The 72,089-nt window shown below is 35.4% G+C and overlaps 1 protein-coding gene across 2 annotated transcripts; it reads right to left on the bottom strand.

Moving 5' to 3' along the window:
- Positions 1–16,695: 16,695 nt before the first annotated feature.
- On the bottom strand, positions 16,696–44,152 carry LOC145690602 (uncharacterized). 2 transcript variants are annotated; one of them, XR_014132250.1, is made up of 3 exons: positions 43,165–44,152; positions 20,231–20,367; positions 16,696–17,634 (listed from the first exon to the last, which is right to left on the bottom strand). XR_014132250.1 is itself a non-coding variant. In XM_081765657.1 (2 exons), exons 1-2 carry the CDS (start codon positions 43,439–43,441, stop codon positions 36,927–36,929), a joined length of 477 nt encoding a protein of 158 aa, XP_081621783.1. In that variant the 5' UTR covers positions 43,442–44,118; the 3' UTR covers positions 36,912–36,926. The 2 variants fall into 2 exon arrangements, 1 of the variants encoding a protein (XP_081621783.1); XM_081765657.1 differs by lacking the exons at positions 16,696–17,634; positions 20,231–20,367 and adding an exon at positions 36,912–37,126 and having other exon boundaries at positions 43,165–44,118.
- Positions 44,153–72,089: the final 27,937 nt, after the last annotated feature.

Raw genomic sequence — 72,089 nt, 5'->3', positions numbered from 1 at the left:
TCAATGGAACGTTCTGGTTTAAAATGTTGGTAGTTGCAGAGGTGTGTCTTGAAGGTACGGAACCCTTTCCCCGAAATCTCTACTTTTAAGTAAGTTTTGCCAAATTTCAGGGCAAGTTTAAAACTTTTAATATTATTATTATTACTATTATTATTATTATATCAACACCGTGTATAATCTTTAAAAGATATGCGGTTTGTATCTGAATAGTAAAAGCTAATTGAGTGTCGATCTCGGTTGTCGAGAAGTCTTCAGGAGGCAAGGACATCGGTCACGTTCTGGGTTTGAGTTCTGAAGGGGCAAGTATTCGGGCTCGAGCGAAATTTGTTAAAAGCTATATGCTTCAGCCAAACATGTGCAAAACAGCTGGGACCGAGTTTAGGCTTCTCAACGGCTCGAGCTTCTCGGCTTACAGCTCATTCACTATCGAACCGAACCGAGAAGTGAGCCGAGCCAACAGCTCACCCAACCGAGCCTATTTGAGCCATCGTTTTAGTTGAGCTGAGTCGAAACGTGCCGATGGACTAGTTTCAACTTAGCTGGCTCGAACCGGTTCACATAAGCCGAGTAGGTGACCCATCCCAACCGAGAAAGCTCGACCCATCGGCTCAATTGGGCCGAGCCGACGGCTCATCCCAACCGAGCTGACTCGAGCTGTTCGCTCAGTTGATACGAGACGAACCGATTGATATCACTACCCGAGTTGGTCTTCTGCTTCGGCTCAAGAATTCTTCCGTGCAGGTCTCAGCCTTGATTTTAAGAACTACAGTATATACTTATATTGGTGATTACGACATTTGAGGCTGTCTCGTAATAATAAAAAAAACTCTTGTCTTCTCGTTATCTAGACGAGACGAGATACACTAAAATTGCCCCACGAGATGCACTAAAATTACGAGACGAGACGCACCCCTGTCGTGAGCAACAGTAAAAGTATTCCACATTACTGCTTACATTTCTCATGGCTTTCGCTTTCCAGTCTAATCAGGCCATTATTTCAAAACGAGTTAAAACGAACTGAACGAGCGAGCGAGCCATTACCAAACTCAGCTCAACTCGAAACTCGATCTCGAAAACAGCGACTTGGCTCGGAACTCAACTCAAGAAAATTACCTTTGACTCGACTCGAATTGAACTCGAGTAGAGTCAAATTTTGGATCGACTCGTGCTCATCCCTATTCGTATTGGTATTTTATGTTTCCACTTCAACAATTTCTACGCTTTTTTCTCCTTTACCTGCTGTTTCTGAAATTCTCTTTTGGTGTCGTCCTTTATTTAGACCATGCACTATTCTTATTCCCGGCTTGTGACCCGCTTCATTGTCTTATTCAGTTTAGGCTTTTCTCCTTACCTTGACTACACATGTGATTGATTTAATTCTCACTTTCCGCGCAGGACCGATGAAAATTTGTTGTCACATGTTTAGTCAAGGTAAGGAGAAAAGCCTAAACTGAATAAGACAATGAAGCGGGTCACAAACTGGGAATAAGAATAGTGCATGGTCTAAATAAAGGACGACACTGAAAGATAAATCCAGAAACAGGAGGTAAACGGAGAAAAAAGAGTAGAAATTGTTGAAGTGGAAATATAAAATACAAATACGAATAGGAATGAGCACGAGTCGAGCCAAAATTCGACTCGATTCGAGTTCAATTCAAGTCGAGTCAAAGGTAATTTTCTTGAATTGAGTTCCGAGTCAAGCCGCTGTTTTCGAGGTCGAGTTTGATAATGGCTTGCTCGCTCGTACAGCTCGTTTTAACTCGTTTTGAAATAATGGCCTGATTAGACTGGAAAGCGAAAGCCATGAGAAATGTAAGCAGTAATGTGGAATACTTTTAGTGCGTCTCGCCTCGTAATTTTAGTGCATCTCGTGGGGCAATTTTAGAGTATCTCGTCTCGTCTAGATAACGAGAAGACAAGAGTTTTTTTTATTATTACGAGATAGCCTCAAATGTCGTAATCACCAATATAAGTATATACTGTAGTTCTTAAAATCAAGGCTGAGACCTGCACGGTCGAATTCTTGAGCCCAAGCAGAAGACCAACCCTTGTTGTGATATCAACCGGCTCGTCTCGTATCAACTGAGCGAACAGCTCGAGTCGGCTCGGTTGGGATGACCCGACCCGGCTCAGTTGGAACGGGCCATCGACTCAGCTCAATTGAGCCGATGGGTCGAGCTTTCTCGGTTGGGATGGGTCACCTACTCGGCTCATGTGAACCGGTTCGAGCCAGCTAAGTTGAAACTAGTCCATCGGCACGTTTCGACTCAGCTCAACTAAAACGATGGCTCAAATAGGCTCGGTTGGGTGAGCTGTTGGCTCGGCTCACTTCTCGGTTCGGTTTGATAGTAAATGAGCTGTAAGCCGAGCCGCTCGAGCCGTTGAGAAGCCTAAAACCGGTCCCAGCTGTTTTGAACATGTATGGCTGAAGCCTATAACGTTTAACAATTTTTGGCTCGAGCCCGAATACTTGCCCCTTCAGAACTCAAACCCAGAACGTGATCGATGTCCTTGCCTCCTGAAGACTTCTTGACTCCGAGATCGACAGTCAATTAGCTTCTACTATTCAGATACAAACCGAATATCTTTCAAAGATTATACACGGTGTTGATATAATAATAATAATAATAATAATAATAATAATAATAATAATAATAATAATAATAATAATAATAATAATAATAATAAAAGTTTTAAACTTGCCCTGAAATTTGGCAAAACTTACTTAAAAGTAGAGATTTCGGGGAAAGGGTTCCGTACCTTCAAGACACACCTCTGCAACTACCAACATTTTAAACCAGAACGTTCCATTGAAGTTTCATGTAGGAAATATTCTACTGTTTGTTTTAAGGAAAATAACTGTAATAAATATAACTGAATATCACGCAACAATAAGGCATATGATAAACTAATTTTTAGGATATGCAGAGGTAAATATAAAAGCTTTGCTACAAAATACCTACACAGAGCATAATTCAATGAGCTCTGAAATAGAATGTAACGAAATAGCCTATGAGATTCAGTATTGTTAGCCTAGTTAAAGAATGGACCAATTGTTAGTTAAAGAATGGACATACACTATTTCGAGAATCGAGACAAGACGGGAAATGTTTACGATACTTTTCGTCTCGTCTCGATTCTCATCTCCAAAGAGAGACGATAATTTTGAGTTAGCCTTGACCTGTCTCAAATGTAAAATGTTAATTCTCATGTTATTTTGTTTGTTTTAGAAACAAGATGAGAAATTCCTCTTCTCGTGAGCAACATTAAACCAAACCGAAATATTCTTTCGAAATGTCACGTTTCTGCTTGTAATGGTATGATCTGAGCGATAATTAGATTCTAGCTTTTAATTTTCTACGTGATAATAATAATTACTATTAGTTTATTATTATTCCTGAAGATTTGATGGTTCAAGTATTGAAACATCCGAGTATTCAAATATCTGAATATAATAAAACGTATGTTATCGCGGATCAATCGCCATCAAAAATCCTTTAAAAAAAAAGTGCACCTTGACCAATGAACCGCGATCGCTACGCGGTAAACGATTCGTTTTTAGTCTGGTTACGTTAGGATTCTTTGTCTCTGCTTGCAAACTTGTATGTTACTTTTCTTCGATTCAAAATGTCTTTCGTATTTCTTTTATGAAGTCGTTAACATTAATAACGTGAGTTCTTCTTGAACTGTTGGTTCAAAGTTTATTTCTTCTCCACACGAAACTACAAATATGACAGATTGAATTCTCATACTCTCCATTTCTTTCAAAGCAATCGCCATTACCTGGTCAAAGACTTATTTCCGCCACGATTCATATTAACCAAAATAATTTCATTTTTCGGAAGCGGAACTTTCACTTTCCGGATTTCGGAAAATTAAGGAATTCAGCAAAACTCCGGAATTCAGAAGAATTTTGGAACTCGGAAAGAATCCGGAATTTAGAAAATTCCGGAATTAAGAAAAACTCCTGCAATACGTCATGTATTAAAATTCGACAGCAGTTTCAGTATCTAACCAGAAATTGCATGTATCTAGCTACTGGAAGCTGAGATATGAAGAATTGTATTGTGTCTTATACAGCCCTGCAAACCACTGAATATCTAAACGGCTTTCGTTAAATCCAAGTTGTAGTACTCACAGTTACATCCATTTGTGTCTATATGATCGTGTTACTAAGCATACTATATGATAGCGTCAGTAAGTCTTTCTCTGCCGTCCCGTAAAGTTGTGATACGATCTACTACAGAATAAAGAACAAATTATCAATTTAACCAAGTTGTTGTATTACTACACATCTGCTTCCGCTTCTGTCAACACTGGTCGATCTCGTTGACTCGACATATTTGCTTTTTTATACCCCATTCTTCGTTTACTGAACTAACCAGTAACTATTCTGAAATATACTACTGCGCATGCCTCGTAGATAAATATTTCTGATGCCAATAGTTTCCGTTTTGTCCATGGAATGTTCTTTTTCTTATTCCCAGCTTGACCCTTTTATTACATTATATGAAGAGCATGTAGGTCTAAATACCTCATGTATTACGTAGAATAAAGGTTTAACTCTTCCAGCAAAGAAGAAACATGTGATCATAGTATACAACCCACAGAAGTGGTAGCTGGCAATATAGTGGTCGTAATCCCTAACGACACAGAGAGTGAACTATGCCCTCCCTGTTGGTCTAGTGGCAAGCACGTGTGCCTTTGGTGTATGGTGTCCCGGGTTCGATTCCCGGCGGGAGAGAATCTATGATTTTTAGCTGTTCTCGATGTTTCTGTGTTCGTGTCACTGTCGTTATAAGTTGTTAGAAAAAGCAAGTTAAACGCGTGAAGCAAGTAAAATTAGCAATAAGTAAGTTACTGAAACACGTTCGGTGAGTCAGTTAAAAAAAAGTAAACAAAACACTGGCTTTTCGCGCCGTCCATGCGAGTTCGAATCTAACTCGGCTTGATTTTTTATCCATTTGAGAGAAAGTATTGTTCCAGGTAGTCACTCTTTTCGTATTTTTCGCCGTCGTTCACAGTTAAAGTAACTGGCTATTCTTATTCTTTCTACGAATGATGGATCTTCTCTTTGGCTTCATGTCAAACATGCTCACGTAATGAAAAGACGCTGTCGATAATAATAATAATAATAATAATAATAATAATAATAATAATAATAATAATAATAATAATAATAATAATAATAAGATAGGCGTCCGCCCCCCTAATTTTTTCGATGCGCCTTATGGGTCCACGGTGTTCAACGTCGGTCCCATCCCACTATCACCTCCTGTTCTCTCGATATAAGTTATCGACATTTTGCCTAAAGAGAGCTCTGCCGTGGCCCCATGACTACCCATGACAATGACTCTTCGTTCATTTTGCATTGAAATCGCTTATTTTTCTGAGTACTATGAGTTCATACTGTCCAAAGTTGCTCCCATCACTACAATTTCCCGTTCTCTTGATGTAAATTGCTAATATTTTGTTTGTAAGGGAGATATGGCGTTACAATCATTACATTTGAAGAAAAATTGAGGAAGATATTGCCTTGCCACAAGCAACACTTATTATTATTATTATTATTATTATTATTATTATTATTATTATTATTATTTTACTTACCACTAATGTTGCCTACCTTTATTTGCATTGCAAAGTGTTACTAAAAAGCAAATCAAATAACACTCCTCGCCATTCACGCTCCCGAACTCGAAATATATGATTTACAGTTCTCTGTGTTAGAGGAAAGCACATTTGTTATATTATTCTTTCAAATACCACGTTTCACAAGTTACTTCACTTTCAATGTGTAATTCCATATCATCACTAATAATCATCTTGTTCCGATAGGAAATAACCCCCTCCTGCAAAAAGAAAAAAAAAAGCCTGACCGTAGCGAATGGGCGTGAACCTTCTTTAGGCGATTAATCGGGTCCAATATTTCAATAAAAGAGGATAAGTCCCTGCACATAAATATTTCAGTAAAAGAGGAAAAGTTATTCAAACTTTCTGAATACCTATTTATGGGCGAAATTTGGTTCCTTTGGAACTTTTTAAAAAGAGTTTGAAGGGCCGCCATTTTGAACATTTTCATCTGATTATTCTGGTTAACGAACTCATCAGGATATTTCAACAATTAATGTTTGTGCCAAGTTTCGTCTCAATCCGCTGAAAATTAGGGTGGTTATGGCATTCACAAATGGCGTTATATATATGCACAGATAGATAGATAAATAGACACACAGAGGGAGAGAGAAAAAGTGTTTTGCTCCCTTCTCGCACCCGTGGTGCGTCAGAGCTAAACCGGGTCCTTTTGCAAAACGTATTGACCATCCTAACCTAAACCAAGCCTCTTACTTGCTAACGTAGAAATGTGGTCGAGAGGTGTAAGGCATGTAGAAATTGTATTTTTAGTAACCATGAGTACGGTCCATTTCCATGTTTTTCTTTTTACTTTTTGCAGCTACTTTGGAACGTTCAATTTTTATTCTTCACTAATCGCAAATGGCGTTTACATTCAAAATAAGAGAAATTTTGCTGGCATTTGTTCGGATATTCTTCTCTTTCGAAATGAAGAAAAGAATAAAAGCAATACGCAAAGACAGAAAGTATTATCAGTACTAAACATTACCAATAATAATTACTACGAAAATCTAAATACGACCTCGTTTACCCTCTCATGAGCTGTATGTATTATCAACAAAATTTTTTTAAAATGTCCTTGACGGGCATCCGAACCGGGTGCCTTTGCATTTGTAAGCCAGCACCTTAACCATTACACCAAGATCATGGCATGGTGAACGTTTAGTTGTCGGCGTATTTGTTGTATTTGTGTTTTATGTTCCCACTTCGACAATTTTTACTCTTTTTTCTAAGTTTAACAGCTGTTTCTGGCTTTCTCTTTCGGTGTCGTCCTTTATTTACACTATGCACTATTCGTATTCACAGCTTGTGCCCCTTGCAATGTCTTATTCAGATTAAACTTTTCTTTTTGCCCCTCAGTAAACATTTGATTGATTTAATTCTCATACTCTCCACGGATGGAGCGCAGGAATGCCAGACTCGAAAAAATAGGTGTACATTTACTTTCCTGACAGATAATACCTATACATAAGAAAAATGATAAAAGTGATCCTAATAACTACCGTCCTATATCATTAGTCCCAATTATTTCAAAAGTTTTTGAACAATGCATCAAAAGTCAATTATCAATGTACTTTGAACAAAATAAAATAGTCCATAGTTCGCAATTTGGATTCAGATCTGGCCTTTCCACGATTAAGGCCGTAGAAAACGTAGTATCACACATATTAGATACCTTCGAAAATAATTTAAATACGTGTGCAACATTGATAGATCTAAGTAAAGCAATCGATACGGTGTCACATCATATATTGATTGAAAATTGAGTTGTCATTGATTAAGTCCTATCTTAGTAATAGACGTCAATCTGTCCGTATTATTAACGAAAGATCAACATTTTTGGATGTAACAGCAGTGGGTACCTCAGGGTAGTGTGTTAGGACCTTTACTTTTAATTATCTATATAAATGATATCCCGAGTTTCCTACCTTGTAAATCTGTATTATATGATGACGACACAACTCTTCTAAATACGGGTAAGAATTTAGTAAGTGTTAATCCTAAAAGCAATGAAATGCTTGAAATATCATCTATATGGTTAAAGCATAATAAACTTTATATAAATGAATCTAAAACAGATACTATATATTTTTCTCTTAGTAATCATATGACTGAGGTAGATATGCACAATTCCGTAAAACTACTGGGAATCCATCTAGATCCGAAATTAAAATGGAGTGGACATACTGAAAATTTATGCAGGAAATTATCTAGTGTGCTATTTTTATTACGTAAATTGAAAACAACAGTTACAGAAACAATGCTTCTTGCAGCATACTATGCCTTTTTTCATTCTCATCTACAGTATGGCATAATATTGTGGGGAAATTCACCAGGCGCCCAGACTGTCTTTAAATAGCAGAAAAAAGCCATAAGAGCAATAAAAGGTATAACTGATAGTGTATTGTGTAGACAATATTTTACGGATTTACAAATTATGAGAGTTCCCTCTCTATATATTTATAGTTGTCTTATGTACGTTAAAAAATGAGAGCAGTTTAGGTTATCGTAATAATATCCATTCATATAATACTAGACATAAAGATGACTTAAATACGCCTTATATTAGGCTAAGTATAACACAAAGAAGTTATAAATATACAGGAATGAAACTATATAATACATTGCCAGTGCATATACGAATGATGTGTGATAATGATTTCAAAAAATATTGTAAATATTTTCTTGTAAGTAATTCTATTTATAGTATCAACGAATTTGAAGACAAGTGTAAATTGTAACTTTTTTCTTTTCTTTCTTTGTATATATTTATTTATATGCTGACAATGTCTACTGCAACAAATGTTGTTTAATGACAAAACAATTCTATTATATTATATTCTATTCTATTCTAAACTCAAAGATTTTAGTGTATAAAGAAAGCGTAAAACGTACGTAGATAGGAAAATCAATGAAGTAGGCGTAATTTCCCAAAGATTGGATAAGTAATTGAAAAACTGTTAATAGCAAAATAATGAGTTAGATAAAAACATGACGGACAATTCCATTCCTTTTTTAGGCTTCCAAACTATGCTATGCGTAAATGTTTGTCCGTCTGTCTGTCGACAGGTATCACAGCGAAAGGCGGTAAAGATATCAAGATGCGTATTTTTTGCAATCGATTCAGCGTCCCAAGCATAGATTCCATTTCCTCCGTTAACTCATTATTCAAACCGGAAGTGGTTCACAGTAATCATTTACGGTTTCAACGTTTATCGCCACAGAACGAAGACTGTTATATGTAGTGAGACGCTGTTTTCTGTATCTTAAGGCGATATGCCATGACCATCCTGAACACTTTACCAAAACCGAAAGTCTTTCAATTTTAATATTATTTCCGGTTTCGATACTGATTTCCACAGAGCGAAACCGGTAAGATATACCGCACAGTGATGTAGCCAGGAAGTTTACCGGGCTCAAGCCCGCGCTTCCCTTAGTGGAGTGATATTGAAAGTGGATTCTGCTTACATGCAGTATGTTCCATTTATGACCCTGATGTTAGACACTTTTTTAAATCTCTGCTTAAGCATACAGGAGCTTATTAATTTTACTTATGATGTATATATGTGTGTACCACTTTATTTCTCGGTAACTATTGGCCAGATATAAACCAAATTTGATGAGCAAGTGACCAATTGCCAAAGGAATTAACATCATTATGTGTGGTAGTCGAATCTGGTCGGCGACAGGCTCTTCTCGACTTCCTTGTATGTTGTAGTTTATTTATCGGCAGCTATTGGTAAAATATAATAGAAATTTGTTGGGCAGATAGCCCATCCTCTAAAGAATAAAATCGCTTTGCTTGGCGGGCAACCTGGCCAAGGACTGGCTCGGCTCGTATGTAGTATATCATTTCTCGGTAATTATTAGCCGAATCTGAAAGAAATTTGCTGGACAAGCACATCGTCTAAGAATAATAATCGATATATTGGGTAGCCAAGCCTGGCCAGATTGACTGTGTTCCCCTAGTTATAACATATTAAAAGAAAAACAGTGATTAGTCATAGTGGTGGGTAAATATTAATTGAGTAAACACTTTTTACTAGTGCACTTTTACAACTAAATTCTCTTCTAAACTACAATTTGATCATCCTTCCTCCCTCGAATTATCCTAGAATAAAAGCATTTAGACAAGGAATATAATTAAATGTAACTTTATAGCATTTTAACTATAAAGGACTTATATCTAAAATTACATTACATTTATCTGGAAACTAATATAATTACATTTCTACTCCATCCCATAATGCCCGAAGCCACTGTATTTACACCATCTCGTAAAATGTATCTTTTATCACCTTAAGAATCTGATGCTAACTTATTGACAGTTATAGTCTATAACTCATGTTTACGACTTCTAATTAGATTTGTATTTTAAGTTTTACATTTTAAATAAACTTTCTTTATAATCATTAAACTGTAACTCTTTTGGTATGACACACTTAGTTGCTCCTTTAGCTTTTTTATTTTGTTTATTTTCTACTTTAAAAATATACATCCTTTGCTCTTAACTTAACAAACTCTGTCATTATCTTACCCTTATTCCCATCTTTCATCTCGCCAATACTTTTTTTTATTAACTTATAGTATATTATATACGTATAATATTTTGCCCATATTAATTTATGTAAAAATAATCATTTCACTCATATCCTTATAGAAATCATTACTCCCAATCTCATGTATAAAGCTATCGGTATCTGTATAAAAAATTATATTGTTTCTATATTTTGGCTTCATAATACTATAACGAAAATCATACATTAATAGTTTTGATAACTTTAATACAAGCATTCCTCATGTATTGGCTCATTAAATGCTAGTTTCGTTTTTTCATATGTACAGCACACAGGCTTTCTATAAATATCGTTCTATAATCAAAATTAGGTTTTGCAATTAATCTTTCTACTCTTTTAGGTTCACATTCTAATTCAATAAGTTGTCTTTTTGGAATATTTTCCATTATTTTTCCAAACACCGAATTATTCATAATCTTGTAAAAATGCTTTTCGAACTCATTTTTAGCTTTTGTCCTCTTCTCTGTATTTAAATTATTATATATATTATATATTTTAACCCATTTCATTGTTTGAATTGTAATACTCTATACACTTTCTTTAACCTCATTCCAAGTTTCATAGTTTCAAGTTTCTATAGTGAATGAAATATTTTTCTTGAATATAAAGTATTGTTAATAATTTAGTTCGTTTTAATTCTGGTTGTGCTATATTTTGTGAAGCTAATTGTAAATCAGAATGTTTGTTATATAGAATTAACTAAATTAATTAGTTATTCTAAATTAACTTTTGGACTATTCGTTATATCTAAGTAAAGTTTTTCATTTAAAGCCTTTTAATGTGGCAATTTTTGACTCATAGCCCAAACATGTAAGTTATTCGCGTCTACATGTCAATTATGTTGAACATACATGTTTATTGTAATTCTCCATGTGTAAAAGTATTTGTTATTTGTTTTTAGATACCATCTACTACATTGTGAGGTTCCATCTAGTATACCGTTTTCTATCATTAATATTTTATCATAATCAGTTCACATTTCTAATTTAATTATTGTCATTTTTAAGATTGAATCCCATTATAAACCCGGAGCTATGTAATACCAAGCAAGATCAAAACCATAAGTTTTTAAACAAACATATCTAAAATTTTCAAATATATCTGCTAATTGAAGAACATCTGTTTTGTTATGATGTTCAGTATACTATTTTAGTTTCTTCAGATTGAATTCTTTACAGACTTTTAGATGATAACTATGACGTTCAATACCCACTTCTTCTTTTAACCTGTTTTAAAACTTATCTCTAGATAATGGAACAGATTCAAATGAATCAACATAATGAAATACATAATCACCTTTAGTAATAACTAAATCAAGTAGATCATTTGAAAAAAAAAAACTTTAATGTTTCTCGAAATTGTTTTGGTTTTAAATTACTAGTTATTTCTGCTAAACTCTTTGACATAAACCTAGAAGAATCTACAAAACTTAAATTGATTCCTTTCTTTCTACCTACCTTGATATATTTTTGATATATTGTATACTTTTCCTCGTTATTTACAATCAGTTTAATTTTGTTCATATTATAAGCTAGCTCTTTATTAAACAAGGCGTATTATAACCGGTTAAATTGTAAATACTGTAACTAATTTGGATTTTTTATAGTTTAAACTACAATAAGAGTGAGTTGCATCTCTGAAATTTCCAGTTAAATGATCATGATCTCTTACTTTCATTTTATTTTATATTTACCTTCCGTAGACACTCTCCTAACTTGTCTCTCCATTCCTCATATTTATCTTTCATATCCTCCTTAATTTTGAAGAATTGTTAATTTCTTTAATGTGTTTATTTATTTCTCAACTGCTGGCGATAATTCATTCAAATTTATCTAACATATATGACAAGTATCTGAATTGTTATATATTCGTTCCTCATCTTCAGTTAGTTCTTCCATTTTAATATTACTATCATGCACCTTTATTTCTATTGCTTCTTCTTGTAACGTTCTACCAAATACTTTCGCACCATCCAAACCAACCTTTTATAATCTCCATTGAATACTTAATGTAATTAAAGAAACTCATTTGAAGATTCTTTTGATATTTTGTAGTTTTAGAGCAATTATGCTTTATAACAATTATTATCTTGTACTTTCACTTATCATAACACACATTCAAAGTCTGCATATATTGTAAATGAAACTCTTAAAGATCGATTATAGTTTCGGAAGTCAATTTGATTGTTATATGGTTTAGGAAATTCTAACAGTCTCATACTCCTTATAGTATAGTTCATGCTTTTGTAACTATTTCTTATTTCTAAAATGTCTTGTTAAACGTCTACCAGAAAAGCACACTTTGTTTTGTTACTTCACATCTTATTAATCTTGACAACTACCTTACAAAAACAACTATTTACATCAATATTTTACATATAATAAATTAGCATATTTTCTTCCTTATTTTTGTGATTTGAAATGGATCCACATTGTTTTTTTAATCATAGATATGTATGTTTGATATATTACAGTACTTCTCTTTTCAAATTTTAATGTGTTTTTCAGCTGTACAAGGAATTCAGTCCCATCAGAGTACTTCTTTTTTAATTCATTAACAAGTTGTTTATAATGTGAAGCTCTTTGAGGATCTTTTTGTACTAGTTTTAAGTGACTTGCCACAAAATACAAGAAACATTTATTGTCTTTATTTTAACATTAATTACTGCTTTTTATCTTTAATTTGTTTAGGAAGGTTAATATAGAAAGAAGATCTTAATCATACATATTTATTTGATCTGATTTCTAGATGTTTAATTTGGTGTAATGTCCCTCATGATTCTCTGCTTTGAAATTCTTCCATTTCTCTAAGAAGCTTTTATTGGGCATGGCGTATTTATATTCATTTAAGTTAGTTGATTCTAGTATTATCTCAATTGATGTTTTAAAATTGAGTTCTCGCACTTCTTTCTCTTTAATACAGTCACAAATGAAAAGAAGGTTAATTTTAACGGGTGGAACTTTAATTCTTTTTGATTTCGTTAACAACAACTCTTCCATTGAACTTTAACAGTTTGTAATCGTTTTCATATGTTGTTTCTTCTGTTTCCGCATTGATGAGTGTGCGTGCTGGTTTCGGTTTCTCAAATATGTCATTTTGAAATGCAAACAATTTTAAAACTTTTCCAATTTAATCTTTTAGGTTTAGGCTTTCCAAATATCTCTTTAACCCTTAGAATTAATAGTTTTTTTTTTTTGTGAAAATTGAGTAGCTTTGCTTAAAGAAGTGTAACTTGGTCCATAATGGTAGCAGTGTGGTGATTTATACCTCGTTGGATTTCCCAAAGACCACGCTTTCATATTCCGTAACACTAGGACTCATATGAGGTCACTCAGAAAAGCAGCGTTGCCAAAAGTAGGGAAAATTCACTTATTTTTACGAAAAATATTGTAAAAAGAAAATGGCTGCCAACCTGCTTTCATGCTGGAGAAAAATACTGAAAAATGTGCGCTGGGCTATTGTCAATATATCCTGAAAGTATCGCAAAATTCTAGAGAGCAAGTAGCAAGAAAAAATAATACGTGAAACGTGATATTACAGGGTTATTTTCGCACATAAATTATGTTGCAATGAATGCTTATGTGTAACTTGAGATATTGTAGCAGAGTAACAATTGATACCTTGTTGGATTCGCCAGAGACCATGCTTTCATATTCTGTAACATCGAGACTCATATGAGGTCTCTGAGGAAAGCAGTGTTACCAAAAGTAGTGAAAAATCACCTATCGTTAGAAAAAACATACATGAAACAAATGGCCCACACAGCAATGAAATATTTTCAAAACGTTTCTAAAACGTACCATCATTTTCCTTCAGAAAATGTATCCTACTTCCCTTAAGGAAATATATTCCATATATTGTTGAAAACATTTTCCAAATAATACTGAAAATATTTTCGCAATATACTCAAAAACGTTGTAGAAATATTTTATACGCCGTTAGAAAAGTTTTCCAAAAAATGTTTTCTGTACCATTTCCACACATTACTGAAAATGTATTTGAAACGTTTTATACAATGTTAACGGAATGGTTTTTAAAATGTTTCGCATGGAATATTTTAAAATCATTTGCCAATAACACTGAAAATCATTTGTCTAAAATAAAGAATTTTTTTCTAAATGTTTTTACAATGTATTGGGTACTTAGTTGAAATGTTTTCTGAAGATTTCTAATCCATTTTTAACAAAAATTAATGTTCTGTAAAATAATAATTTCAAAATATTTTCCACTCATACCAAAAAATATTTTCTATACATGACAAAAAATATTTAGTGAATATTTTCCGTACATCACAGAAAATATTTACGGAACATTTTCTGTGCATGACAAAATATTTAGAGAATATTTTCTGTACATGACAAAATATTTAGAGAACATTTTCTGTACATGACAAAATATTTAGAGAATATTTTCTGTACAAGACAGAAAATATTCAGAGAATATAAGGTAGACATATCAAAAACATTTTCAAATTATTTTCCTTGGTGTTTTGTAACAGTAGAAAATGTTTAGAAAATATTAAACTAGTTTCAGATATGAATTTGTGCTAAGAAAGAAAATATTTACGATTCATTTTTCAAATAGCAATTGATATGTTTTTGATTTGTCAGAGGTGCCCACAAGGGGGGGGCTATGACGCAAACTGCGTCATTGAAATATTTGGGGGGGTTAAAATCTATATAAATATGTTTGAGAGGGTGTAAAAATTAATCGAAAATATTTTTTTTTCATGGAAGAACACCTACGGATAGGCAATTGAGGGGGGGGGGTGCGTCATGGACATTAGGGTGGGTGGGCACCACTGGATTTGTTATTGTATTTAGTTTCAGAACGTACTTAAAATACTTTCTAACGAATTCTGGTTTTCACATAGAATATTTTAAATTCTTTCTGAATATTTTTTCGTCATTACCACGATAACACCTACAGTTTGAAATACATTTCTTTCTTCAATACTGAACAGTTTTCCAACTCTTGTAAGTTAAAATATCTGGATTTCATTTGTACAAATTGATGGAGTGGTAGAAGTCTGTGTATGTTGGAACCGGTTTAGAACACACGGAAACTTCTATCATCACATAAATTTGTTGAAATAAATTCTAGTATTCTAACTTATAGGTTGAAGAAAGAAATATATTTCGAACTGTCGGTGTTATGGTAGTAATGACGGAAAAATATTCAGAAAGAATTTAAAATATTTCTCTGCGAAAACCAGAAAATGTTAGAAAATACTTTAAGTACGTTCTGAAACTACATACAATAACAAATCAAAAACATATCAATTGCTATTTGAAAAATAAATCGTAAATATTTTCTTTGTTAGCACAAATTCGTCTGAAACTAGTTTAATATTTTCTTATCATTTGCTACTGCTACAAAACACCAAGAAAAGTAATTTGAAAATGTTTTTGATTTGTCTACCTTATATTCTCTGAATATTTTCTATCATGTACAGAAAATATTTTCTAAATATTTTGTCATGTACCCGGGATCCCTTAATATTACAAGGCGACACCACAGGGGGCACTGTGCAATACAAGTGAAGAAAACTAAATTATCTCGGACACATTCTATATCTATGCCAATATTCATTGAAAAATGATATAGAGGAACAATAACAATCGGAACAAATCACATGCATTTTGTGAAAAGTATTCTTAATGGAACTAAAAAAAATGCTATAGTACAGTTTCTTACAGAAGTATTAAAAATATACGAAACTTACAAACACGTGTATATAATGAGTTTTTCTTATAAAGAATCACTATAAAACGTGATCATATCACCATGAAACCATTTTATTGCACCATGACTCTTAACACAAGGACGACGTGGACCACTCAGATGTCCACAGTCGAGGTGTCTTAATTGTGCTCTTCGTTGTATGTTTTACACAACACTAAAACAACTATTGTAGTGCGTAGAATAAATGACAGAGCACAAGGAAGACATCCCAGTTATCAACATGTGAGTGGTTCATGTCGTCCTTGTGTTGAAAGTCATGATGAAATAACTCGAGTATAAAGAAATCAGGTCTACTAAGCTAAGTACATAATTACAAAAGGAAAGAAAATGCAAGACTGGACTAAGATTTGAACCTGTAACTTCAACTTATTGTGTCGATGCATTAACCACTAGGCTACCCACTGTTTCCGAATAGTCATTCATTCTACCACTCCTGAAGTCAGTGCTCAAGCAACCAGACCGCATTGACTATACCGCAACTTGTGAAGTACTTGGACAACCAGTGTCTATACTACAAAACCCCACTGGTGATAAGATTTATACATGATAAATGGGGAAAATAACTTATTTTATATCATGTAAATATTTAATGCGATATACAATCGATTATTTCCTTGAGTTATCGTATATAATAAAGAAATTATCCTTAAAATGATCAAAATTCCACCATCCTACATTACTTATAATTACATAAACCGAAAGCCAAATAAAGGAATGAACCTTTAAAAAACAATACATAAAATAAAATCCTGTAGATTTATTGAGAATAATTACAGTAATAATGTATTAAATTTTACATTAAGTATACATTTGTAGTACACAATATATTTAATGTGAATACATAAACAAAAAGTCTATATTAATTTAAGTCTACTAATTGCATACCATACATGATAATAGTTTGAAATGTATATACACCTCATCAGTGTATCAATTTTAACAAGTTTTATTTAACATAAAAAAAAACACACTTACTTTGTAAGAAAAGTTCGAACAGAGTTGCACCTTACAAACTCTTCCCCACACCCTAGTATTGTAGTTCAGAAGATGACTGTACCAATCACCGAAAACCAAGCAGCAGAATCATGCGTTTACTTACGTCCCCCCTCCCCTCAACACACACAAAATAAGTTAAACTATTTCTTGAAAAGTTCTCTGTCACCTTCATCTAAGAATATGTTTAGCGATACGAAATAGGTATATTATACATTACTTTAGAATCTGAAGTGTAATTTAACTGCCATAAATTAAAACTAAGCATAATATACCCGCAAATTAGCTTAAATGAGTACCATACACATCACACGAAGCGAGCTACGCCAATAAAAAAATCACAGTCAATAAGAATTAATTAGATCTTCAGTCTATATTTTTAAATTGGTGTTATGTTGACGCTACGAACTTTGGGCTTCCTATACTAAATGTCTCTATGCCAAACACTCTATATATAAAACGTTTTTCGTCGAATCTGCAAATTAAGCAAGCCGCGCGCTAATGATGGGAGGCTGATGATAGTTTATCACATAGAAAGACACTGAAATGCTAGGTGAGTCACAACACTTTCTTCCTTTTTCTGGGATTCATCCTTACTTATGGTCAAATTTGGTACCGTCTATGTAGTACCTGTGTGCGGCGTACCTTGAAATCATCTCGGTTGATAGCCTCCAAACACAGTGGACTCCTAAAATAAACCAATTATAAAATTACTATTTGTAGCATGTGTGACAAAATTTAAAAACGAAAGATATCTCAGAATCAAGGTTAAGTCAAACGAAGCGTTTTATGCGGTTTTTTTTTTATCTTACTTCAGGCTATCCAAAATACTAAAACATTGTTTCCTATACTTTTGGAAGTTATATACTAAATATCTTAATAACTATCACTCAAATTTGGTACGCTGAATAAAGTTATAGTGTAGATATAGAATTGAAACTATGATCCAAACTTAAAATAATGATATTACAGAACACAATAAACTTAACTTAGGATGAAAATGGAAACTGTAGATGCATGAGTATTACTGAGCGAAGGAAGGAAAGTAACTCAGCTGGGTTACGAGTTTGACAGAGTTCATATACAGAAATCGTTCGGTGGTTTATATTTCCTGCTTCGACTTAAAAGATAAAGAAGATAAGCTCGCTTTAAAAAGAGTTAAAAAGAAAAAACTTTTAAAAGATTTAATTTATTCTGAATTTTTGTTCAGTATTTGTAAATAAATAATGTAGAAAACCGACACAGAGCTTGCCCGCTGGACTCTGGTGCCCAAATCCCAACTCCGCTATATGCATGCCTGCCATAAAGTAATAGAGATATAAACTTTTTTTAAAAAGTGCAGATTAAGCCTAGCTTAATATTTACATTTTTTTTAACGATACCTACAGTATGGCGCTAAATTCGTCGTACAAAAGCAGAGGAGTGTTTCCTGAGAGTAAAACAAACAAAAAAGTTCCAATAAACTTAGGGCGAGAAGCCCATCGTTCACGTGTTATAGGCTGCCGAAAACATGAAAAAATCAATTCTAAAGGTCCATAGCTCCAAAACTATGGGACCTACCAAAGTCGGGTCAAGACTTCACTTAGGAACTAATATGTGCTCTATCCAAAAATACATGTTTTAGAATCCTAAGGTACTCACGCAACAATTTTTATGGAGGTAGTTGGAGAGTACTTTATATCATAGGCCCGTAGTCAAACTCCCTCTATAAACATTGTTGTGGAAGCACTTTAGGATTCTGAAACACGCATTTTTGGATAGGGAAGTCTTGACCGGACCAAGGTAGGTCCCATAGTTTTGGAGCTATGAACCTTTAAAGTTCATTTTTTCATGATTTCAGCAGCCTATAACACATAAACGATGGAGTTTCCGCCCTATGTTTATTGGATTTTTTTTTTAAACTCTCAGGAGTCACCCCTCTGCTTTTGTACACCGAATTTAGAGCCATACTGTATAAATTAATAAGGTAGAAGTATATGTGGTCCTTCTCACTATGCTCACTTATAGATATATCTTAAAGGCTAGTGATAAATAACACCAGCCCTCTGCTCCTATACCCCCCTGTGATACCGGAGCAGGACGTTTGGGCGCGAGACGTTTGGACGCAAAGCCGTATATCTAAATAGGTTAATCTACTTAAATGGGTTATAATGTACTTCAAAAATAGAAACCGGATGATTACGTACTAAAAGCCTTAAAAATAGGCATTAATATCACTTAAACTCAAAAAATAACTGCACAACCTAAAATTAAGAAGTTCGGAAAGGTTAAATTTGATCCACATTTTCTTTAAAATGCCATGGCAAACAGTCACTGAAAGTCTCAGTTGCAACAAATGCTTAATTTAGTTCTATTTTTTTTTTTTGTATAGTGCAGAAAAAATGGCTATAATTATTTTGTTTTTAGAATGATATATCCTAATTTCAGGAAAATCGGAGACAATGACCTGCAGAAATTTTTTTCAGCATGAATCTATATTGGGCTAAAATAAAATTTGCTGTAGGCATCCTACAACTACCCAAAGTAAACTTCTGTGAAGTTATCTTTACAATATCTCTAACGTAAAGGATATTCATAACTTCATAGCAATTCATTACACTGCATTACTGCTTATTACTACGTATTTGCAACACAGATAATTGGAAAGGAAACAACAGTTAAATCTAATATACCTATTGAATAATTTACTTTGTCTTATGTTACAATTACCATGACATTAACATTCCATGACGGAATTATGGGCCAAATCCAGCATTATTCTGCAATGTCAACAGTTTCAAAATTCTGTACGGCGAATTCTTTTATCAGCTTGAATATATTTTCTTCTTTCAGTTCAGTTGATTTTGAGTTTAACGTCCCGTGAACAGCGAGGCTATACAAAACGTGAACCTACTGATTAACGTGGAATCCGAACCACGACGTGAGCTCTCGTCGGGAATTTTCTTCTTTTCTTGGGCGGATCGTCTTCTTGAAGCATTGTCTCGTGTCCTGCTTCTCTTTTTTCCTTCGAAATGCATCAATAAAGCGCCAAATCAACCAATGTCGTTCCTTTACGTTCGATATATTATAAAGAACAGAAGTTTGTTTATTTTGGGGTGTCATTGGCTGCCTACAGTAAATTCTATTTGACCCATACTTCCTATTTAAATGTATAGTTAGTGCCTATTTCTATGAAAATTTATCAATATTATAGTGTCTCAACTTTCTATCAATACAATAGTCTCAACTATATGGTTTAATGGGCATATCGAATAATAATAATAAAACATTCAATAAATACTCACTTCCTGAACTACCCAATACATAGCATACAGAACAGCTATGTTCATTCCAAAACCAGCTCGTAATCATTTTTTCTCTCTCGGAACAGGTCAGTGCTTAATAAACATTTCTTACGTTTTGTACCATGTGTTTTAATAATCTATTATAGAAAAGGAAAATGCAAAAAATTAAAATATGTACAGTATTTTACAAATTTTGTCACATCTTTATAGTAACTAAAAATTAATGAGAAATGTACATTGTTTTTAACTTAAATTAGATATCTGAGTTCCAATTGAGGCAAAAATAAATAAATAAATAAATAAATAATAAAATTGTACCATCACCATCTCAGATATTGTTCGAACTTTTTTTTAATAGGAACTAGACATGTTTTTAAGGGGCTTTTTTTTTTGTTGAAAAAAAATTCCCACCAAGTAATGGGCCACCAAGGACGGGGAGTACAACTCATGAATTGTAGAAAACGTGGAAAATGGTCAAATTCGGAGCCTCACAATTCAGCAATGGAGACATGTAGAGTTATAATTCTTGTTGTGGTATGCACATAGGGATATGAATAAACTATATTTTATTATAGTTTGGTTTGCGCATGCGTATCTTTAAGTACATAAATTAACAAATGAACGTAAGTTTATGTGAAAAGTCGAAGTTTATGCTTTTTTTCGAGCACTTCCGGTTCGAATTTTAAATTATGTTTTCACGGTTGGTAAGACCTAGTTACCCGCTTCCACCCCCCCCCCCCAAAAAAGTATCGCTTCTGTGTGCAACCGTTTTATCGCAAAAAATTCGAGAAATCGTCAAATTTTCAAAAATCGTCAATTTCTCGAAAACATCATAATTTCAAATTCTTAAATTTTGTCAGATGGTTCAACTGTACATGAATAATAAACACACCAAATAGCATTCTCGACCAATGCTTCATGAATGAACTACAGCCTTTTTAAGTTAGCGAACTTTCGTTAACTTTGAAGTCACAGTTTGCAACAATGAAAGTGGAAAAAAATGCTACCGAAAAGCACCGTGTAAAATTTCAAGATAAAAATTCTATTTTACTGCACGTGGACTTCGCTTAAATTGGACTGTTATTCTGCAAAGGGAAGTTCAGAGTGATCACTGGAGAAACGAGCAAATCTCCTTTACGGGAGTGATATATTATTATGAAACAACTGACAGTTTTGCCGTAATAAGCGATGACAAAACACACAATTCGGCTCGTACTCATAGCCATGAATAAGATTCTAAAAATACTCGAAGAAAAGCGAAAATACGCGTTATAGAAAAAGGTTCGAGTATGTGAAAATAAGTGTCTACAATTTAATAAACCGTTTCAGTGATTTCTGATGGTGCTGCATTCCACTTTAAAAATTGCTTTCAGATGTCCAAGATGCAGACAGGTCCGATAAAGCAGTGGCTTTTCAGTGAAACCGGCCGTGGTAAGGGTCTCTGCGACGTATTGCGGAGAGGGGAGATAAGAATGTGGCAACACAGGAAAACGAAAAACTGATTCACAGTATTAAACCAGCAAAAAAATTCGTGAGTATAGTGCAAGTACCAACTCCGGGTATTACTCTCGTCTTGTTGCCAAAAACCGAATTCGACAATTAAAAAAAAAAAAAAAAAAAAAGTGGGAAAGTGTGCGACCGGTAGCTGGTATTTACCGAAGTCATCTTTGGCTTTTATGGCAGTAACGGGTCACTATGGACTAACTTCATGCCCACAGAGCACATCACAGCCAGTGGACGTACATATTAAATCCAGAACGTCCAGTTTTAGTACATTGATTGACTTATGCGTAACATCCATTGGTTGTCCATATTACGTTCGGCAATGGATATCCATATTCTGAACTTGAGTGGACGGTCCATTGGATGTCCATATTACGTTCAGAAGTAAATATCCATTTTCTGGACTTCAGTGGATGGTCCATTGGATGTCAATATTTAATCCACAAATGAAACGTCCACGGACCTACATTATTTGGATAAAAAAGGGACGAACGGAAAACAACATTCAATTGTTAGTGGCGGCGCATGCGCAGATCCTTGCACAGTGCACTCTCAGCCGGTTTGATTTAAGTAATTTATTTACGAAGACCTTTTTGTGTTGGAGTGAAACAGAAAGATAGAATAGGAACTGCGAAAAAGGTAAGATATGATGAGTGATTTGTTTATATAGATTTATTCCGGTGCACCATTTATTATACAACTGAAAGTTTTGTGTATGTGTACAAAAGTAAGTCATTATCAATTATAAAGCAATTTTTAATTAAGAAGGAACAATTCAGGACGTGGATAACTTCACTATTACGTCGACATGCCATTTCAAATGTTATATTCGGGTGTATTATAATAGGCTGGGGTAACGTAGATGGGCACATGGGAATTGGTAATGTATATATATATATCAGTGAATTCGGATGGTGAAGGGTGTAATAACACCCTCATATAAGATACTAGTGAGGTTCGTTCCTTGTGTACCAAGGCTCAGGACTCAATTCGACATTACTCGAGAAGACGGTTCAACCAAATTTTGACAGATTTCTTACATTCCCAGGTTACATTAGAGTTTTGTATTTCTTTTAGCCCAGCATGCACAAAATGAGGAGCTCCATTACTACTTGCAGATTGACTTCAGGAGAGCTCAGTATGGGTTACTACTGTATCGCGGGACCAATTTTAGAAAATTTACCAGATAAATTGGAGGGTTTCTTTCGGTTCGTGAGTAAAAGTAAGTTGAGGGTGATAGATACCAAAATACTTGTCGTTAGTTATTTTTGATATTGTAAGCTACCCTATATATATGGGGGGCGGAAGGGAATGATTCTAGATTACTGGTCCCCCATGCAGATATGTTTCTTTCTGTACTAAAGAGTATACATTTAACTTATACAGTATTGCCGAGCGAGCGTTAGCGAGTGAAGGCGGGTCAGAGCCCCGCAGGGCACGTTGTTTTCTGTCTTTATTACTGCTCAATGGGAAGAGGGGCCAGTAATCTAGAACCTTGCCGGGCGGAAGGGACTATTTGGCGGTATATTTTTTATGAATTTTGGGAAAGGCAGTGCGTAAATGACAAGGTTGTGTCATATCGTGATTGAGTTTTATGAAGTTATACAAAAATGAGTGTCAGTTGTCGAAATTGTGTGAAAGGCATGGTCTACTAAACAGGCAAAAAGTTTATTGTGACTAGTGTAAACAAATTGAAGCTACAGAAAAGAAGAGGAACATTTAACCAAACCTAATCGAGTATAATCTAATTTATTACATTTTGGTACTTTTTTGGATTGCATGTAGTACCTCCCCCAAAGCTGTGCAACACATAAGGCGTGCATTTTATGAAATGAACTGTTAGATGAAATTGTTTTCCCACCATTCTCGTTTATGCGTATACTCATCGCCGCTGACGCGCCTGCTCCCTACGGACGCTGTTTCTGCTCTCCTGTTTTGACTCGGTTAGATGGCATTCGTGCTTTTTACTGGCCACGTAGCACAAATTAATCAGTGTTTTATGGACTAGCTTTTATGTCATACGTTCACATCGTATTTCGAACATTAATCATTGTCAAGTGAGCCAGGGCCAATATCTAGTATTTTGGGTGAGAAACTAAATAATATTCCTTTCTTATTTTCGTATTCTGGCAATACAGCAGTAATACCATAAGCAGTGTTGAATTCAGACATTTTCACCCGGGGGGGAATATGAACTCCTCGGGGGGAGGGAAGTTTGGGTGAAGTAATTTCTACATTTTGTGACTGAAATTTTGAGTTTCTCCGGGGGGGAATAAATTTTCTTCGGGGGAGAAATTCCCCCCCGGGCTACCCCCTGAATTCATCCCTGACCATAAGTATAAATACATTGCGGATGTGAGCTCCTCCGTGGCTAAGCAGTTGGCGTGCGAGACCCGAGTTCGATTACCGGCGAGAGCTCAGGTGGTTCGGATTCCACGTTAATCAGTAAGTTTACGTCTTATATAGCCTTACTGATGAACGGTACGTTAAACTCAACAGCAACGACATTGCGGATACCGGTTCTGAAAGACTGGCCTGAGCCTAATAAAAAAAAAATTACGTGTGTGTGGCATAAAGCCTACAATGCATGATGATGTACCAACTTGTGCTAGGTGACCAATAAAAAGCACGAATGCTATATTCCCTAGGTTAGGCCTAGTTTGTTTCAGAGTATAATGAGAGTTCTTGGACATTTTACATTTCTAGTTATCGCTTAAAAGCTCTTCTCGCATCATTTCTCGTCTGCTCAGAGGAATAGGGTGAACATGTATTCGCCAAGAGGTGCTTAGTCTCTACCGAAGTTGCATACAGCACAAGCCAGTAATGTGTATCTTTAGATTTAAATAAGGAGAAGAAAAGTAAAAAAGAAATAATTTAAAGATGAACCCCCCCTCTGGCCCCAATGGACAATAGCACAAGTTCCTTGAGTCCACCTCTTTTCCTTCTTTTACCTTTCTTCTCTTCACCTGCTTCTCCTTCCCCCTTCTAATCACTTATACTCCGTCGTTTCGTAAATGAATGAAAATATTTTTGAGTTTTACGTCCCACGTTTATACCTTTTACGCTAAATGAGACGATGGTGATGATGAGAAATGAATTAAATGGTGGAATGAAGAAAGTGGGAGGAAATGGGAGAACCCCGAGGAAACCCACGCACATGGTGTTTGTCCACCACAAAGTTCACTTGGCGGGAACAGTGTTTGAACCCGGGGCCATATGCACCAGAGGTCAACGCTCTACCACTGAGCCATCGTTTCGTAAAGTGAGAATTCTTCAAGTCAACTGAAGGCATTATTTTATGGTGAAGATACGCTTTCACAATACGATATACTAAAAACTTTTACATGCAGTGTTTATCTACTTAAACATATCTGCAGATATTGTAATATAAGTACTGAAAATACTGCACAATAAAAACTGAAGATGCTGGATCATAGACACTCAGATGAAAGTAGTCGCCAAATTGTGTATTTCTATGTACTTGTTTTTTTATTTTATTTTAATTTTTTTATTTTTATTTATTTATTTTTTCCCCGGAGTTATTCTCCGTTCTGCCTGAAACGCTCCCGCATTTCAATACTTCAGTGTGTAACTTATCGTTACAATGATTAGAGAGAGAGAGAGAGAGAAACTCTTTTCGTACCCTCTCCCTTTTCCGTATAGATTTTTTTATCGTGTATTTAAGTATCAGCGCTTTGCCAAGAAACAGAAATGTCAGTTAATAAATAAACGTAAGAGGTCTATAGCATCAATTTTTTTTTTGGATCATAATAGTAAAGTTTATTATTTACAGTATCATTTATATTTATTAATTTGAAATACTTACTAGCAAATGCTAGCAGTGATATTTTTTTCTTCGTCACATCTGCCACAGGTGGATAGAAGAAATGTCATTGGTTAAAGATTTTAGCTCTCAGATTTCTAGAAGCTGGGAGTAGGAGATGTAGAAGCGTCTTTTCTTCGAATATCGGGGTTGGATTAACACGTACAATGTAACTATAGATTTTCAGTTTTAAAGATTCGGCGTAAAAAGTATATCAACCAGATGAGGTTGAGTGGAAATTAGTCGCAATTCGGCGTGTAAGTGAAGACGAATAGCGTAATGACATCTATGCGTATTGATATCTTGCGAAACTTCATAAATACGTCCATATATTATTTAGTAACGTTATTATATTATATATTTACAATATTTCCAATAACGAGGAAGATTTAGTAAGGAAAAAGTAATACAGGTTAACACATCCTATGGTTTTTTTCATTATTTCGGTATTTTCCAGTTTTTTTTTGTTGTACTTTATTTTCATTTGAATTAAGTACTTTCTTCCTACTTTGTTTTCGTGTGAGAGGAAATTTTCATCTCCTTGTATACTTAATGGCGTTTGTCATGGTTTCTTCGGGGCAGAGCGGTGTGATGTGGAGGGACATGTGTGTGAGCTCACACTAAGAAAGTTTAACGTTATTTTCCATCACCGATGGACTTGTACTAATAACTATCCGATTTAATTTTAAGCTTTCCTCCGGACATGTAATTTATTCCTATTTACTTAGTTCACCTTTTGATTAGAGTAATTTCTATTATTTAAATTTTCTTAAACTGGATTTTTTTTAATTTTCCTTTTTATTATCTTTGCTTTTTAACCAACTTTTGGTGGTAACGAAGTTTCTTTGTTATATAGAATTTAACGGTGGTCCTCCTTAATATCTCTGCTTGGTCACAGACTTATAGCTGGTTTGAGGTAGTATAATCGGTCTGTATTGAGAGGACCATACGTGTTTGGGGTCTATGGCTAATTGTTTCGGTTTAAGTCAACAAATGGTTGTAAGATTTGTAAGTCCATAGCACCCATCTCCAGAATTAAATGGCATTTACAGTACTGTCCTAGTAGAAATGCAGTGTTAGGTTAATACGTGTAGCATGTTTCCAGAGACACGAGTCTGAAATATAAAAAAATGTCAAAAATATTGCATAATCAATTTGGTTTTAGTCTTAATATTTAAAGATTTGGTTTTAGTCTTAATATTTAAAGGCTAAATTGTAGGCTATAATGGACGTAGATAAAATTGTAATTGACTTCATAATTTCTTCTAAGACAGTTGATGAATTTTTTATCCAGGATAACACGGAAATAAAATTTACTTGAAAGAAAAGGGTCGGGTTGAAAATGGGCTGTAGTGTAATAATTTGACGTGCAATGACTCAAATATGTTTATCTCCTTTTTTTAAAAAAAATAGTACAATTTTTATGTTGCACATTTAATGTGCGATAAATATATTTTCGTAGTAAATGGGCTCAATGTTAGATAGATAATATTTTTGAAGTCAATTACAAATATCTACCTTGTAACATTTTTCCTTTCAATTACACATAATATATCATGTCTTGCTCTAAATTAAAGTTAGAGGCAGCGCAGTAACTTAGATTTTTTTTTGGGGGGGGGAAAGCATTAATATTTGAGCCCCCTCCAAAAGATTGTTTTGGATTCCCCACAAAATTCGAAAATAGATCTCGTCTTTCCATCTTTCTCTTACTCTTTGTGGGCCCTCCAGCTCTCTGCAGGGCCCATTCCGTACATGACAAATTAACTAAAGGGACAATATTTACAAATGTCAAAGCCATAAGAATAAAGATTTCTGGGGCACTTAATAATATAGACATTTTTTACTGAAGTGGGTCCATGACACATTTTTGTTTTATCTACCAGTTGTGTGCTGTTTTGTGTATGTAATGTAGTGAACCTGTTTGATGCTTCATTTATAATTACATGTATTACAGTATATGGAATAAAAAAATGTCTTAAAGTAGGCCCCCTCGAATGGCGGGAAGCTTCCCTGGAGGGGCAGTTGCCCTCCCTGCCCCCACAAGTTACCTCCCTGGTTAGAGGCAAACAGGCATGATTACGTTAATTGCTAAAAAATTCTTTAGTTGCTGTTTTTACATTTTCTGGTTATAACTAGTTTAGATCTCATAGATTAGCAGATGTTAGAATGTCAAAATAATACACACAGACTCAAGTATAACACATTCTTCTTTCCACAGAATCCGTAGAAAAAGCTTGCGGGACAGTTACAGAGAAATCATTCGCTTGTCCGTATTATACACTAGAAACGAAAAAAAAAAAAAAAAAAAAAAAACTGGGAGATTTTTTGGAAAAAAGAAATCGAAATTTTTGCGCCCTTCTGGCCCGGGCCTGGGTACAGTCATGGTTCAAAAGTCATTTTCTTCAGTATAACGATCTCTTTCTAACAGTACCACTACATGTCCGTATCGTACACATCAACCGGAACAATCGAGACAATCGGAAATTTTTAAAAAAACTCACCGCTTCGGACCCCTCCGAAAAACACTTGAGCCCCTCGTACCCAACCCTGGTTTCACATAGGGATCTCAAAAAAAATGAGAAATACCGGTACCTAATGGTGCACGCAATCAGTATGCAAAGTTTCAATCTGATATCTTGAAAATTAAAGGCGTGAAAAATTTCTGAAATTTGTTTTATGAAAAATTTCACGCCCCTCCGCCCCCACTTGGCGTCGCCAAGTTCACCATCCGGTTTCAAAACGCATCTGGAGTGTTCTTTGGTCCATCCTAGACTTGACCAATAAAAAAAACCGGCTTAAATATTTGTTATAGAACCTAAATAAGCGATCAAATACGATACTACGCCGTGGTAACATAAGTTACTATAAAGCCTAAAAGGGTTAAGCTTTGGAAACAGAACGCCACTGTTGAGCTTCGCACTGTCGCTACCTGTATATATATTATTTCGGAAAGGTGGGGATATATTCGTACTTACAGTATATATTTTTTTCCGATATTTTAGAAAATCGGAAAACCTTTAACATTCTTCGATCTTACAATGGAATAAGAAAGCCTGTTTCTTAGATGGAACGACTTTTGGGAGTTAAACTTGAAATTTGAGATTCATTGTATTGTGCTTGAACAGAATAAAGTATGAAAAGGAAATACATTTTGTGGCCCAAGGCTGCAAGAAAAAAAGTAGATTTTCAGAAACTTAAAACTGCCGCTAATAATACGTTTTGTAATTTGTAATGATTAATTTATTTATTAGTTTAACGTCCGTTTCAGCAGCGAGGCTATATGAGACGTGGACTTACTGATTAACGTGGAATCCGAACCACGTGGGCTCCCGCCGGGAATCGAACCCGGGTTTCCCACGCCAAAGGCGCGTATGCTAACTGCTTAGCCACGGAGGAGCTCATTTTTGTAATTTGTAGTTCAATTTGGAATTTGTAATTGTAACTTTGTATACCTTTGAGTCCCGTTTGTATAGTTTAAAGCCAAAAGGTCCCAAGTTGAATCCGTCATGTAATTTTTACTCTTTAAAGTTAAACATAAAGAACCTTACTTAACATCAACCTCATAATCTGATTTTAATTTTGATCGTTGTGATGTTGATTATACCTAGAATTAATTTTCCCATTTTCTTAATTTCAGAAAATAGAAAAATGATGCGCACGAAGAAAGAATCTCATGATATATCAGTGAGAAGGTTAAAATTCCCTTGCTTAACAATATTATGCGCTTATAATACATTTCATAATCAAGAATAAAACATGTATACGAAACTTTTATTATCATTGAGATGAGAAAGAAAATCGTATTACAATCTTATTCAATATATTAAAAAGACAAATATTGTGGAGCAGTATATGTAATTAGAGGTAATCCAATAAAGTATATTGTTATGTTATTCGTTTCTTTCTATGTTACGCCTTTCTTATTCTTTAATGTATATAAGTTCAATAATTTGTAACATCCTCGGCCATTAATGGATGGCATGTTTTGATTGAAGTTAATGTTTCTCCTATGAGTATGATAATATGAAAAAAAAGGGGGGATAGTGTTAAAAAGTTTTGGTCATCATTTGTTTCAATATGAGAAGTGAAGCGTAGCTGTCTTGTCTGTTCTCAATACTAAGGAAAAGGGAGAACTGATATTTCCAAATGAATTTGAAACTTTAGAGTGAATCGAGGGAGGTTTCGGTTTGTGATATCTTTCTATGCATCTACAAAGAGTGGAAGAGGATGCAGGTTTGAAGCTTTTTTAATCAACAAATTGTATTAACTAAAGCGTATGGGCAGAATACTTTACATTGTTAATTATATTTTGAGTTCTCATTTTCGGGAGATAAGGATGCATTATTGCAAGGAAGGATTAATTCATGTAAAATTGGAACTAGATTTGCTATTGATACCGAATCTTCAAATAGTTTGACCTTTCAGTAGATACAAATCGAAAAAAAAAATATTTTCGTGGATCACAGAACAAGAATTTTGACTGGAAAGGTACGAAATATTAAACGTATTAAAAATATTTCTCATTGTTTTTTTTTTTTTTTTTGTTTGCTCATAAAACTTTATAGTATAAATGTTGACGTGTGTATTTGTTGACTGATAGTAAAAATTGATGGAAGATGGCTTATTTAAATGTCACTTTGATATGGTAAAATTTAACCTATGTTAAAAATAAATTGATTCCAGATAGTATGGCTTCTGTATCGGGCTTTAAGTGCATAATCCTTCTGTGGCAGTCCTTTAGAACATTCAGTGAAAGGCCATAATTGGTAGGTGTAGGAACCAAAAATAGTCACAATTTGTACGTTCAGGTTCCCATGATATCCAGATATGGACATCCTCTACATCAGTTTGAAGTCCATAATAGGTCCATTTTAGTTCCCAATGGACGTCCAGGAGATGCATGGCAACTGTCCCAATGTAACATCTTGTGTATATCGAGTAGACGTCGTATGGACCAAAAGAACACGTCCTCTGAACGTCCATTGGGCGTCTGTACGTCCATAATTAGTACGTTTTGGTACCAGAAATGGACATAATATATACGTTCTGGACGTCCAGTAGATGCACGGCAACTGTGCCACCTGTACTCTCCCGTGTACATCCACTAGACGTTGTATGGACCAAAACCACACGTCCACTGGACATCCCGTAAATCCATTTTAGCTCCGAATGGACGTCCACGAGATGCATGGCAACTGTCCCAAAGTAACATCTTGTGTATATCCAGTGGACGTCGTATGGACCAAAAGAACACGTCCTCTGAACGTCTATTGGGCGTCTGTACGTCCATAATTAGTTCGTTTTGGTACCAGAAATGGATATAATATGTACGTTCTGGACGTCCAGTAGATGCACGGCAACTGTGCCACCAGTACTCTCCCGTGTACATCCACTAGACGTTGTATGGACCAAGACCACACGTCCACTGGACATCCCGTAAATCCATGCCCGGACGTTAAATGGATGTACATTGGACATCGGTGTGCTGTGTGGGTGCTTTCCCCAAAATCGAGCTTCTCCAATTCAAAGTGTAGATTTAAGAAATTTGCAAAAATTAACTTTTGTTACATACATATATAATAACCACTGATGGATAGCAGAAATATTATCAATAAATCAAATATTACATGAAATTGCAGTGTTCTTTGTGTTTCCAGGAGGCGCGGTGGCTCAGTGGTAGAGCGTTCACCTCCGGTGCTTGGGGTCCTTGGTTCGATCCCAGCTCGCGCCGTGTGGACTTTGTGGTGGACAAACACCGTGCTGGTGGGTTTTTCGGGGTTCTCTCGTCTCCTCCCACTTTCTTCATTCCGCCATTTCACTCATTTCTCATAATCACTGTCTCCTTTAGCCTAACCGGCATAAACGTGGGACGTAAAACTCCCAAGATTTCATTTCATTATGTTTTCTTTGTTTCCACATGCACCTTCAACAGGGTACAGGTTTCCAGAAGAGAATATAAATGTTTTGTGACTATCGACAACGTGCTACAAGTTGTGAGTGCACCTACACCTATTGGAGCATCTGCCATGGTTACATGCTATTAGCGAAGAAGACACTAAGTAAGCAAATAATTACTTCAGAGTGGAAAAAATCAGTGAAACTTTGTTTCGTAATCGTAATTTACACCTCAGGTTACATCGGTTTAAGAAAACGGAGAAGGGGACGCTCATCTTATAATTTGAGAGAGCCTTTTTGATCAAAATAATAAAAAGGAGCCAGGAGAAATTTTTATTCTTTATTTAATGAATGTGAACCACAAACATCATCAAATTGTTGCACTTTCATTGTTTTCAGTGTTGCCAACGGTGATATTGAAGTTAATGAAACTTCGCTAACTTCAAGAGGCTGTAGTCCATTCATGAAGCATTGGTCGACAATACTATTTGGGGTGTTTATTATTCATGTAAAGTTGAACAATTTGACAACATTTCAGGATTTTAAATTATGGTGATTTCGAGAAAGGTGATTTTTGAAAATTTGACGGTTTCTCGAATTTTTTTGCGACAAGACGGTTGCATACACAAGCAATACAAGTTTTTTTTTTTTCGAGAAGCGCATAACTAGGTCTTACCAACCGTAAAATAGAATTTTAAAATTCGAACCGGAAGTGCTCGACGCAAACTTCGACTTTAGAGATAAACTTATGTTCATTTGTTAATTTATGTACCAAAAGATACGCATGCGCAAACCATATAATAAAATATATTTTATTTATATCCCTATGTACACTCATGTCCAAAATGATTGTCGCATATCTGTAACTGTCTTCTTGTAAGAATATAATTTGATAATGATTTTGCAGGGTACTATTAATACTGACACTACATGTATAATCGGGAAATGAATATTCGTAGTAAATTTCAGAAGAAAAGAATTACAAACACGAAAATTAGAATGAGTAAAACAAAATCTTGCTAAATGAACAAGAAAGTTTTATTTTCGTTTTATTGTTCTTATTTACTGCTCTTTTGACATGAAATTTGCCACATACATCGTCTTTCCCGATTATACACATACTAACATTATAAGAAATACCGGACGAATTCGTTATCAAATTATATTCCTACAACAACATATTTATAGACATGCGACAATAATTTTTGTCATGAGTGTACATACCACAACAAGAATTATAACTATCTGTCTCCATAGCTGAATGATGAGGCTACGAAGTTTACCATTTTCCACGTCCTCTAAAATTCGTAAATTGTACTTCCCGTTTTGATGGCCCATTACTTGGAGGGAAAATCTTTTCCGACAACAAAAAATACGGGTCATTTAAAAAACATGTCTAGTTGCTATAAAAAAAAGTTTCAACAATATCTGAGATGGTGATGGTACTTTTTTTTTGGCTGAGTTGAAATGGAAGCCGCAAACCATTATTTATGTTATTTATATGTTGATTCATTTTGCAATAGCAATATACATTTAACTATATATCGGAACCTTATATATATTATAATATTTATCATAGGTAGAAATACGTATAACGTAATGCATAGTACTCCGTAAGGAAGCTATTATGAACTCAAGGCATTATGTAAAGTGATGATGCAGAACCACAGTAGTAAAGTAAAGCTCTATTAGATGTAAGGCATAGTTGTATGGGATATAAAATTTTTACACTACCCTCGGTTACGTGCATATCCACCGTCGCTGACATGCCCGCTCCATACGGAAGCACACCAAGCTCATCCTGCTACGCCCTTGTGCTCACTCTGTTAATAATATTCGTGCTTTTCAGTGGCTATCTAGCACTGGTTGGTTCGTATTTTTCGCACTGTCGTTCTATCATTGCTTTTTTTCATGGTAATCTTTACTTTCAATTTTCAATACCTATATTTGCGCCTGATTTACATAAGAGTTGTACTTCTGCACTTTTGAAGCACATAGTTAAGTTGTTCTAAAGGAGAATATACTTTCGGAAAGAAGAACAGGTTACAAATACAAAACATACCTAAAATATAAAAACTTACTCTTTTCTTTATCATAGCACTATTGTATTCTAGATTCCTCGAGCCAACTAAATAAGGATTTCACTTACAAAGTATCAATAACACTAAAACTGTATTCTGTAACCATAGCCGCCCGCTGCAGGGAGCACTTGCTTTAGCAATGGATTTTCCTAATTAGTATTAAAATATGCTAAATTATTTTATTCACACACAACAGTTAGTGAAGTTAGCAGTGAGTTGTAATAATTGTTTTTTTACATTAAATATTATGTGGTTCTAGGTATTTGTATCCGCGTCTTTGCTTGTATGTCGGTCATTTTGCCCACTTCCCCCTGTAAAAAAATCCTGTGGGAGTTACTATGTCTACATTTCCCTTTAAAATTCGCTTATATACTACATATACATCTATATAGCAACTAATTTTTAATAAAGATGAATATATTTATGATTACGCCAACCACACGATTAAATTAATCGAGAGCCGTAATTAGTATACACTACTTTAATTGGTTAGTGCATCGCATACACGACAATGACAACTAGCATATCTGAGGATGTTTCATACTATGACCAGAAAAAAATTACTTTGAAATATCCCATACTGCAGCTAATTTAATATTATATAAGAATTTCGATACTCGAAAAGAAAGATCAATTGAGACGTGTTAATTTATCCTGAATAACTGAGTCCTGCAACCAAGGAAGAGGGGTTAAAATAACTAATTGTCTATAACAGCCCAAGTACCGGCAATAATTAAGTGCAATGAGCAATTACAAAGACGATTTTACCGCAAAACTGTACAGCTGTTATTCCTTTTGCTTAATGTAACCAAGTAAGTTGGTTAACACCTTTTGACAATTTTCTTGGTAACTAAAGGTCAGAAGGTATAGCGTCATTGGCTTCCCGCACTTGGACCTGCTCGTCACTGGGGGTGTGGTAAGAGGATCGCAAATCACCAGCCACCATTCACTGCGCTCAGCGAGCCACGAGTAACCAAGCTGGCAACTTCCCATAAACGTCACTACAACTTTTCACGGGAAAGCAACGACGTTATACCTTCCGTACCATAGTAATCCAGGAAAAGGCAAAGTGTAGTATCACTGAGTACTACTCGGTTACTATTCGGCTACACGACTTCTAGCGTAGTTTTAACCGAAATTCGACTATCAGCAGCTAAGTTATCATTTAATTCTTACTCTGCACACGAAAAGAAAAACAAAGTTCATATGGACCCGTGGTCAAACGTCTAAGTTACAGGCTGCCGAAAACGTGCGAAAAGGAAATTTAGAGGTTCAGAGTTCCACTACTGTGAGACCGATCCCAGTCGAGTCAACACATTACTTAAGAGCTAGTACGTGCCCTATCCAAATATCCATATTTCAGAATCTTGCGGCACTTACACATTAATTTTTATAGAGCCAGTTGAGGAATACTCAGAAAAGTTGAAGTGCTCATAAACTGTCCATTGATACGCAAGCACCACAGAATTCTGAAACATGGGTACTGAACAGGGCACATACTAGTTCTTAAGTGATGTCTTCCTTGACTGCGCTCGGTCCCACACTGAAGCTATAGATTTTTAAAGTTTATTCTCTTATGTCTTCGACAGTCTATAGCTTCGAAAGTATGGACTTTTTACCACAGGTCCATACGAACTATTCCTTTGCTCTGATGTGACAAATCACCTCTGTAGGTTTGATGCTTTAAATTTTTTTACACCCTATATATATATACCAGGGTTGGCTGGTTTAAACGTTTCACTCCCATATATTATTCGTGTTATATTCAGACCTGAATTCCCCATTCATTACTCAAAAAGATTATACTACAAAAGCAATTTTTTTTTTTTAGTTTATAAATGTTTGTGATTTTTTTGTAGTTGTTATTATTGTTATGTAATTGCAATCAAAGAAAAATTCTAAATATTGTTTCGTTTCAACGTTTACTATTGATAAAATACTTTGAAATGCCGTACTTTGTGTGTGTGTGTGTGGGGGGGGTCATACAGACCCCACGAGAGGCATTTAGTGAAATGAGAACTATTTTTGATATCTATTTATGTATAAATGAGTCTGAGCCAAAGTGGACTCAAATAATTCGTATCTTTATTCACTTTTCTTACTGATATGCAAATTAGGTCGTTGTATTTCTTTAATTTGGACCAATAAAAGTCATTGTTAACTAACTTGAACTAAGTTAGTTCTGTACTCCGTAGTACTTAGAAATTGTCCATATGTAATTCTCTATAATAGTTTTACTTGTGCAACTGTTTATCTTTTTGCTCTTCCGAAGTTACTCTTGACAATTATATCAAGAAGCATGTAAAGATCAGTTCAACGTATCTTTATCAGGATTCCTTCGTGAGTGAGTCGGCAGACGTATCGCATTTGTGGCCAATTAGTCCTGGTTCCGAGTTCAAATGGAGGACAATTTCTCTCGGATGTAACTCGAGAAGCGGTTTTTATTCCGCTTTAAGCTTATGTGACCCCTTCCAGCATAACCCGGTTGTTGCATAATAACATCAGGATGAAAAAAAAACTTATTTCTGTCCATATATGATATGAATATATAGAGCAAATTATTTAAACCAAACAAACCTGGTTTAAACCAAAAAACCGTTTTTTTTTTCAATAAAAACCATGGTTTTTGCCAACCCTGATATATACTAATATAAAGAAACGTGGAGAAAGTTATATTGTTTACTGTAACGGTTAGTGACGTAACCAAGAAGGCTGCAATCTTCTAGAACACAGGAACGTCTTCCCATTTAGCTGTAATAAAAACAGAAAACAACGTGCCCTGCGGGGCACTAACCCGTCTCCACTCGCTAACGCTCACTCGGCATTATTATGTGAATTAAATGTAAAACTTTGGTAAAGAAAGAAACCAATTATTACACTTTTAGCCAAAGCTCACGCTCACCCCTCAAGCTGCGGCTCACGCTCATCACGTTGTTCATCATAAACTCGCACAGCCTAGGATCGAACTAGGGATACTGATGAAAGAATTGGTGAAAAGAAACTGTGAAGGAAAAAAGAAAATTCACGCTTATCACGTTGTCCATCATAAACTCACATACTCTAGGATCGAACTAGGTGCATTGAGAGATCTACTATTTAATACCGTGCCTACAGTCCCTCCACCCCCCAATTTCACACTCAGTTGAATAAACTGTATCTGTGTAACGTAATTAACTGACAAATTACACTTGTTCTAATACAAAAAGAAGAAATGAATATCGTAATCTGAAAATACATAGTACTGCCCGCTGATCTAGTTACTAGTGTGTGTGCATTTCGGGCACGTAGTCTCACGTTCGATTCCTTGCGGAAGAGTACAAAAATGTAATTTCTTATTTATTTACGTTCATTCTTCATCCATCTCGTTTAGCATAAAGAGTATAACTATGGAACGTTATCTGAACATACATAGTTCACTCAGCTTTTCTTTATCATGATCCCTTTCTATTTTTAGAGCTTGTCTTTCTTGCTTCAGCTTACATTCCATTTCTTCTTTCGACGTCTTAAGATCCCTAATGTTGCATTCCAGCACTTTGTTCCTCGCATGACAACTACCTAGTTCCATTTCCGCTGTTTCTAACCTTTCAGCTAAAACTGAAAATATAATAATAAAAATAAATATTATCATTTTCCTAAATTTGCTTTCTGTATAAATATGTAAGAATTTTCAAGGAAGTATTGTGACCTGCTTACCCAACGCACCAGAAGTAAGCATTCTAAAAATGAACCACCGTGATCCCCACGTCTTCTTTAGACTACATGGCATAAGCGTTAAGATATAAAACAAACGTTTCATTTGAAGTTTTACAACCCCAAGCAATAAAATTATTTCCGCCAGTTGAAGAAAGACACACGCCGCGTTTTCATTTTAACTTTTACGATAATTAACATAGAACAAACGAAAAACAAATAAACAAATGCCGATCGAGTCGAATTGTAGAAGATTCGCTACGCTTTTCTATAATTAACAACTAAAACCACGATGCGTAACTAGATCAAACACAACAATAATTTGTCATCACTTATGGAAATTCCCTTTCTTGTATATATATATATATATATATATATATATATATATATATATATATATATATATATATATATATATATATATATAAAAAAAATAAAAAGAACAGCCCGTTCTGCATTGTTACTACGCCTATATCTGTATTTTGACTTGTTAATTTTATTCAGCATAATAACAGAACTCAAAGTGAAAGACAATATACGCCAGATAACAAGTAAAAGTATAAAGTACTGTCCTAGCTCCACATACTCAAATTTATTACATTTCAAACCTTTGATCAGTAAATTCAGTCTCAGCAACTAAAGTATTTCTTACGGGAAGAGTTATATTACTGGGCGAAAGACACTTTAGGAAGGCTTACTTGTTACGGGTGTAAATACGCGTTCGAAGGAATGCCATTGAAACGGTTGTGATATAAACACCAACCAACATGGGTATGTGGTTGCCACTAAAAACTACAAATGCTACATAACCGAGTCAGGACAGGAGCGCAACAAGGAATGGGGCAGCGTGAAGTTGCGTCCGTAAGGAATAAGTGCGTCAGCGAGGGTGCGTATGCGCGTAAGCTAATGATTACGTAAAATCATCATATATTGTTATTAATTACCAGGGTTGGCCAAAACCATGGTTTTTATTGAAAAAAACTTTTTGGGGGGAGGTTTAAACTTTTTTTTTGTTTGTTTGTTTAAACCAGTTTTTTGGTGTAAATAATTTACTCTATGTATTCATATTAAATATGGACAGAAATTAGTTTGTTTCCCCTTGGTGTTATTATGCAACAACAAGGTTATGCTGGAAGGGGTCACGAACTTAAAGCGGAATCCAAACCGCTTCTCGACTTACATCCAAGAGAAATTGTCCATTTGGACACGAAACCGGGACTAATTGGTCACAACCGCGATTGCCGATTCACTCACGAAGGACTTCTGATAAAAATACGTTGTACTGATCTTTACATGGTCCTACTTGTTAATATAATTGTCAAGAGTAATTTCAGAAGGACAAAAAGACAAACAGTTACACAAGTAAAAACATTATACCTAGAATTATATATAAATCGGGTAACTCCCGCCTTAGCCATTAGGAAAATCCTGTTATTACTTTACATGTATCTGTATGTAAAATTTTAAGGTCAACGGATCATAATCACTACGCTAAAATTGAGGTATTAAATTACAAATTTGGTATGTATATATCATTCAATAAAATTAAAACCAAGTCAAATCCAAGCTGATGTTGGAAGCTACGTAGGCACTTGATAAATTTGGCAATTTCTATCAATATATTTAAGCAACCTTGGCTTCTTTATAAAACAACAGGCATTCATTCAAGTAGAAATATATCATTTGGTTTCATTTCGTATGTTTAGGCTTAACATCCTTATGAAATACCAAGTTTATCACGGAGAGGACTCCTGCTTAGAGGGACACCTCGAATCGCTACTTGGTTTACACCTGAAAGATGGGTTGTGGTTCGACCGAGAATTAAACACGGGACCCCTTAATTAAAGGGTGGAAAGTAGATAAATGTAATGCGGATGGTTTGATATGTGGAAACGTCACCATGAAGTTCACACGATTTAAAGCATTTTTCGTTTTTTTTCTTTTTTTTTTGGATTAAACCAGTTGTTTTTTTTTTTGAAAAAACCAGCTGGTTTAAACCAGCCAACCCTGTTAATTACACACTGTTCTCCTGAATTAAAAGTAGTACTCCTTTTGTAAATTTTGCAAATCTATACGGACCTAAAATAGTACATTCCCACGTAAATGTAAACTAAAACAAATACATTACAATACAAATTAAAATCAAGTTGTATAACCTCTACTGTTACAAAAAATACATCCGCTCGTTCTGCCATAAATTACTGCAGCGCTCATCCCGAAAGTTAAAATTTGACTCTGTTCAAGAATGTATATAAGTAATCAAAATATAAGGAATGTGAATATGGATGAAATAATCAGATGAAAATCGTAATCTGACGTGTAAGTTTTAAAACGTAATTCAAAGCAGGGTTGAAAAAAATCATGATTTTTTTTTAAAAAAATCATTTTTGATGATTTTTTTTATTTAAATCGATTTTTTGGATTTAAATCAAATCTTTCTCCTCGTATAATACAACTCGCGAACTGAAGAAAAAGCATTACAAATTAGTATTAAATGCCAATTATGCCATTTAAGTGAAAGTATTGGGGTTGAATTTTGAATTAATCCCCAATCGTTAACCTATATCAATCACAAACAATGTTTCTTAGCTTTAAATTATGGCTTTTTTTTTTTTGGTAAATTATAGCTTTTCAGTCAAGCATCATCCCTATTTATCCTACGATGATGGTTCATACCTCATTCTCTTCAGAATAGAACAGCCTTTAAAACGGTAACACTCACATTTTCCCTATCATGTCCCTGAAGCGGAAAATTTTGAGAGATGTCGGGATTTTTTCTGATTTTTTTTTTCAAATTTTGATCCCCTCTGGACTCCCTTGTGTTAACCCACAGATCTCAAAATCAATTGTTAAATACTAAGGGTGTACTAAATGTGTGTATAAAATTTCAAGCTTCTATCTTGAATAATAAGGGCGGGAAAAATATTTAACAATGAGCTAAGAACATCCTCACCATACCCCAGATGACACGGATGTAATATAAAAATTTCCTCAGACATCTTATTTATCCTAGAATAAAACAGTTTCAAACGGTACCATTCAAATGTGTCCATCGTGTAGGCTATCTGGGGCTGGAAAATCACGAAAAAACGGATTTTCTGTTAAGAAATATCACTTCTTTTTTTTATACTTTTTACCCCTCTGTACCGCCTGTGTTTAAAGGCAACAATCTGAAACAAATCTGAAAAATACTAAGGGGTGAAGTGAATGAGTGTTCAAAATTTCAAACTTCTAGATACAAAATTAAGCCCGCGAAAAATAATATCCCTGAATACCCCAGATTTCCGTATAAAACATGATCTCAGGTAACAGTTTACTGAAACATCCCTATTTATCCTAAGATCATGGTTCGTACATCATTCTCTTCGGAACAGAACAGCCTTTCAGATGGTACCATTCATATGTCTCCATCTTAGGCGGGGAAATCGCGAAGAAAGCTATTTTTTGTTAAAAATATCTTTTTTTTTTTTTAACATTTTCGCCCCTCTGGACCCCGCTGTTTTCACGCAGAGATCTGAAATCAACTGAAAAATACTAAGGGTGAACTGAACGAGTGTGCAGAATTTCAGTATTCTGAATGCAAAATGTAGGCCCGCCAAAAAATAATAAAAATAGGCACAAAAAATATCTTTTTTTTTTAAATTTATGACGTCCTCACATCCTATGTCTCGACGCAGAGAGAAGTGAAAGCATATGTAACGTGCTCTACAATTCCTTCAATCTTGAAAAAACGAAGTAAAAAGCTTTATTGGTACTTTTTTAATCGAATAATAAAAGATTTTACCCTATCACCTAAAAATAGGTGATATAATTTAAAAGTTTAAGCGTTAAGGAAAAAGTACAGCAACGCTTATTAAAGTGACACTTTTTTCCTCAAAAGTCACTGATATTTGGCAGGGGCATATTTTAAAGGAAATTGTAACTAGCTTGCGGCACGAAATACATAAATTTTGCCTAAAGTTATAAAGTCTAAACAAAACAAACAAAAAAAAAAATCGGAGAGGGATAGGACACTTCTAAATACGCCGTATTATCTGGGAACAAATATATAGACGCGCACACAAAAGAATCTTCGTCTTAAATGTCGATGGTGATTCCCCCGTTGGAATAGCTAACGATTTACAATATAAACCCTATGTTACGAAGAGAAGAAAACAGGATTGCCCTGTTACCCGTTCAAAACGGGATTTTCCCTAATCATCCTCTGCATGACACTTGTTTTCAAAGCTGTACATACTGTACATTTGAGTCTCATTGTATTATGATTATCATCTTCCATAAAATCGGAATAACAGAACAGAAACGGGACTTTATTATTTTCACTTTAAATTATTTCGGAATTTGATTTAAATCAACGATTTTTATTTAAAAAATCAAGTGATTTAAATCTTGGGTAAAGGTAGAGGAGGCAGCAAAGTGTAGGTGCGACTGCGAGTAAAGAGTGATATTGAAAAATAGAACAATTTACATATTTCTCCTGTACATTTTAAGGCATTTATTCCGAAGTTGGGCGTCCGCTTTCGTCAAGTTTTTTTGCTGTTATCTCCTTTCCACACTTTCTGTAATTTGTTATTAGGTTCATTATTCCGTGCTCTTCACAAACTTTTAAAAGATTTTGCTCGTTATCAACGTATTGCTTCACAAATGTTAAAACTACTAGTTCATTGCCCTTGCACATTCGCCATGTTGCTAACATAAATGCTCGTTTCTTTCCCACAATGCAACTGTTTGGTTACCTTGCGCCAAGTAGTTCCCTCCGCTCGCGGTATAGTCCCATGTTTATAACCGCTTATATATAACAAATAAACAGATTTTTCGAGACTCTTATATATTATCAAGCACACAAACGATCAAATTATCCATATCTTTCCTGTAAATTTTAAAAATTTCGCTGGAAACGGACGCCCACTTTGGAATTTAACCCCATTTTAATGGTTTATTCTCGCATATAAGAAGCAATTAAGAAGTTGTCAGTATACAACAGCTCCTCATCGTGTTCCGTACTCGAGGATAGTTCTTACTCTTGCACCACGTACAGAAATGGTGGTATGTCATGTCCAAGTGGTAATAGAACACATAAGAAACCCAGATCATGTTGTACTCACACTGGAATATGCAGTATGAGTACACCGTGATCTGCGTTTCTTACATGTGCTATTACAACTTCTACATGAAATACCATCACGTTTGTACGTAATGCAACAGTAAGAACTATCCACGAGCACAAGACATGCAATATGCGTTCAAGTCCCTTCTCCCCCCACACACACATAGTGAAATATAAAGTACAAGGGCACTACAGAGGCGCACATAAAGTGCACCGTACTCGAGGATAGTTCAAACTCTTGCACCACGTATAGAAATGGTGGTATGTCATGTACAAGTTTCAGTCGATAAGTAAATGAAAATCGCTTTGTTACCCCATTTTCAAGTTCCTAGGTCCTCAATGAATAATCCGTAAAATACTGAACTTCGTGAGTCCTCGGGAAATGATGAGGACCTGTTGTATACTATATCCCAGATTTATCCTGTACATTACGATTAATTTTATTCTCGCCTTATGTAATTGACCCCACATTTTATTACCCAAGCCTGGCCCTTACAATCAGGAACCTCAAATTAGAACAGAAAAGACGGTGCAGTTTTACTATACGGATCCACACATTGTAAAATGTACAGAAAAATTTTGGAAAGTGTTTAATTTGCCCAGTTTATGTTGAGAACAGAACCCAACGAATCCCTGGGGGGAGGAGCTTCTAACCTTTCTACTGCTACTCCTACTACTGCATACACTATGGATCCGGATAGTAAAACTGCACGGAATAGACTAATCTATAGTTTGCTTTCTCAGACTCATTGCACACTCATTTCAGTTTACATTAACTTTACACTTTATGCTCACAAGATACTTTATCGAAAATATCTCCAACGTCGATACCCACCTTCCTCTGCTAATGGTTCTTCCTTTTTCTTTTTCCGTAATTGTCTTTGGCCATCACTATCCCCTTTCCTTTTATTTAAAAGGTCGAATGTGTCGTCAAAATTTAGCTTTGTGGCTATAGGTCTATTCGGAAAAGTATTTTCAGTACCTACATATCTTCTGAATCGATCCATTAACTTCCCTATAGATCTCGTATCAGAAGTCGGAGAATACATGATTCCTTCTTTTAGATAACTCTTCGCTTCACACAACTTAACGTGATAGTATTTAAGCTTCATATATTATTTTCCTGTACTTTACTTCGCCGGATAATAATTGGTACAGTATAAATCCTGCATAACACAGAATAAAATTTTTAAAATTTGAAAAAATACACATGCACGACACAGAAACATACGAAAATTCCATTGATGCCAGGCCGGCAAGGAACATTCCTTTATATTGTATCTCAATCTCCACTAATAATTAAATTCGTATTTCAGGATCAGCCCATGTTTCAACTGAAAATGTCACAGCACACATAAATAGCCCATTTTATGTCGTGAACAGAACTATACTAAACTCTGCGTGACTTCTAAGCCGGCCAAATGAAACACTACTTTTGCGTTGCATTAACGCAAATCGGTATGAAAAGTGGCTCCAAGACTAAACGTCCTATGGAGAGTCAATTTCAGTGATGTCTAACTATAACGTGTGATGCTAATTTCTGTATTCAGAGACACGTTAATGAAGCAAGCAACGTTTAATATCAAGAAACGCCAGCCACGACTTCCCCGCAGAGCTGTCCAAACATATTAAGAGGGAAGAGATAACTTCCATCTGAAAAATGGTAAGCACTGAACGCGACGTGGCTACATTGTACTGTCAAAATAACTTGTGTGTTTTTCACTGACCATCACACACGCACAAATATAACTATACATTCACACACACTCTTCTGTCATGAATTATTTGTGTAAACAAATGCCAACAACTAAAAGGTTTCTGAGGAATATTAACAAACTATATAGAATAATTGTGTAACCCTGAATGAAGTAAGTATATTAGAAAATTTAAGTTGCAAATTTGATATCCACAATAATACATGTTTTAAAAGCGTGCAAATGCAGCTACATACTAGTATGGTCACAACTCGCCTCATTGAGTTGAGTTGATTTTGAGTTTAATGTCTCTTTCAGCAGTGAGGCTATATGGTACGAGACCTACTGATTAACGTGGAATCCGACCACATGCGCTCCTGTTTTCTATATCATGTATGTAAAACATTTTTAGTATTGCTTCCAAAATATTTTCTCTCTCAACATTAAAAACATATTACATTACATTCAACACAATATTTCTAGTACAATTTGTGAAAATTTTCGCTACATTATTTTCCTGCTATCGTTCTAAAAATGTATTTCCTGTACTTCATAAAATGTTTTCCAAACATTTTTTGAAAATGTTTCTGGTAAATATTTGGAATACTTCTCAGATATAACAAGGAATATATATTCTCCAGTAACGATAGAGTATATTCTGAAAACAATGTAAAAATGTTTCTATAATATATCAGAAAATGTGGTTCACTAAAAACACAATATATTTTCCAAAACATAACGGAAAACATTTTCTATTCATTTTTAATATATTTTCCTTTCCCTGTTTTAAAGTTTTATATTCAAAATTCGATAAAATATTCTGGAAATAATACTAAAATATTGGTCGGAAATGCTTCATTTAAGTTATATGAGAAGATTACCAAAATACTTTTGTAAAAAATTAAGTAAACCTTTTTAAAACATTTCTGAAAAATATTTCTTATATTACGAAAAAAAATATTTTTAAAATATTCTAAACGTTTTTAAAAAAATAAATTCAATATGTTTTCTCGTAAAAATAGAAAATATTGCTAATAACGTATTAGAAAATATTTTTTAAATATATGGAATATATTACATTTCATTGTTTTCCGTATCATATATGGAAAACATTTTTAATATCATTTCGAAAATATTTCCCTTCTCAACAGTGAAAACATATTACATTACATCCAACACAATATTTCTAGTACAATTTGTGTATTTTTTCTTACATTATTTTCCTGCTAATGTTCTAAAAATATACTTTCTGTACTTCATAAAATGTTTTCCAAACATTTTTTAAAAAATATTTCCGGTAAATATTTGGAATACTTCTCAGATATAACAAGGAATATATTTTCTCCAGTAACGAAAGAGTATATTCTGAAAACAATGTAAAAATGTTTCTATAATATATCAGAAAATGTGGTTCACTAAAAACACAATATATTTTCCAAAACATAACGAAAAACATTTTCTATTTATTTTTAATATGTTTTCCTTTCCCTGTCTTAACGTTTTATATTCAAAATTCGATAAAATATTCTGGAAATAATACTAAAATATTGGTCGGAAATGCTTCATTTAAGTTATATGAGCAGATTACCAAAATACTTTTGTAAAAAATTAAGTAAACCTTTTTAAAATATTTCTAAAAAATATTTCTTATATTACGAAAGAATTTATTTTTAAAATATTCTAAACGTTTTTAAAAATATATATTCAATATGTTTTCTCGTAAAAAGAGAAAATATTGTTAATAACGTATTAGAAAACATTTTTAAATATATGGAATATATTTCATTTCATTGTTTTCCGTATCATATATGGAAAACATTTTTAGTATCATTTCGAAAATATTTCCCCTCTGAACAGTGAAAACATATTACAATACATCCAAAACAATATTTCTAATATATTTTGTGAATATTTTCCTGGATTTACTTTCTGGCAAGCATTCTCAAAATGTACTCTCGGTAATTTCTAAAATGTTTTACAAACATTTTTGAGAAAATATTTTTGGGAAATATTCGGAATACATTAGGGAAACCAGAATGGAAATCTCCAGAGAAGGAAAACCTTTTGCAAATCAAGGAAAATATTTTCTTTTGGTTGAGGAAATATTCCGTGCTGTGTGGGGGCTAGCAACACTGCGATTACTTACTTCGCAGCTTGGTAGCACTGAAAATAGAAGATAGATATCGTTGTATCGTGAAACGGGTACTAACTAACTGAAAGTCCTCATGTGCTTTTCTGCATTGATCTGCATAAAAGCCTGTGTGTAAGAAATGAGTCACAGGTTTATTTTTACCTAATCAACAATAACCTTTATGGCCTGGTGAACTACAAATTCAGAGGGGGGGGGGGGGGAAGGAGACGAATGGGTGCTTGTAATCAAGGGTGATAATGTGTTCCTGCCCGTGAAAGCGAACAAAGAACTTTTCTTACTTACTTGTTTGTTTTCTTTTCGCCAGTGAGAAGGGAGAAAAATAAATTACTTTACACTTGTGTTTTCTAAAACCTTCCTTCGACAGATAAGGTTATAGAAGAACTGTAATGGGTTTCTTCTCTTTTGTAGATGAAAGCCAACCACAAGACTTCACGAAAAAATACACAGAATACGAATCTAAACATAAATGGATTCAACCTTTATTGTGAAAAATATAACTACAACTATTTTTTGGATAAATTCGTATAGTGTCAACACTGCTCAGAATACTGAAATAGAAGTGCCAAAAAATCTACACGTTGCCAGAAACCTATTTGATAAGAAGAAACCAACGAAACGTTCGTCCTGCCATTACAACCTCCGCAATAAATTCGAGGGTCCATGTATTCATTTTGCATACATATTAATTGTAAGGGTTAAACGGGAATATGTTCTGTATTTTTGACTTTCTTTAAATGTTTTATTATTACCTTTTTTAATACATAAATAAACTCTGCTTTTCGTAATTGGGAGTAGCTTTTAATACTCCTTTCTCTGCAGAGCTATTCTAATTGATTAACAGTGTGTTTATTATTGTTCATCTTATTTATTATATAAAGAAAATATGCTTTAATTTCATTTTATAGGTATTACCCATAAAAGTATTTACTGTTTAATAAAATTACATGTTTAATCTACTTTCTACTTTTGACTTAATATGAAGTTCAAGTCTAGCAAATCCATTACAATTTTTTTTGCAAAGCTTTATATTGCATAAATACCCTCATTTTCCTCAAGTCATTATTTACTTGCTCAGTGTCTTCATTAAATATATCTGGTCATATACTTTTAAGTTTACCTAGGTATCGTTTAAGTGTATTAAAACTTTTCAAACATTTTTCGTTGTGACAAGATTTCAAGCAGTAATTTCATATAGTTGAGATTAGTGTTGTAAAGGCCTGGACTAAAACCCGGAGATTTGGGGTAAGAAAACAGTTTTTTACCGTTTTTCCCCGGGCTTGGAGAAAAATGGAAAAATTGGGAAAAATTGAAATTGTCGAATATTTTACTACATTATGCTTTTGAAATGAAAACTATTTTATATTTACTAGTTTACAGTTAAGATCATTGAGTAGTTAGGTTTCTTGTATTAGAATAGAGACATTTTGTGGCAACAAATATATTTGTACCACTCTTTCAAAGTTAGCCGTGATAGAATGGAGTTAATGGCTCCAAAAGATCCTAAAATATAATCCTAGTTAGACTAATTAATATAGACGCATTTTAATTATCTTAAGTAATCATATAAAGTTACCGTTTTATGGCAGGGAAGTGTTAAAATAACAGGGCCAGAATCATTTTAGTTAATACCAATATGTTAAAATCAAATTATATTGTATGGAGATGCGTATCTTCCTTGTGCTCTTTAAAATTTCCGAAAATTTTGAACCTATTAGAAAAAATCTTCTGTTCGGAAATATTGGCAAAACTCGGAAAATATAATTTAGAAACTACTTCTTCGCCCGATACTAATCTTTTTGGTGTAACGTGTTTGTAGCATATATATATAACGTATTTCGCTAGCAGGAAAAATACTTAAAGCAACTGCTTTTAATTTTACTTTTAGTTTTCTGATTTCTGATAAAAATCCCTCTAATTATATTTTGCGAATAACTCAAAAAGAGAGATTATCTTATTTACATATACACACATACACTGCACAAGTGCGTAAATTCGAGCAGCGACAAATATATTAAAGAATTTAACATGTGAAATTGCCGTTCGTTATTATTAAAGACTAGCAGAATGTCCGTTCTTCGCACGGGAAGAATTAGTTTAATTTGGGTATAAAGGGCAAAAAAACTGTCACCAATGAACTCAGGGACACCAAAAACTATGCATTCGACACTAGTATTAGTCATTTTCAATTACTTGTACATGTCACTCTCCCACTTTAGGAGTAACTATTGGGGGCTGAATTTGGATTTAAACGGCATCGGAAGTGTCACTGTTCACCTCAGCCACCCCGAAAACTATGGATTCGACACTAATATCGGCCATTTTCGATCACCTTCATATATGCACCCCTTCTCCCGGCCCCAAGTTGCGGCGCTGAATTTGGATTTAAACGGCATCGGAAGTGTTAATGTTCGTCTCAGGACCCCTGAAACCATGGATTCGACTTTAATATCGGTATTTTTCGATCATTTTTATATATATTTCCTTTCTCCCTCTCCTCCAAGTTACGAGGATGAATTTTGATTTAAACGGCATTGGAAGTGTTACTGTTCATTTCAACGGCTCCAAAAACTATGAATTCAACAGTAATATCGATCATTTTGGATCATATTTATATATATCTCCCCGCCCCCAAGTTGCATGGATGAATTTGGATTTAAACAGCATCGGAAATGTCACTGCTCATTTCAACGACCTCAAAAATTATGGATTTGACTAGGGATGGGCACGAGTCGAGCTAAAACTCGACTCGACTCGAAACTAGACTCAAATTCGAGTCGAGTTACGAGTGCAGTCAAAGGTAATTTTCTCGAGTCGAGTTCCGAGTCGAGTCACTGTTTTTGAGATCGAGTTTCGAGTCGAGTCGAGTTTGATAAATGGCTCACTCATTTAGCTCGTTTTAACTCGTTTTGAAATCATGGCCTGATTAGACTGGAAAGCGAAAGCCATGAGAAATGTAAGCAGTGATGTGGAATATTTTTATTGTTGCTCATGAAAGGGGACACTATCGCATCTCGTCTCGTCTCGATAACGAGACATCATCAGATTTTTATAATGAGACAGCCTCAAATGTCGTGAGCACAATGACAATACACGGTGGCCCAAAAGTATGTATACAGTCCAGTACTGATCGGCTCATGGCATTTTATATCATTTTCTTATTTTCCACTCACGTATTAACTTAGTTTCTTCATTGTTCTTAATGTCTTTTTACTTATACCTGAAGCTTTGAACAGACCGAAGTAAATAAGTGCATTATCTTAATAAAGTAAAATGTCATGCTCGGTCGATGCTGTTCTGTATACCTACTTTTGGGCCACTCTGACTGTAATTCTTACCATCAAGGCTGATACTTGCACGGTCGAATTTTTGAGCCCAAACAAAAGCCCAACCGGAGTAGTGATATCAACTGGCTCGATCCAGTTCAACTGACTGAACAGCTCGGGCCGGATCGGTTGAATGAGCCATCGACTTGAGCCGGCTTGGTTTGGGTGAGCAACCAGCTCGGTTCGGTTCGGCTAAGGTGAGCCATCGGCTCGAGCTGGCTCGCATGAGGTGAAGCATCGGCTCGGTAGGCGTGACATGTGAGCGGTCATTCTTATGTCAGCTCTGTGGGGAAAAAGCCGTGGTCCGATCCATTTAAACCAATTGCGCCATTAGAGTCGGCATAGATCATACAACACGATCAAATGGATCGAATTTTGTTCGATAGAGGTCAGATATCGGTTTTAGGAAATTACTGTATATCCGGCTCAGTGGGCTTCTTGTATCTGGATTCTCGTTTAAAGAAATCCTTGGTTTGACTTGGTTTGATTATTACGAACTAAATTCTTGTACAGTCAGGTGTAAATCTCCAACTCGATAAATTTCTTGTATAACTATCTTGAAAAATAAACGGATTGTACCAGTGTTTAGTAGTTTTCATTGGTTCAGGTGGGTGGGGCGATGAGTCCCTTCCCGCTCCTTTGGGTATGACTCTGGTACTCTAAATCGTCTCTTTAACTTTAAAAGCTTTCTATACATACATAAAATCGACTAAAATAATAATGAATTTGGTCCTACTGCTTGTTAAAACTGAGGCAAGCAAACTCACCGAGAATAGACCTGGGACCGCACATATAGAAGGCAAGTATATTCACCATTTGGCAGCGAAGAGGCAGCATTAGTTGACTGTGAATTATATTAGTAACAAGTATCAACTTGTGTAATTTGCGTCATATACTGTATATAAGGAAAAGTTGACAAAGTAATGCGTTACATTTTAAAAGTAACTTAACCAACTGATTGAACTCTAGACAAGATATTTCATGTTTCTGTCAAATTATGTTTTGATATCAATGAAATATTTTATCATTTTGTTTTTAATGTGCCCATATTATTCAAAATTACTCAATTTCTAGTCAATTGCATTTATGATCATTTATGAATGTTCACGCTTACGCTGTGGAACTTAAGAGAACCTCAGTATGTCGTTGTTTCCCAAATTGATACTGATTACACGCTTTTACTGATAAATCCAACAGATCAGCAGAGTTCAGTAAGAGTAAAGAAAAGGTGGGTTAATTGTAATTGGTATATATTTTCTCCAATGCAAATGTTAACAAATCAAATCACTATCTAAGGATTTAAAGACTAAAATCATAAAACAATTATTTTTCTTGTAATGCTGTGTTGGTTCGACACATAGACTCTTACGTTAATATAAGAAAGAACATTAAAAGCTTTTGAAAGCGAACTTTTGAGATCAGCTTCTGAGGGCTCGAGCCTATTCGGTTGGGTGAACTATTGGTTCGGCTCGCTTCTAGGTTTGGCTAGATAGTGAGCCGAGCCGCTCGAGTCATTGAGAACGCTAAACTCGGGACGATCAGTTTTGAGCATATTTGGCTGGCACCTTATAACTTATAACAAGTTTTGGCTTGGGCCCGAATAGTTTCTCCTCCGGAACTTAAACCCAGAATCTCGTGAACGATGTCCTTCCTTGCCTCCTAGACTTCTTAACGACCAAAACGTCAGTTAAGCATTAAACAAATAATATATTTTTTAGCATTCAGATATGTTTATACATGTTCTAATATTATTATTATTTGTATCATCGATAGTAATGACATTACGTAAAGAAAAACTTAAAAAATCGTTTCGTAGCGTGTAGGTGAAAAAGAAAGAAACAAATATTCCCTTTCTTAACCAAGAGGACAAACGATTGTTCATCCCCAGAGTTGATATATCAAATTCATCTGGGTGCCTTTTCTGCACAGTCAGAGGTATCCTACCGACATGTTTATGACAAGTCAGGTAGCCACTTTTTTCATTTTTCTTTCTCTTTGAATAGTCGGTATTGTGGGCATCTTCAATTATATGAGTTCGTTTAGGAGCGGGCGGTGGATATGTGTAATAAACCAACATCTCCAAAGATCATTGACCTTGCCTTCGACTCGATCGTTCCCGCCCTTCATTGGGATAAAGTTACCTTCCACCACTTCCGTAGAATGATTCAAACAGAAATATAAATAAATGATTGCATATGAAGTCAAGGCAAACGAAAAAAGAAATACGTAGTATTCTGCTGTTTGGCGGGACAAGTGGCCAGAAAACTCCGCTCAGAACGATTAATTTTCTTGTTACTCTTAAAAATGCTTTCATTTGCTTGCATGCTTTATTATCAATAGCGTACTTACGATTAGTTTTGCGTAAGTGGTGTAAACACCTCCTCTGTAATCATATATAATGATTCGTATTGATTTCTGAGGGATGGGATAACGTGATTCTATGGTCAAGTATTCAGCTCTGGTACGAAAGGAGCCTGGTTCGAGCCAAGGGCGCCGATTTCTCTGTAAATTCGGGGGCCCATTAAGATGCAGAAGGTATATATATATATATATATATATATATATATATATATATATATATATATATATATATATATATATATATATGAGGATTTTAAGACAAATTGCCTTCAAATTATGCTAAATATTGTATATTCATAAATACAATAGGGGGCCCACATGAGCTATGGGGGGGGCGAGCCCCAAGGATCGGCCTCCTGGTTCGAGCCCAGACCATGTGAATTTTTGGCGGACAACACGGTGTCCATGAGTTGACTCAGCGCTCCTACACTCTCATCCCAAGCACTCTTCATAATTCACTTTCTTCATTCAGTCGTTCCTTTTAGTTCAAAGTTTATAATTATGGTATGTAAAGTTAGACAATTTTTATTTATTTATTTTCTACCTTAAGAACTCTGAATTCATGGCTTCGTCAGACAATAGAAAATGTTGATAGTAACAACACTTTTCGTACGTTCTTATCCTCGATCTATTCCACTATGCTATAAGATGGTTTGGGTACAAAACCTCGCGGCCAGAACCTCGCGGCGACAACCTCGCGGACCAAAACCTCGCCTGGCCAAAACCTCGCCTCCCAAAACCTCGCGGCTCAAAATCTCGCCAGGCCGAAACCTCGCCTGGCCAAAACCTCGCCGCCCAAAACCTCGCCTGGCCAAAACCTCGCCTCCCAAAACCTCGCGGCCCAAAATCTCGCCAGGCCGAAACCTCGCCTGGCCAAAACCTCGCCGCCCAAAACCTCGCGGGACAAAATCTCGCCAGGCCAAAACCCCGGCTGGCCAAAACCTCGCCGCCCAAAACCTCGCGGGACAAAATCTCGCGGGGCCAAAACCTCGCGCCCCAAAATATCACCATACCCAAAATCTCGCCTGACCATAATGTAAATGTTCCAACAGATGATAAGGATGACGGTATAAAAGACGCTGTTTCAGAAGAAGTATCACGGGTATTTGACCAAGTCCCGCGATACCATATGAAAATTCTATTTCTGTATTAGAGGATTTCAATGTGAAGGTAGGGCGACAAGTGATTTTAAACTGGTTATAGGGAAAGAAAGTCTACATAAGGAAAGTAATGACAACTAACGAGGTTAGTTTCGTGAACTTTGGAACATCCAAAAACTTAAAATTTTAACAAAAATCTAATAATATTTATGAAAGTATGAAATAATATATGAGTTTTTACGACGTCCCTTGATTATTAGGCGGCTGCAGATATGAAAAAAAACTACCTAACCCTCAAAAAATTCCTACAAAAGGTTTCTCAACGTTTTTTTGTAGTATCAAATGTGCTGAATAACATATTAAAAGTTTACCAAAATTTGACCACGGGAAAGGCCCAATTTTCAAGATGGCGTCTAAAATGTTTGTTAACTCTTTTACAATTTTAGGCTTTCATTCAAGTAGCTACTGAATCATCACTATTTATCCTAGGAGTATAGTTCGTACATCATTCTCTTCAGAATAAAACAAGCTTTCAAGTGGTGCCATCCAAATGTGGACATGGCCTACGTGGAAAGGGAAATTGAGAATAATTTGAGAAATTTCCTTCTTAAAAATCCCTTTTCTAAAGTTTTGCGCCCTCTGAAGCGGCTCCAGATAAGAATACATGGCCCCTAACCTTCCTAGAGAAGTACTATGAGATATAGACTATGTGCGTGCCAAATTACATTGTGAAATCTTTAGTAGTTACGACAGAATAAAATATTTACCAATATCCTACTCTTTGAATATATCTAACCAAATATATAAGTAGACAATAAATAGGACAGAACATAAAAGTTTGTAACACAGTACTATTAATCTGGGTATTATCATTCGTGACTTATTGTTTTTAGAATGAAGCAAGATTTCCTATTGGTATCATTCCCATGCGTCCATGATGCACGTGGAAAGGGAAATTGTGGATAATTCGGAAAAATTCCCCCTAAAATTCCCTTTTCTAAAGTTTTACGCCCTTTGAAGCGCCCCTGGATAAAATTACACTGCTACAGCAACACAAAAGACATTCAAAGTAAACAACAAAAAAGACAAACCACTAAAGAGAAGTGCTAGGATCTCTTAAGGTCCTTCTAACAGCCAAATAAATTGTCTCTTCTGCGGTATTACAGTCACACCAGGAAGTGCTGGTATTAGTTATGTGAAAACAGAAGTAATTGTGAACAGTATTATTGAGTGTTGTAATAGTCGTTCAGATGAACGGGTGAGTATCGTGAAAGGAAGAATAGAATATTATGGACATTACCTGCACGCCGGTGGCTGTGTTTACCATCACTTTTGTAGCAGTAATTTTCGTTCTGAGCTTTGCATACTGCTACAGTTCCATAAATACTAAGAGGCGAAACGCAGTAGATATGATCGACCCAAAAACAAAGATTAAGAGCAAGCATTCTTCAAAGTTCGATCTTATCTAGAAAATAATGACGATGAACCCTTTCTTTCATACCTGATTTCCTGTAAAGATTGTTAAATGGTATTTTGTTGGTAAAATATAATGTATGATGACCGGGAAACCAGTACAGAGGGCTTTACGTGGACATCTCTTGTTAGACAGATGTCTCAACTTTCTAATTGTCTCAGATCTAGAAAAAACAGCGTACAATTTGTAACTAGTGAATGAAGCAGAAACGATATATTCATCAATGATATTGAAACAGATTACAATCGAAAGTGACATAAAGTCGGATACGCTGATCGAAATAAAGTAAATTATGGTCACAAGAAAGAGAGAATTTGGCCACAGGTCAGAAACAGGTTTACTTTGGGCAAACTATCAGAAAATGTTGCAGGTTGCCCGATCACTCGTCAAAGCAGATCGCACAGGGTCCTGGATGATGCACCTGCAAGCGGTGTTAGACTGTCTGCCAATATTTGCTGCTGCTGGACACTATAACTACCTAAAATCTGCATATATCTATGTGCAAGAAATGAGTCAACTGCAGAGCCGCATCCTGATGTATATACCGCATTTGCCAAGGGATTCCATGTGATTCGCCGCAGTAACCAGTGCTGGGCAGGCCTTACTCCAGATCTAGTAATCGAGCAGACATTAATGAGATCCTTAAAGAGCAGTGGCAGGTTGATCTACGGAAGTGGAATGACTCAAGAAAAGCGTGCTTTGTGGACAATGTCCACATCTATCTCATCTCAATATCACGATGCCATGCAGGAATTCAATGGTCTTACATATACAACCAGCCATCAGCATCGAGAAACAACATTGTCAAGGATGAAAAGAAATCACTGAGACTTGGAGAAGATTAAAGGAAAACTTGTAACCTTTATGCCATTCTCACCAGACTCTTTGAGAAATATTGTTACGGGTGTAATTGCCAAAGAGGATGTCAATGTGCATAATTCACAGATGATCAGGAAAAATATTGTACAAAATATAATTGGAAAACCAATTTTAATGTATCATTTAAAACAAAGACCAAGCAAAAACCCTTGCCAACGAGTCCAGCATTAAAATTGACAAAGACAGAACCATTGATTCTGCTCTTCTCTATCAACGATTTTTGGTTGTCAAAAACTTGAGAACTTTCTTTAGTACGTGTATTGAGCTATGAGCTCAGTCCATTTGCAGTAGCCATGTTTGACGCCAAATAAATTTCGTAAAAGTGACAAAGCTCAACTGGCTCATACGATTGAGGTGTATATTACTAAACAAGCTATTATGGATTCGGTTTCAGCAACTGAACATTATGTGTTAGATGGTAGTTCACTTTTTCATCGGCTGCCTTGGATAAAGAGCAAGAGTTATGGTGGCACTGCACGTTCATACGTAGAATTTACCATAAAACATAATGGTTAAGCAAATGTTCTTTTTGACTTTTACGAAGCTGGTCCTTCCATCAAGGATAATACACATCATCGAGGAGGCCAAATCACCCATTTCACTATCAGCTTCAATGAAGCAACAGAGTTTCTAGGGGAAAAAAGATGATTTTCCTGCTACAACTAGCAACAAACAGGAAATTTTAACATGGTGGCAGAGGAACTGCAGAAAAGTGGCTGCAGTGTTATCAATGCATCAGGAGATGCAGACGTAGACATCGTCAAAGCATCTGTCAAGTCATCAGAGCAACATTCAACAACATTGATTGGGGAGGATACAGATTTACTCATCCTCCTTCTTTATTGTGCTCAGTTTGATAATAAAGGTTTATATTTTCGTTCGGACAAGTCTACACTTCATAAGATATATGACATCAATGAAATGAAACGTGTTCTGGGTGATAATGTATATTCGCAACTGTTGTTCATTATGCTTAAACAGGATGTGATTAAACTTCGCACATATTTGGTGTAGGCAAGAAGTCAGTATTCCAAAGATTCATAAGCAGTGAAAAAAAATGTGGAAATGTGTTCCTGCTGCCACATCAAACAAAATCTGTTGTAGCATCGATAGGGGTAAAGGTAATGGCTATCTTGTTTATACGCAGAAGTACTGACCTCTTTGCGCTACCAACTCTTCAGTAAAAGAAAAACTGTTTCTTCCATGTCACTCATCACTCCAGAGTGCCTTCCTCCTACTGAGTCCTCTTACAAAATACCACAGCTTTAAAGTTTATTACTAAATCAAGGTTTAGATAAGAAATGACAGTGATATGAATCCAGTTGGTTGGAGGTGGAAACTATAGCACAATCAGTATATACCTGTTATGACAGATACATCTGTTGCACTAGAAAGTCTTCTTCATATGCTTCACTGTAATTGTTCAACTGCCTGGCTAACAAAACGGTGCAGTTGCAAGAGGTATGGACTACCATGCACATCTGTTTGCAGACCTTGCCAAACAGAAAACTGTGAAAATAATTTCAATGAATCTGTTTGGGATGAAGAATGTAACAAGGACTATTCGTAAATACGTTAATGTTTAATAAAACGTATATTAATTTTGTGTAAAGTAAGGACAAAGAAACTATTCTTTAGCATTTAGATGTAACAAATGTATTTTAAGACTATAAAAAATACACTTCAAAAACATTAGAAGGAAAACTGACGAAACAAAATATTTTGAATGAAATAGTATGGGAAGAAAAAAGTCTTACAATGATTGTTTGTAAATATGTTAAAGAAAAATTCTGTTAATTTTTGCTAAAATAAGAATAAAGAAAGTACTGTTTAGTATTTCGGTGTAGCAGATGTGTGTTAAGTTCATAAAATTATGAGTAGACACTAGAATAACTTTTGTACGATGAAAACTGTAGGATGTGCAATTTATTGCCTACTTATAGGTTCGGTTAGGTATATTCACAAAGTAGGATATTGGTAAATGCTTTGTTTTCTCGTAACTATTGAAGAACTTAATTTCTCACACATATAGTCTATTCATCATAGTAATTTTCTAGAAACATTAAGGTAGTGTACTTTTAACTGAGGCGCAAAAATTCTGAAAAGGGAATTTTTAGGGGATTTTTTTTCGAATCATCCACAATTTCCCTTTTCACGTGTATCATGGACGCATGGAGATGATACCATAGGAAAGCTTGCTTCATTCTAAAAACAATGAGTTACGAATGATAACATCCGGATTAATAGTACTGTGTTAGAATCTTTTATGTTCTGTCCTATTTATTGTCTACTTATATATTTGGTTAGATACATTCAAAGAGTAGGATATTGGTAAATTTTTTATTCTGTCGTAACTACTAAAGATTTCACAATGTAATTTGGCACATACATAGTCTATATCTCATAGTACTTCTCTAGGAAGGTTTGTGTCGTATATTCTTACTCGGGGCCGCTTCAGAGGGCGCAAAACTTTAGAAAAGGGATTTTTAAGAGGGAAAGTTCTCAAATTATTCTCAATTTCCCTTTCCACGTAGGCCATGCACGCATTTGGATGGCACCACCCGAAAGCTTGTTTTATTCTGAAGAGAATGATGCACGAACCATAATCCTAGGATAAATAGTGATGACCCAGTAGCTACTCGAATGAAAGCCTAAGATTGTAAAAGAGTTAACAACCATTTTGAACGCCATCTTGAAAATTGGGTCTTTCCGGTGGTCAAATTTTGGTAAACTTTTAATATGTTATTCAGCACATTTGATACTACAGAAAATCGTTGAGAAACCTTTTGTAGGAATTTTTTGAGGGTTAAACCGTATTTTCAGCCGCCTATATATCCTATAGGTTAAAGGAGACGTAGATGACCAGGATGAAGAAAATGATCGAATAAAGAAAGTGGGAGGAAACGGGAATAACCCGAGAAAGCCCACGCACACGATGTTTTGTATATTATTATTATTATTATTATTATTATTATTATTATTATTATTATTATTTGTAATGTGGAATTGCATATTAGAAAACACATTGGGTAAATTTTAAAGAAAAGTTTCATTCGCGGCGAGGTTTTGGCCACGCGAGGTTTTGGCCCGGCGAGATTTTGTCCCGCGAGGTTTTGGCCGGCGAGATTTTGGGCGGCGATGTTTCGGCCGCGAGATTTTGTCCGTATACCCTATAAGATATATGCTTGTGTATCAATAATTTTGTCAACATTTTTAAATTAAAAATTTGTCATTTTTTAAAACAGAGAGTGTAAGTTACGTGGAGTATATCGAGTTCTGATATTTTATTAACCTAATATTTTGTATATAAATATGACATAGATTTAATACGGGAGGAGGATAGGGAAATTCATTTCGCATTAGGGCTAATTTTAAAAGACTCCGTTTTCATTTTTATTTTAATACGTAGTACATATATGATTGAATTTATGCTTTATTTACAATAATTTCTAAAATAATTTGCAGCATAATCCACTTTCACTTTTGTCAATTTTTCCCTATTTCTATTTGCGTGATAGACTCTGCGCCCTAAATATACTATCTGAAGTCTACAGAGAGATTACATTCTTACACTCAATAGAATAGAATGAATTAGAAACAACCGTTTGGCCTGCTGTAAAGATACCATCCCACATCTACTTGCATCTGAGGAAAAACAACTTGAGCGGAATTTTAGCCACAACTAAGTCTCCTAGACTTGATGGCATGACAAACGTTACATTATGTAACAAGTTAATATTCAACAAGAACATACTTTGAAAACTCCTTCACTCGGCGTGGGGGTCCAGGGAAGGATTGGGACCTCTTGAATCCCTGCACTTCAAATAATATGCTTGTAGCCTTCACCAATATTCCTAAAGTACATTACTTTAATATAACTTTCAACAGTTTTACTTGCTATCGCACGCTTAGATTTGATTTTTTTTTTTTTTAGGTGAACCGACAAAAGAGAAAACAGCAAGGTGTATTATACAATATTTTTATTTGTGTTTCAAACATAAAATTCTATTATAAAATTGTTGGAATTTGCACTATCAACATTAATGTATTCTGTTATCACAACTGACCGTTGAAGTCATGCCCTATATTTTTTCTTTTAAGCGAATTGTTGAAAAATACAAGAGAAAGGACGGACGAGTAAAATATGAGTTTGTTATCTTTTTCTGAGTGTTGCAGTACTTTCACCTGAAACTATTCATTTGACATAGGAAAATGACGGTACACTGTTTTCATCTACGAGGCGATATCTGGATGGTACCTGTATTAAAATAGCCCTGATCTGGCAGCTAACTTTCCTCATCTCTTTCTAACAGCATAAACCAAGATGCCTGTTTGCTGTAATTAAATTTAATCCAATTCCGTTTGTACCTGTCACCCTGCTCTTGAAGATGACGTCAGCTCTGTGGAGGGTGGATATGGAATTTGCATGTGATCCTTATTTCTTTATATGTTCTTTCTACTATTCTCTGTATAGTAATTAAAACTACATACAAATTTGGTTCGGAGCTCCTTCGTGGCTAAGCGGTTAGCGGTGACCGTAACTAAGACTGCGAATACATAAGATTGAATTACAGCAACAGCAGATTCTAGTATTAATAAGGTAATTTGTCCAATTATTAATAATGAAAGCATGGAGGGGGATAAGGAAGGTCCTGTGTTACCTAGTAATGTTAGTAGAAGGTGGCCAGCAATTATATTTGCTATCAGCCGTACAGCCAGGGTTCCTGGTCGGATGATATTACTGATTATTTCAATACATACTATGAATGGCATAAGGGGGGTGGGAGTTCCGGAAGGAACGAGGTGAGCAAATATGTATTGGGTGTGATTAACTCAACCATAAATCATAAAACTTATTCATAGAGGAAGAGCTAGAGTTAATGTAGAGGTTAAATGACTAGAGCTGGTAAATACATAGGGAAATAGGCCTATGAAGTTGTTAAATAAGATGAAGGAGAATAAGGAGATAAAGAGGAAAGTTCTTCCTTGATGACTAGTAGGAGCAAGAATGGTCTTGAATTCCTTGTGAAGGGTTAAGGTGATTTTACTTCATAGAATGTTTGATCGTCCAGGAAGAAATCAGAATGGGATTGGAATGATTAGAAGCCCAATTACTGTCCTAAGCCAGTTGAATGATATATTTATAATTGAGGTAGAGGGGTCAAAGGTCGAGAAAAGGTTTGTTATCATTTTCAGGTTATAGTTTTTTTTTTTAATATATATATTAGTGCTGTCTAAGGTAGGACAGGGCGTGTCTGAATTAAAGTATATAATGGATGCAAATAGAAGATAGCCTAAAGAGAATATAATAAATAATATGAGCCATTTTAAGGGAGATATTTGAGGGATAGAAACTCCGGGTCCGAAAAGGTAGGACGAGTGGCATACACTATTTAGCCCGTCACGTATATGAGGGATGACGTCAGGAAGGAAGTTGCATGGGACCATTATATTAGGTACCATCTCGGGCATTTGCCTGATGTGAATGAGGGAAACCCAAGAAAAACCTCACTCAAGATGGCTGGCTTGAAAATGCTGTTACAAATTTTCGACCGAGTGTCCCCAGCAGGAATCGAACCCGGGACCGCTGACACCGCTACTAGTTATTAACGAGTTTCATGATGCTTCAGGATTCCCGTTATTATTACCCTTAAATAATTCCTGGGTATCGCTCATTAGTATTCTCATTTCCCATCACAAATGTGTTTGTTGTTCTTGTACGTATTTCCATTTATTACTTTAATTTTTGAGATATAGTCCTTCCACTAATTTTTGATCTACCAATAGGAATTTATCCCAAAGTATTGAAAGCCATAATTATAGGCATCTATGTGTGTTCCCTGTACGAAAATGTCCTGAGCACCTTACATACCTTTATAATAATTACTATACGATATTCTGATTGACTTAATTGGGGTTTAAGTGTTCAACACTGAACTTGTATGAGACAGAATCTATAACTTGAATTGGGACCTGGGGGGCGCGGTGGCTCAGTGGTAGAGCGTTCACCTCTGGTGTTTGGGGTCCCTGGTTCGATCCCAGCCCCCGCCAAGTGAACTTTGTGGTGGACAAACACCGTGCTCGTGGGTTTTCTCGGGGTTCTCCCGTTTCCTCCCACTTTCTTCATTCCACCATTTCACTCATCTCTCATCATCACCGTCTCCTTTAGCCTAACCTGTATAACCGTGGGACGTAAAACTCAAAGATTTCATTTCATTTTTTAAATTGGGACCAGAAGAACTACTCCAGTTTTTATCCAGGTTAAGATATCTTCTGAAGTTAGACCTGAGACAAAGAATAAAAAATAAAGCACATTAGCAACTTAGCCATGAATACGGCATTAATCTACAAGAGGATTGCGGTACTTAGAGTTGTTAGTAAGTCTATTACAGTTTAAACGATGCAGTAAGGAAAATGAAAATAAGCATACACTTTTAGTCATAGTTCATTTAACAGTTTCATTAACAAAAAATGATGGTGATAGACGATATCAGTGAAATGTTAGGATCACTATAGTAGTAGCACTTCCCAAGAACAAGTTGATATCTAAATGCAGCCAGTTTGTCTATTGTCAGAATAACATTGGATTGGATAAAAGGTAACAAGAAACGTCCAGTAAGATGTAATAAACAGACATGGCTAATATTGAATATATACAGTACGTGATAGATTCTACATAACGAAAGTTAAAAAAGGAGATTTCTTTAAAATATGCAAAGTTTATTACCGTAAAATGCAATAAACTAAATCTAGCGATGCGCCTGAAACCATTACACTGAGATTGTGTAATCACTCATTCCTTTGCTTTCTATATGGTTTCGTGTGTCACACAAGCTATTTGGGAACAAGGTATGTAGCAAGTGTTTCTTTTTAAAGTGTTACACAACAATTATACACTGGCAAAGAAGTAAGTTTCCGCTTGGTTCAAAATCGGTAATTTTGTTTCATATTTTGTCCAGAAAATAAATACTGTCGTGGGAAGGAGAAGAGTCAAAATCGTAATATTACTTGACAAATAAATGAAATCGATCTACAATATCAGCTGAGCACAAAGTGTACTATGCTTCACTACCAATTTAGTACATTCTCATAACTTCAAATAACTATAACTTAGATACTTACCAGTGACTTTCCATTTTTTGAAAGAAAAAAATCCTGAGATAATACTGTTCAATAAGTTTCAGAAGGATTAAACAACATCTCTAATTCAACGTTCCATGTAAGGGTCTTTAGGCTAGGGAGGAAGATTATTGTTGAAACTGAATAATTATGAAATAGTTAACAACATTAGAATGTGTAGGTAAACCAGTGGTGCCCACCCCCCCTTATGACCATGACGCACCCCCCCCAATTGTCTATCCGTAGGTGTTCTTCCATGAAAAAATCTTCTTTTCGATTAATTTTACCCCCCATCAAACATATTTATATAGATTTTTAACCCCCCCCCAATATTTCAATGACGCAGTTTGCGTCATAGCCCCCCCTTGTGGGCACCCCTGGGTAAACGAGAGATCCTGAAACAAACAACAGACACGATTTTATTCACAAGAAACATTACCTGGGATCGTACCAGAGATCTCTCGCGCTAGAGGTAATTGCTTTACCACTGGGTCACCGTGCCTTCAGTGAGTCATAAGGTACGTCACAGGGCCATATTTACAGTTTCGCTTATGTGACAAATTTGTATTATTATTCATTGGGGTGGGTCGATCTTTTCAAAAATTAAATCGTTTCAGCAAATTGCAAAAAAGTTGTTATTGGGGTAGAGTAGTTTGCATGCAAGATTGCAGATTTGTTGGTCAACTCCTTTCTCTACCTCAAGAAGGTCAAAATTTTCGGAAAGTAAGCAACAAGGACTTTATGGGATGCATTCTTGGCGGTTTTGAGTATTATAATGTATATAATTACCGACAAACTACTTTTTAAGGTAGGGCTTGTAAGTTTTGATCTTTTTAATGTAAAAAAATCTGCCTTCTCTTTTTCATTTTTATATTGTGAAGCGACGAAGACACACATCATGTGAAAAATGTAATTTTTTGTTTTCTCGTGCGTCGTTTTAAGCACCCTATTTTATTAATGTAATATCATTTCTCTATATCTCTCTAAATTCATGCAACAATAGAAATAATTTAGTAACTCTTATTTGGGTTGTTATTTTGCAGCTCTTAGCTAATATTGGATTCACCATGTAATTTTCAAATCACCTAAAAAACTACCAAAAGAAAGTGACTATAGTTCGTGTTCTTTGTACTTTCCCAAACCCGTTGTTATTCATTCTTATATTAGCAAGCTTGTTCATCTTCGCATAACATCATCATGCTTCGCTTTAAATACTGGCATATGCTGGTGTGAGGTCAGTTTTCCTGGGATATGACTGTCTCTTCTCACAGGTCCACAAACTGCTTTCGAAGCTTCCGTTACTACACGTACGATTCTCTCAACAGCTTGAATAGAAATGACATAATGTTATAATCAGTCTTGACTACCTTCTTGATGTTGTCTTCAAGCTGATTCGTCGTTATCAATTTGGCCAGCAGAGGTTACGTTATGTGGATGGAAAACTAATTGATCATCGTATAGTACCCAACTGACGTAAAGGTGGTTTCAGGGACGGTGAACTCTCGTAAGGCTCTTCCTCTGTTTTGTTGTCATTACTTCTTGATACGTCTCCATCTAAATGTTCTAATCTTGCTTATGTTGTCCATTATCATTAATGAAAGGAAGTTCTCAAGATGAGAGAAATATCCATTAAAATGTACAGATGAGTGGAAAATCTGTTTCATATTTTCTGGAAGAAGCTGGGCCAATTCAACAATTTCCCGTAGGTGTCGGGATCCGTCGAGGTGTGGACGCTAACAACGTACTGAATTAGCCAACGTAACGCTTCCTGAAGTGCAAGGGTACTTGTGTAACGATACAGTTATCTTGACCAAGTTATTAACCAATGAGACTCAATAGTACTAATCACAGAAATTAGACTGCCTTCCAGATACTGTCAAAAAAAAAAAAAAAAAAAAAAAAAAGAAAAAGAAAAAAAAGACCTTAGATTATTACGATTTCTTTTGGGTCTGACTTACTTTCAGCACCATATGCATACCGTAATTTGATTGATTGTACGGAGTATAGACTAATACAGGCAAATACAGTAATTTTAAATCGGAAATTTGATACATTTCTATTTCAAATCTAGAATGAATTTTTAAAAAGAGAGTTCGATATTTTGCCAATATCATCATACAACAGACTCTAACAACCATCTGTTTTGCGTTTACTGTTGCTGTTTCATTGCCAATTCCAGTGTCCTCGCAACATATTCTTGTCCGATCAGCTTCCTTGTAACCAAAACCAAGATCATTATTAAAACCCCATCCAAATCGGCAAAACTCAAGTAATACTATTTTAAAATATTTTCCTCTTTCTTGGAAACATGCGATTCAACATATTCATCTGTTGCATAGAAGATAGAGAGGAAGACTGGTCCTTGTTTCCAGAAGAGTTGAAGATTTCAAGAAACAGAAGTAAACGACATTTACTTACACTGTTAGTATTACAGTCTACATGACACTGTAAAGTTATATGTTAGAAGAATAAAACACTACGTAAATCAAAGTTTGATGAACCGATGTAGGCCTACGTTAATACATTTTGATGCTCATGTTGCGATGCTTTGTTTTTCTTCTCGGTCCCTTAAAACAATCATTGTTTTAGCGAAGCAGATAAATCGTATGTTACTTATTTTATGTTAAATTGTATTTTTTGTAAGTACCATATAGGCTACTAATTCTGTGGGGGCCGCGGTGACTCAGTGATAGAGCGTTCCTCTAGTACATGGGGTCCTTGGTTCGATTTCTGCTCGCTCCAGATGAGCTCTGTGGTGAATAAACACCGTGTGCGTGGGTTTCCTCGGCTTTCTCTGGTTTCCTCCCACTTTCTTCATTCCACTATTTCATTAATTTCTCATCAACACCGTCACCATTAGCCTAGCAGGCATAACCATGGGACGTAAAACTTAAAATTTCATTTTCGTAATTCTTCAGAAGTTCTTTTGCAAGTTAACTCAGTAATTGTAGACCGAATGTAAAATCCGTGCTAAGTGCCAAATCGAAAATATTGAATTATTAGTCCAGCTGTTACTACAGAACTGATGGAACATATAGCCACGCGCATTCTTCTGGGGACTATTTGAACTACTTCCCCAGTGAATACTAGATAGCCAGTTTTTCACTGAGTAGTGTTAGGCACATAGGCCATATTTTTACATTCAACCGAACTTTTCTATTTTCGACAGTTAGCATGGATGTTATATTAGTAATGAAAATAAATATGCAAATACTGATGTGAAGAGATACTAAAACGAAGACCTTATTTTAAGAAAATAGTTACTTATTACACCTATTTTTAAGTTAGGGCCCAATTTAGTATTTTAAAGAGCCACAGAGGCTCAGTGGTAAAGCGTTTGTCTCTGGTGCGAATCCCTGGATCCAGTGATGATTTCAGGCGTGGCTCACGGAGAATTTCCCCCACGGAGCTAGAAAATTTCACCCGCCAAATCTATTATCATGCTCAAAAAGAGTTACTAGTATTTCCGCATAACTCTGCATTAACTCCGTGCGTATGGAAATTCCTATCGAGAGAAACCGTTTGAAATCGTCACTACTATGTTCGATCCCAGTTTGCGCCAAATGGGCTTTAAAATAGACAAACACAGTGTGTGGGGGTTTTCTCGGGATTCTTCCGTTTCCTCCCACATTGTTCATTCAACAATTTCAATCATTATCATCACCAACTTCCTTAGCCTTGAAACATATTCGTGGGATTTTGAACAAAAAGCAAAATTAAGTTCGCAACAACACCATTGGCAGGAATAGCAATTTATTTATTTTTTTAAATATAAGAATAATACTCGTATTTAATAATACTCAATTAACTTTTACACATTTTAAATAAATAGTATGCCGGGAACAGAAAGAAAGATTTTAATACCAACTTTCCTAAAAGCATCATTTGTTAAAATGTCAGTAGACTATATTCACGTGACTCAAAGATCATGAAATTTATTATTTACAGAGTTGTGTGTGTGTGTTTTAACGTAAAATTTTGAACCGAGATGTATAGTCCTGGAGCAAGTGGTATAAAATCGCACATTCGTGCGATTTTAATGGTACAATTGTGACACTTTTTTCTATTTTGGTATATTGTACATTAGCTATGACAAATTTAGATAATGCCAAGTGAAAAAATTTCGCAGGCCAATAGTTCGACCATTTCAAAATGACTGCTGATCTATCCATAAAAGTGTTCGTATCTCGGCTATTTTTCATCCAATTTAGATTATCTTTTTTCTAAATTGCAAGTCCTTTTGGAACAATATTTTTGGTTATTACACTTATTGCGCTATCTGTAGCGGTTTTCCAGTTTTAAAAAAATATCATTATTTTTACCTCTAACATTCCCTTTGTATTCCCTGTCTCTTATTTGTCAAGGTATCTTGGTAACTCTATTTTTAAAATTACATGTATGTTTTAGAACATATTTATTGCCACTAGGCTACACATTTCACTTTGAATATAGCATTTTTTTTTAAATTTTAAAGGGTACAGTATGAACATTTATAAAGCAATGATCCCTAATGTAACAAATACAAAGAAAACCCATAAAAATGATAGATTGTACAGTATGTTTTCACATTATAAATCATATATTCATTCATTTACATATTCCCTACCGCAGAATATTTCAGCAAGTGTACTGCATTGCTCACATACAGCATTTGATGAATGTTGAGCGCATTTATGCTCTCACAAATGTAAATGTCATCATCTCCACATATGTACAGATCAGTGCACAGATACTGTGTTGCCGATAGGAGCACAATTTAGTCAAACATTGACTTTTCTGACACTGTTTCACTAGTCAACGAGTAATGCAAAAACCTAAGGTAATGAGTTCAGATCCTGTTACTTTTTTCTTAAGTGAAATTGTATATACCGAATTACAAATTACCGAATATAAATGCAAAATGAAATGTAAATAACAGTACTCAGACAAATTAAAAAATAAAAGAACATTGATACCTTAACGATAGCTACAGCAAGAACGAGAAACATACTGGAAGAAACGAGCAAAGTAACTAAATTAACGTTATCTTGCACGTTTCAAGAACAAAGAAACGGCTGAAGCGATTTTAAAAATTCTTCCATGATTTGACAGCCTACTTAATGCAAATAATGATAAATTATATTTTATTCCGGCATACGGGACAACGAGTACTTCGGGCCCATGCTTTGCTTTCTTATTTAAGAAAATAATCGGAGAAAGTAATGAACCAATTTTAAAATTCCTTTCACTGTTTGAAAGGTTAAGCTATACTTTATTCCGGAATAGGAAGCCAGGAGACCTTGGATCCTTTTTGTTTTCTTATATTCAAGAAGCCAATATGAGAAACTAGACTGAACGCATTTTAAAATTCTTTGCACCATTGGCAATCATGCAGAAAGCAAGGGGGTTAATTGCCTTTCCCTGAATCTTCTAAAGAGGTTCCTTCGAAATACATGTCAAAACTTATTAGATTTGCTTATTCATCCACTACAGTATTTAATAGTCCCTATATTTTTCTCTACTAAATACAGTTATCCAATGTGTGTCAATATTAATTATCTTAATAAAGGATTATGTGTAACAAGGTGTGTATATTTGTGACTTCGGTTGTGTATGAGGCTCGCGCCAAATGGGCTTTGCGGCGGATAAAGACTGTGTGTGCGGGTTTTCTCATGGTTCTCCCGTTTCCTCATACTTTCTTAATTCCACCATTTCATTCACTCTAATCATCGTCGTCTCTTTTAGTTTACACTGGATAATCGTGCGACGTACGACTAAAATATTTTATTTCATTTTTGTCTATTGATCTTATGCCCCCAAGATCTTACAAGGGAACCTTCCGAAAATGATAGTTGCAGTGAAAAATGTGACCCATGCCAATTGAAAGAGCTGTAACAGAGATGTTCATTCCCAAAAAATTAGCTGCCCATAGCAATAGGTTCAAGAAATATAAGGGGTGGAAGTTCGGGAAACAGCAAGGTTGGACAAGGGGGAAAAGTGCAAATTCCGCAGAAAAGGGGGGCACGGCGAAATACAATGGTGACAAGTGATGTATAGAAAGAGGCTTGCCACAGTAGGGAACAAATGAAGGCCACCAGTGGGGTAACAGTGTTGCCAACTGCAATGAAAAGTACATGATTTGCAAAGACCACTATATGAAGTGAGTGCAATATTCAGTGTCAATCTGTCATGTAGAACATAAGATCTGGCGTGTATAATCAGTGGTATAATCTAACAAAAGAAAATATAAAAAAACAGAAGTACGAAAAATACGGATAAGACAGAGTTGGCCATAATGCGCCACATTTGATCACGAGCTGTGCATATTAGAACGAACAAAACAAGAAGCACCGACTATGCAGGAAACCGACGTATTTAGAGTCGAAAAGGAAAACGAGTTCCAAAGTTGTCAACACTGGCCATGAACATCCAGACAATTGTAATATAGTTAGGCCACTCGCTTCACAAAAGGAAAATTCCGGCAACAGGCGTCACTCGGAATGCATCAATGCTAGAGTGATTGCAGCAATGTCAAGTCGGGGAACATGAAATGGTTCAACAACCGATCGGGCAACAACCGATAATAGAGGTAGTGAACATTATGTCATGGTTTGGTCGTATGTGGGAATATACAGGGTGTCCCACCAAACTTTGTGACCTGAAAGATTTTCGAAATGAACAAAAATGTGACGGATCCAGTTGTGCAGGAATGAATCAATGTCAGGGGGTGATAAAAGTCTGTGAGAAGCAAGTACCCCCAGGATCCCCATTATAGGGCCCCAGGAGCCAACTTCAAACTTTCAAATGGCAACAGGGACCGAGTGGTACCTCTCTCGATAGATCATAGAATGTGCAACAACACCTATAGGAAACATTTGCTATATGAAGCATGTTTTTTCAGAATGGCCGCCACAAATAAATGTTGTGTCTTAACATGGCATCGAACATTGTGATCTCAAATTGCTGCGAAGCGAAAAGATATGTTTCAAATCCAATTGCATACGAATGTACTCATGTCGAGGGCCAAGAAAACTTTGTAAGAAGCAAGTCCCCCAGGGCTCCCATCATAAGGCTCGAGGGGTCAACCACAACATTTCAAATGGGAACAAGGGGCGGATGATATTTCTCAGGATAGATACAACACCGCCTATAAGAAACATTTGCTATATGAAGCACCGGTTTCAAAATGGCAGCCGAAAGTGCACGTTGTTCTTGTCACCATGCAGATATTTTTGGCGTCATTTTTGAAATCCCATATAGTAAATATTTTTGATATGCGTTGTTGCATATTCCAAGATTTATCGAAAGAAATATAACTCGACCGATGGTGCTATTTGAAATTTTGAAGTTGGCCCCTGGGGCCCTTTGATGGGGGACTTGGGGGCACTTGCGTCTCACAGAAGTTTGTCGCCCGCTGACATGGGTACATTCTTGCACAACTGGATGTGTCACATTTTTTTTTTCCGCTTTGAAACTATTTCAGTCGCAGAGTTAGGTGGGACACTTTGGATGTATCATATAGGCGTTGATAGTACTGCAGACAGCAACACACAGCAGATCAAGCCTTTGATTATGTTTGCTTTCTACAGGTGTGGATATGTGATAGAAACACCACCAAAGGCTCTGACACCTCTAGAGTACTGTTACGAGACATTCACAGGCGATCATTGCACCATGTGTGACGGATTGGCAGTACTCCGCTGTGCTCACTGCAAACGTATCTTCTGTTTGGACCATTGTCTCATCGAACAACTGCACGTACAATGTGGACGAGCATGTACAAATGATGGGAAGGCTAATGCCTCTTGCCGGAATTTTCTTTTTGTGAAGCGAGTGGCCTAACTATATTAGAATTGTCTGGATTTTCATGGCCAGTGCTGCCAACTTTGGAACTCGTTTTTCTTTTCGTCTCTAAATACGTCGGTTTCCTGCATAGTCGGTGCTTCTTGTTTTGTTCATTCTAATATGCACAGCTCGTGATCAAATGTGGCGAATTATGGCCAACTCTGTCTTTTCCGTATTTTTCGTACTTCTGTTTTTTTATATTTTCTTTTGTTAGATTGTACCTCTGATTATACACGCCAGATCTTATGTTCTACATGACAGATTGACACTGAATATTGCACTCACTTCATATAGTGGTCTTTGCAAATCATGTACTTTTCATTGCAGTTGGCAACACTGTTACCCCACTGGTGGCCTTCGTTTGTTCCCTACTGTGGCAAGCCTCTTTCTATACATCACTTGTCACCATTGTATTTCGCCGTGCCCCCCTTTTCTGCGGAATTTGCACTTTTCCCCCTTGTCCAACCTTGCTGTTTCCCGAACTTCCACCCCTTATATTTCTTGAACCTATTGCTATGGGCAGCTAATTTTTTGGGAATGAACATCTCTGTTACAGCTCTTTCAATTGGCATAGGTCACATCTTTCACAGCAACTATCATTTTCGGAAGGTTCCCTTGTTAGAATATCCTAAGGACATTTCTGTTGAAAAGCTAACATAATGCATATGGTGATAGGCTATATTTTATGCCAGAGTTTTTTCCGGAAGCACCTGAGCCGCCATATTTTTCTTTTTTATATATAAAAAGCAATCTGAGGAAGCGCTGGACTGATTTTTAAAATCTTCGACAGAATATTAATTTAATCCAGATTGTGGTTAGATATATTTTTTGTTGAATACAGACACGGAGTGACTGGGATGCCTGTTATTTCAATTGTATGATTAATCTGCTCTACATTTTTCTGGATAATTTTATTGGTTGTATTACAGTAGAACATAGAATTCTAGATGTATTCTAGCAAATAATGCCATAATAAATGATACAATCTATTACTTCAGTTATTGATATCATTAAAAATTTCTTTTGAGTTCTTCAAGCCATATAATGTCATTGCTTATCATTTCTACAGAAATGCAATAACATAAGCAATCTATTCACCTGTGACCACTCTGGTGCGGAAGGGTGGTTTCCTGGTATGAAGCCCTTTTTCAGCAAGATATTGTGCAAAAATAAACATTTGTCAAGTTAAGGTATATATATTGTCAAGTTGGGTGGACTATTTGTCGGACAAAAGTACTGATGTTTTGTCCCGTACAAGCAGTCACAGGGTGGCATAGTCTGTAATACCATACGATCAAGAGGCAGTGGCGTAGCACACTTTGTGGGGCCCGCCCCAAAGTATAGAGAAGGAGTCCTAGGTATAAAGCCGATAGTTATGACGACAATAATAAAAATGCTTTTCGGCGAAACCTACAAGGGGAGGTAGATTGTAAAATTTGTACAGGGGAAAGATGTTATTGATTTGAGTGTAACTTATGTTATGCAACCCGTTTACAACTAAGGATAGAGTGGTTGCCGAATTCAAAGGATAATTACTTGGGTAATTTTTCGAGGGATTTTCGCTCGTTATCCGGACTTTTCATCAGTCCGGATTTCAAGTAATTTATAACAAATTTAGTGTGTAACAGTTTTAACTGACCATGAAACGGAAAACTGTGTTGAAACAACTGTAATATACGGGTTTAGATTTCCTTCGAAATAGAAATAATAATAATAATAATAATAATAATAATAATAATAATAATAATAATAATAGTAATAATAATAATAATAATAATAATAATAATAATAATAATAATAATAATAATAATTTACTTATTTTAGTGCCATGAAC

Source organism: Thermobia domestica, chromosome 7 (assembly GCF_964235325.1).
Source record: "Thermobia domestica chromosome 7, izTheDome1.hap1.1, whole genome shotgun sequence".
Classification (NCBI taxonomy): Eukaryota; Metazoa; Arthropoda; class Insecta; order Zygentoma; family Lepismatidae; genus Thermobia; species Thermobia domestica.
Note: the sequence above shows the minus strand (reverse complement) of the source record. Positions and strands in the feature narration are given on the sequence as shown.

Coding starts and splice junctions, on each gene's coding strand:
- LOC145690602 (XM_081765657.1), bottom strand. CDS start 43,441: ATGAAGCTTAAATACTATCACGTTAAGTTGTGTGAAGCGAAGAGTTAT. Junction 37,127..43,164: donor AGAACCATTAGCAGAGGAAG/GTGGGTATCGAC, acceptor TTATATTTTCAG/TTTTAGCTGAAAGGTTAGAA.